Source organism: Tinamus guttatus, unplaced genomic scaffold (assembly GCF_059628265.1).
Source record: "Tinamus guttatus ecotype Peru unplaced genomic scaffold, ASM5962826v1 Tinamus_guttatus_pri_ptg000057l, whole genome shotgun sequence".
NCBI classification, from domain to species: domain Eukaryota; kingdom Metazoa; phylum Chordata; class Aves; order Tinamiformes; family Tinamidae; genus Tinamus; species Tinamus guttatus.
Window position 1 is genome coordinate 3,692 of NW_028288591.1, and position 68,038 is coordinate 71,729.

At 51.2% G+C, this 68,038-nt stretch overlaps 7 protein-coding genes across 8 annotated transcripts in view; 3 read left to right on the forward strand and 4 right to left on the reverse strand.

Moving 5' to 3' along the window:
• Positions 1-1,553: 1,553 nt before the first annotated feature.
• On the reverse strand, positions 1,554-14,533 carry C2CD2L (C2CD2 like). The gene is made up of 14 exons (XM_088540209.1): positions 14,289-14,533; positions 11,067-11,162; positions 10,474-10,593; positions 8,622-8,732; positions 7,707-7,820; positions 6,952-7,066; positions 6,678-6,801; positions 6,150-6,214; positions 5,494-5,621; positions 4,817-4,988; positions 4,000-4,101; positions 3,312-3,445; positions 2,584-2,866; positions 1,554-1,898 (listed from the first exon to the last, which is right to left on the reverse strand). Exons 1-14 carry the CDS (start codon positions 14,514-14,516, stop codon positions 1,678-1,680), a joined length of 2,013 nt encoding a protein of 670 aa, XP_088396335.1. The 5' UTR covers positions 14,517-14,533; the 3' UTR covers positions 1,554-1,677.
• Positions 14,534-15,153: 620 nt separating this feature from the next.
• DPAGT1 (dolichyl-phosphate N-acetylglucosaminephosphotransferase 1) lies at positions 15,154-20,626 on the forward strand. Its single transcript, XM_088540210.1, is given in 10 exon segments — positions 15,154-15,341; positions 15,422-15,434; positions 15,436-15,543; positions 15,614-15,827; positions 16,400-16,546; positions 16,682-16,766; positions 17,523-17,711; positions 18,347-18,434; positions 18,784-18,939; positions 20,141-20,626. Coding segments are annotated over 10 exon segments (1,221 nt in total). The 5' UTR covers positions 15,154-15,186; the 3' UTR covers positions 20,207-20,626.
• A 2,131-nt stretch (positions 20,627-22,757) lies between these two features.
• H2AX (H2A.X variant histone) lies at positions 22,758-23,339 on the forward strand. The gene has a single exon (XM_088540191.1). The coding sequence runs from the start codon at positions 22,853-22,855 to the stop codon at positions 23,282-23,284; it is 432 nt and encodes a 143-aa protein (XP_088396317.1). The 5' UTR covers positions 22,758-22,852; the 3' UTR covers positions 23,285-23,339.
• An 851-nt stretch (positions 23,340-24,190) lies between these two features.
• HMBS (hydroxymethylbilane synthase) lies at positions 24,191-32,644 on the reverse strand. The gene is made up of 13 exons (XM_088540212.1): positions 32,564-32,644; positions 31,042-31,114; positions 30,446-30,495; positions 30,293-30,348; positions 29,724-29,801; positions 29,196-29,273; positions 28,310-28,385; positions 27,540-27,653; positions 27,043-27,081; positions 25,707-25,826; positions 25,403-25,456; positions 24,739-24,825; positions 24,191-24,507 (listed from the first exon to the last, which is right to left on the reverse strand). Exons 2-13 carry the CDS (start codon positions 31,079-31,081, stop codon positions 24,334-24,336), a joined length of 966 nt encoding a protein of 321 aa, XP_088396338.1. The 5' UTR covers positions 31,082-31,114; positions 32,564-32,644; the 3' UTR covers positions 24,191-24,333.
• A 172-nt stretch (positions 32,645-32,816) lies between these two features.
• On the reverse strand, positions 32,817-40,790 carry VPS11 (VPS11 core subunit of CORVET and HOPS complexes). The gene is made up of 16 exons (XM_088540211.1): positions 40,628-40,790; positions 40,276-40,424; positions 39,964-40,099; positions 38,922-39,085; positions 38,571-38,818; positions 37,990-38,191; positions 37,561-37,712; positions 36,990-37,176; positions 36,422-36,565; positions 35,782-35,970; positions 35,305-35,466; positions 34,753-34,892; positions 34,245-34,447; positions 33,587-33,758; positions 33,264-33,486; positions 32,817-32,966 (listed from the first exon to the last, which is right to left on the reverse strand). Exons 1-16 carry the CDS (start codon positions 40,779-40,781, stop codon positions 32,817-32,819), a joined length of 2,775 nt encoding a protein of 924 aa, XP_088396337.1. The 5' UTR covers positions 40,782-40,790.
• Positions 40,791-43,315: 2,525 nt separating this feature from the next.
• On the reverse strand, positions 43,316-59,078 carry DDX6 (DEAD-box helicase 6). Of its 2 annotated transcripts, none has more exons than XM_088540214.1 (14): positions 58,935-59,078; positions 56,416-56,878; positions 54,802-54,865; positions 54,242-54,346; positions 52,847-52,976; positions 52,314-52,460; positions 51,981-52,075; positions 51,229-51,351; positions 50,619-50,747; positions 50,143-50,259; positions 49,417-49,480; positions 48,361-48,462; positions 47,397-47,576; positions 43,316-45,876 (listed from the first exon to the last, which is right to left on the reverse strand). In XM_088540214.1, the coding sequence occupies exons 2-13, from the start codon at positions 56,613-56,615 to the stop codon at positions 47,401-47,403; spliced, it is 1,452 nt and encodes a 483-aa protein (XP_088396340.1). In that variant the 5' UTR covers positions 56,616-56,878; positions 58,935-59,078; the 3' UTR covers positions 43,316-45,876; positions 47,397-47,400. The 2 variants fall into 2 exon arrangements, with proteins under 2 accessions (XP_088396340.1, XP_088396341.1); XM_088540215.1 differs by having other exon boundaries at positions 58,994-59,039.
• A 2,950-nt stretch (positions 59,079-62,028) lies between these two features.
• CXCR5 (C-X-C motif chemokine receptor 5) overlaps positions 62,029-68,038 on the forward strand; it is a 6,772-nt gene continuing 762 nt past the window's right edge. Inside the window, exons 1-2 of the mRNA XM_010216285.2 lie at positions 62,029-62,297; positions 67,724-68,038. The exon at positions 67,724-68,038 is cut by the window's right edge and continues 762 nt beyond it. Coding sequence (XP_010214587.1) covers positions 62,259-62,297; positions 67,724-68,038 — 354 coding nt within the window. The 5' untranslated portion in view covers positions 62,029-62,258. The remainder of the gene's footprint in view (positions 62,298-67,723) is intronic.

Here is a 68,038-nt window from a genome sequence, read left to right on the forward strand (position 1 = left end):
CCTCCAAGCCCCCGGCGATTCAGGCGTGCCCTCCTGGCAGACGCCTTTAACATGGGCCTTGAAACTCTTGCCTGTAAACCCTCTCCTAGTGGCACCCGCTAAGTCCTTTCCAGTCTTTCCCGACATCCCGCGATGACCACAGCAGAGAGCCAGGACTTGTCTTTCTGGTTCACACAACACCTGGTTTCACACGCTACCTCAGAGAACTACTTTTTCAACTGGTCACATCCTACCTGAGCACTGATGACACTGGCAGTCTCGAGAGCAGAGCAGCAGATTCCAGGCAGGCCTTGGGGAGCTCTTCTGTCTAATGTTCTCCCTTTCGCCCTGTTCTTGGAAGCCTGAACATTGCACAGCAGAGAGAGCTTCTGTTCAAACCGCTTGCTCCTATGAGATGCAAGGACACCCCCAAGCGCTGTGTTGACGCTGCTCCAACAGGACCTCAGGGGATGCTGAGCACGGCTGCTGCGGGTGAAAGCACGCAGCGGGAAGGGAAAAGCCTCCCCGTACACAAGCCCTTGATTTTCCTCGGTGCAGCTCTCCCTCCAGAAAAAGCCATCACGAACACAACACCCTGCTTGAGCAGGGTGGTTCTGCCTCACTGGACTAGTGATCCAAACAGGTTCCGTCTGCTGCAGGAAGCACTTCTGCCAGTGAAAGCACGTAAACCCTTGCCTCCTTCCACCCTGCAGCTTCGAGTCACACAGCAAGCTGCCCTTCGGCCAGCATCGCCACATGCCTCGCGATGCCTTCCCGCGCGCAACGCAGGTTGTCAGCATTCAAACTGCTGGAGTGCAAGGCCAGCACTGCACGAGCCCCAGAGCCTGTCAACACCTACCCAGGGAGCCCCCAGCAACGCTCCACAGCACGTCTAAGGGAAGAGGTCCCACTCGCACCGGGCGGCTGGTACGCACAGGGAGCACGGCTCCTTCCCTGTTCCTGAATGCCGGTGCAGAGCAGTGTCCGAGTGTGGCAGCACTTAGAGCAGTCCCCGCAAGTTCCTGCACAGGCTTGGTCTTCTGTAGCATCTTGCCTCGTGCTGTAGGCCTCCCTCTTCCCAGACACTCCTCTCTTCACCAGGACAGAACGCAGGCATCTCCCAGCACTCTCTGATCCAGAGAGCGTTCCCAGCGCAGCTCTCGCTGCTGACAGCCCACAAATACCCAGCCCCACAGCACGTCACACCTCAGTCAGGGCACGGCGCCTGCACCTGGCAGAACTGCTGCCGACCGGGCTGCCAGGGACTGCGCCCTTCTCCCTCCCGGGAGGGTCAGAGAGGGCTGCGGTCCACACCTCTGGGAGAGAGGGCTCTCCTGGTGCTTTCCCAAAGGTGAAACGTGGGGCTGTCACACAGGCGGTCCCATCCCTTTCCAGCAGGGCTCCGAGGAAGCTAAGCTGAATGTGCTTCTGCAGCTCTGGGCCCCGCAGACCCTTGCGCAGGCCAGCTGCATTTCTCGAAGGAGCACACGGGGTCACAACCGTCAGAGACGGTGGGGAGCAGCCTAAGCCCCAGCTTTTCCAGACCTCTGCTGCCCACACAGTGTGACGCACAGGGGATGTCTTCCCTCAACCAACGCTGCAAGAAACTGGACTGTAGGTCACAGACACCGTGGAGCGGGAAGACAAGAGACAAGAAAAGGGTTTCTGCGCAGTCTTTCTGCCCAGCCTTTCCCTCCTTCAGTTCTCACCTGGTGGCGTGCTGTCGCCAGCTTTAGGCTTGGGTTTCGACTTGAAGGAGAAGCGCTTGATGAGGCGGCGGGAGAAGCTGCCAGCTTTCGTCCTCGCGGCAGAGCTGGCGCTGACGTTAGACAGGTCATCGTGCGACTGGCTCAGGCCCGCTTCCTTCTGCTTGCTCCTTCTCCGGAAGATGAGCTTGGTGCCGCTCCGGAGAAAGCTAACTGCAGCAACAGAGGAGGCAGAAGGTCAGGGAGCGAGTTACAAGTTCTGTAACTTTGTAGCCTGCTGCAAGCGCCAGGGCTGCAAGCAAAAAGATCCAAGGCCTTTGGCCTGCCTAAGTGACAGTCGCTACCAGAGAGCCCAGAGCAGGACCTCAAGCAGGGCACAGCTGCTCCGCTCCTTATGGAGGGAAGGAACAGGGACATCCTACGGCCGTCTTGCCGGGCAGAGGTGCTGGCTACTGGGCTGCTAACAAAGGCTGCAGTGAAGAAAGAGGGCGGGCGCTTACGCCTGCACCATCCACTTGGTTCAACATCCCGTTCTGTGCCCGTGCGGTGGAATTCAGGAGAGAGAGGAACCCTTCCTCCAAGATGTGAGCATACATGCCTGATCAGCGCATCAGAGGCCCGAAAGTCCGAACAGCCTCTTGGGAACATGCAAGCTGTAAAAAGTCTCCATCCGATGGAGCACAGAAACCCTCTGACCCTCAAGGAAGTGGACACCCTCCAACAGAGACGTCTGGAACCATCCCGAAGAGGACAGCAAGAGCAAGACGGGCTCTTCTTGGGCTCTGCTGCAGGCCACCATCACTGAGCCAAAAGGTGGGAGAAGACCCACCCTTAGGCAGCCCACTCAGGCAGCGCTTCACCTTCGAGCACAACGGGCTGCCCAATAGCTCATCCTCACCTTTGTGATCCTTCAAGCTCCTGGTCTCAAGAGCTCCCGTGGAGCCAGTTTCAGACTCTACATCTTCCACCGACGGCCTCTCGGAGATGTCCGATCGCGTTGTCTCATCCAGCTCCTGGCTGGCCCTTTGTCCTGACAGCGATGCTTCCAACAGCTGGGACGACTCGGTAGGACCGTGCTCCAGGTCAGCTGCACCTGCTGCTACAGGATCCCCGTACGCCGCGGCCTCCAGGGAGGCAGCATAACCCAGAGAAAGGGCCATTTCATCCTGGGCAATGGGTACCTGGAAGGGGTTCAAGGACAGACCAAAGGAAGCCAGGGCCTCACGGAGCAAAATCATCCGCTTTTTTCCATACACACCTACGGACGGATTGTCCTGTTGAGCTCCTCAGCACTAAAAAGCATGGAGGCACAGCCTCTCCCATTGTGTGGAAGCATCCTGGAACGTACCAGATTCCACAGTCTCCCACACCTGATCCCATAAGCAAGCCCCACAATAACTCCTTAGACTCTCTACAGCTGTACTGCACAAGAGCCGAGTACCTTTGCTACCCGTCAGGAAGCAGCGACAAGCAGCAGGGAAGCAGCAGAATGATTCTGCAGAGCAAGTCTTCTGGGCAGGGGCGCACGTGCCCAACGCTGCTCCTGAGGGCAGGGGCTGCGTTCAGCAGCACATCCTTAGACACAATGACCCAGACTGGAGATGGAGCTCCCACAGTGCCAGTTACCTTGGAAACTCCTGAGATGATTAGCGTGCTCCGTTTTGTTGGGGTCTTCTTGACGGGCTTGTTATTTGCCTCGGTCAGCTGCCGGATCGCTGTCTCAGCCACCGGATCCAAGCCATTGGGCATGTGGCTGTCCCCTGAGCACGAGATGAATACAAACAGCACCCTTCAGCAGCAGCAGAGGTCACTTGCCGAGCGCAGAGCTTGTAGTTGCCCATTACATGTGCTAGACGGTAGAGAACAGCACTTTCTCGACTCGTGGGAATGAGCGGAAAGCAGGAAGCTCCGCAGAGCTCTCAGCTCTTCCAGACATATCTTTGCTATCCACCCTGCCCCAGACCTCCCAGATGTTAGGCAGCCTCTGCTGCAAACTGTCAAAGCAGCCCCAGCACAGTGCCCGAGAGAGAATCTGCACGCCAAGTGTGCAGCCAGTGAAGCTCACTGCCTCCACACGGCTCACAGCTGTTCTTGGCAAGCAAGGGAACATCCTGAGTCACTCACTGGAGAGCCAAGGGGGAATATAACTCCTCTCCCCTCTCTGCTCAGGCCCTTGGACATTCTCTTCCCCAGCTGCAGGCGAGTTAGGTCATCCGCACAGGGACCTGGGCAAGGTGCCTTACCAATCCCGTCGGCAAGAAAGACTAAGGAACATCACTGCTCCAGTAAGACCATCAGTCTTCCAAGCACTTACAGCTACCACTGGATACGGCGCTGCGAGGACAGCTGCTCTCCAAAAGCACTGTCGTCTTCTTCTCAGTCACTTCCACCTTGGATGGTGACCTCGATGGTGAATCTCCTTGCAGGAGGCAGAGACACAAGATTAGCAGCAGGCAGACATGAAGCCTAGGCAGGGTCACCACCTTATGAAGGGAAAGTCACACTGCCTCGAGCACATGCAGCGAGCCTGCAGCGCCTGACTCCACGTGGCTTCCTCGTAGCAAGGAACAGTAAGGCGCCTTCTGGGTTATGACACATTAAGGACCCCAGCACAAGGCCCTGTTCCTGCTGCTCCCCAGACCCATCCCACAGAGCAGCCAGCGTCACGTTCACCAGGCTCTCGGACTGTCAGCACCAACAGCCGTGACTCAGCAGCCTCAGCGCGCTTTCAGCCCGCAGGCAGTACACAGAGCACAAGTGCTTCGGAGCCGCAGCACGACGAGTAAGAGTAGCACAGCGTTCAGTGCAGCAGCTGAGCGGAGTGGCTCTGCAGCAGCATACACAAAACGAGAGAGAGGGCCTCCTGCCACCACGGGAGGTCAGAGATGCTCCCCCCTTCACGGCTCTCCCCAGACTTCGTGCTACAACAACGATGCTCACGTGCCAACCCAGAGGGCAAAAGTACTGCCCACCCAAGCACTGCTTAAGAGGTAAGTCAGCAGCAACTGCACCACATGACGGCGATGCAGTCTGGCTACTGCCCAAGCGGTAGTCTTGGGCAATCCCCAGCTGATTCGGTGTCCCCCCTGAGGGGCCACCTGGGCAAGATGCCTGCTCTAGGGCAGCCTTACCCAGTTTGCAGTCTGTCTTGGGCCGGGACTGAATTGTGGTGACAGTAGTCACGATGGTGCCATCGGGCATGATGGTCCGGTCCATCTCAACCTTCTTGGTGGGGGTGATGCTCGTACGCAGAGATGAGGCATGCTGAGCAGTCAGAGATGCAGGAGACTCCTGATAGAGCAGCTGCAGAGAGTAAACCGAAAGCCAGATGAGGCTCTCCTCCCAGGAGGAAAGGCAGGCAGGACAGATGGCAAGAGCTACTGCTCAGGGCTTTCAGAACTGCCGCAAGCCACAACGCACCCTACTCTCAGCCTATTAAATCTGCCCTTTCTGAATGCCTGAGAAAGTCTCAAAGTTACAGCAGCAAAGACTCCGGCGAGCAGCCGTACTGCAGCGGTGCCGTGGGCCCAGGCAGCCCACATGCTTAGGGCAGAAGATTCTTGCAGCCCTGCTCCCACCAGGGAGGCCAGGCACCCAGAAGCCACCTCATCGGGGTGTCCCTCGAAGGGAGGGACGCTCAGGAACCGCAAGCGAGGCGCGAGGTCACTCGGTGACACCCTCTCCTCAGCCTAGGATGGCCAGTGCCCCGCAGCACCCCTGGGCCTCAGCACAACAGTCCCCAGCGAGGGCCTAGCATCGAACGGCCCTGGGGCGCGCGCTGGCAGAGCCCGTACAAGCAGCACCTCACCTCCAGCGCAATCGTAGCTTCAGCTGCCAGCGACTGCCCCGCTCCCGGCGCCAGCGAGCAGACCTGCCTCCCAGACGGCCGTCTGCCCAAGGAGTCCAGGAAGAGCGCAGCGTGTGCCAACAGCACATCTGTGAGGGGGAAAGGGAAAAGGGAACACACTGCACAACCTCGGCACCTCTGCCAAAGTCCCCTTGCCTCTGGGAGGTAGCTCCGTGGGCCAGCAGAGCACATCCCCAAGACTCCAGCAGCCCCCCTGCTTTATTGGGTCACAAATTAACTCAGTTAAGAAGCTTCAGTGTTGCGGCTTTTTTCAAAAAGAGGCGCCACAGCCAGTACCTAACTGAGTGCCAGTGAAAAGAGTTACAAGCCCTCTGCTAAGCACAGAGGAAAAGCCCTTCGGGCCTCTCTCCACTTTGTGGGGCAAAATTACGGGCGGTAGGAGCCCCCCAGATACCAGAAAGATCCGGAAGAGCAGGCAATGACAAAGGGACCCGCGAGCCTTTTTGCATGTAGTCAGAGGCTCGTGCAGGAGAGCAGCCCGACCGTTCTTTGCAGAGCTCACAGCACATCACCGTGAGACAGAAGATCGCCCCCAGACTCGAAGCAAAAAAATCCCTCAGCCTCCTTGTTCCCCAGTAAGAGAAGCCCATACTCACCGTCCCCTCTGCCACTGCTCCCCAGCACTCGCAGCTTCAGCTCTTTACTTCTAGGCCCCAACTCCCTGTTGAAACAGAAACAGACTGGCTGGACTTGCAGAACTGCCGCAGAGTAAATGACCCCTTAGGGATATTTTCTCTCCCTCAAACCCTTGTGCCTTGGGCATGCTGCAAAGAAGAGCCCTCAGGCTCGTGTCCCATGCAGCAGCAGAAAAAGGCTGCACGGAAGGCCATGAACTGCAGCCCTTCGCCCCAACACTCCCCCACACTGCCGTGGTCAGGGCTGCTGCCCCTCCGCTCAGAACGCGCGGCATCCAGGAGAGCGAGGCCTGGAGCCGCGAGCTCAAGCTCACCGGCAGAAGCGCCGGGCAGCGGCACGCTGGGGCAGCGCAGCACGGGCACCACTGTTCTGCGGGGCAGCCTGCAGCTCTGCACTGCCTGCACTCGCGCCCGCACGCTGGGAATGACACCCCGACACAGTGCCAGGCCGCCTCTGCTGCGCCAGCCAGAAGGAGGGCTTCCACTTACAGAGCGAGCTCCTCGTTCCACTCCATCTCTGCTGCAGCTCCACCACCACCAGCTTGCAGGGGCTTGGTGCATTTCTGCTGCAGAGGGCTGTCAAGTTCCGCCACACAGTGTATTTCCCCAACTCCTGCTACGGGAGAAGAGGAAGCGCATGTACATGTGGCAACAAACACAAGGCACATTCCTTGCCATTCAACCCATCCAAAAGTTCCACACTTTTGAGCGCTAAGCGCCTCGGCCCGTCCCGCCGAAGAGCTAGCGGTGCCTTCGCGCTTACCTCCCTTGCCGGTGCAGCCCAAGTTCAGCACTTGCAGATTTCGGAGCAGCAGCTTCGACCCCAGAGGGGCGGCCCCGCTGCATGGCCCTTCTTGTGGCACCTTCTCGCTGGGTACCTGAGGAGCGATGAGAGCAAGACTGACGCTGCAGAGGCAGCAAGACATACGGCTTTAGCTTCTGCGTATGCTAACTAGCTGAACGCACAGGAACACCTGAGGTATTTCCAGAGCTGTTAGCCAGCAGCAGGCCCACTATTTTTTCACATATTATCAAGCATACAGAGATAGTCAAGGATGAGCTTGCAGACTGCTAGAAGGGCAGCTCAGTAAAGACTGTCCTGCTGAGGAGCTCTCCTCTACTCCCTTGCATTCGTTCCTGACCTCTCAGTCCAAATTCCCTCTCTGTCGCTCCTCTTAAGCCAGCGTCTCGACTTTTTCCTGCTAGTAAGTGCTAGCCAAGAGCCCCGGTGCTCAGAGCGACAGAGAGACTGCCGAAGCACAGACTTCTCTCCGGGACTCGGCCTTCGCCACAGAGCAGCTGGCGCTCAAAGCTCAGAAACCAGGTGCAAGCAGCAAGCGCTCTTCAGAGCGATGCGAATTCTTGTGACCCTCGAGGGCACGGGCGCCGTGCCTGTGACAGTACAGTCAAGGATGTGGCTGCTGCCCATCTTGCCGTGGGGCAAGGTTCAAGCCTTGGCTTCGTGCCTGAGCCCTCAGAAGGACACCAGGGCGCTACGAAAGACGAGGAGAGCCTTACCGCAGTGGCACCGGCGGTGCAGGCCTTCAGATTCACCATCATGGCTGGCTGCGTGCTGACAATGGTATCCTCTATCAGATCCGTTATGGTGCACAGATCCACTCCCCCTTCGTTCTTCTCTCCGTAAGTGAAAAGGAAATGCAGCAAAGTGATAAGCAAGCAGACACACTTTCTCCTTGCACAGTTTCATTCTGCCACTGCCTCTCAAAGCCCCCAGGGCACTGCACAGCCTCTCCCCCTGGGTCACACTCCTCCGTATCTTGCCATCCTCTGTGCAACAGCTTGAAGCAAACAGAAGCTGCCTACCCAAGACAAATTAGGCCTTTGCATCTGTAGTCTATTCCACTGCAAATGTGGAGAAAACAGCCTTTACAGTTTGCCTCACAAAACGGGGAGATACCACTGCTGCGTTTTTAGGACAGCAACCCAATTCCTATATATATATTCTGAACAAGGCAGCAAAGGTGCCAATAAAAACAGCCTTCTGGATCAGAGGGCCCAAAGTGAACGTGCTGCAGCAGCACAAGCACGTGTGTGGTGAGTTTGTTCCGCCACCAGCACCCATTGGCTCTGCACACACTAACATCACCGATAAATAAGTGAGTAAATAAGCAAGCAACTCTAGCAACAATAATGGGAGCCCCTACATAAGGGGAAAGCAACGTTGGCCATGCACGCTCCCATTCAGATGCTACGTCAACCTTGCACAACATGCATTGGCACGGCTCTGGCTCTCCTGAGGCCGCGCTCTCTTGGTACAACTGAGTCTGGAACGAGTCCAGGGTGAAGGAATCTCCTTCCTTGCCACAACAGCGAGCTGCCCCCGCTCGGCAGGGGCCACCTTCTCGGCTCCGCGCTGTTTCTGCCCCTCCTGAGCTTCCTGCCTTTGAGCCTGGCCTCCTCCCGTTGGCTCACCTTATGAGGCTGAAGTCTCGGAAGGACCGAGAGATTCAGGTCTGGTCGGTCCTTGAATGCCCACGACACCAGCAGACCCTCATTCTGTATCTCCTGGAGGTGGATCTCCACCTGGGCCAAAACAAGCAGACACCGTCAGGAACACGCTCGACTTTCAGTTTCGTTTTCTTTCAAACTCAAATTCCAAGACTGAAAGGGCCCCACAAAAGAGCGACAAGAGACAGAAAGACAGACCACAAGCGGCCCAGGGGCTACGGGCAAAACCAGCTGCAGAAGCCACACGGTGCCACGGCAAGACCTGACTTCCTTGCTGCCTTTGCATGCACGGTGTCCATCAGAGAGAAGAGAAAAAATGTTATTTCTTTGGCCGAGGGAAAGGCCTGCGGGACACCGAAAGAGAGAACGGTGGGTACTAATGTGGAACATTTGCTGAGCAAGATCCATTAACCACTGCCAAGCCTGAGCACATCTCTGAGCTAGCCATACTTCTCTAAGAAAGCATTTTCACACTGCAAACTCATTGCGGTCACCAAGCAGCTTGCAACATTTGAATGGATCCTGTGACTCAAGTGAAAAACCCCATATCCTGTCATCATTAATACAAGAACCAGCAATAGAACTACACAGGAAGAACTCCTGCCCTGGTGTCTGTATAATGACAACAGGCTGCAGTTGAGAGAAACTGAAAAATGAACAGCCACAACATTTTGCATGAACATAGAAGCTCCTGAGGTGAAAGCAGCAGCCTGGGGACATGGCAGCCAGAGAGTTTACCAAGCAGAGGTGCATTAGAAAAAAGACAGGACATATTTGGAAAGGGAGAACTCCAACTACTCTGTCCTAGAGAGGTACAGAAACTTTATCAGCATTGAAAGAGGCAGCACAAAGCTGACGCTCGGAATACCACATGCGATTCTCTACGGGAAAGACCAGCCCAAATCTATAGCAGATGCACACGAGGAGACCTAGAAAATTCCAGCGCGTCAGAGGAGCAATCTGACAAGATGGGTCAAAGAAGATCACCTGGCTTCTACACACCAAGCAAAGATGAACAGGGGCTGCAGCTGCCAGCTGCAAAAACATCGGCAGTGGCCGAGATAAACAGCAGGGAGAGAGAGGAGCTTTCTAAATAAACGTGGAACTATGAGAGCAGAGATCCAAGGAAAACCTTCCAACTGTAACGTTTGCAAAAGCTTGGCACTGGCCTTTACAACTCCTGAGGTTACTTCCAATCCCGCTGCCTCTTCCTAGCATCCTGGAGGAAGCAGTCTCTCAGCAAGATGCTATCTCCAGCATCAAGTCCTTCTTCCTGAGGGGGAAACGAAAGTCTGGAAAAGCCAATCCACCTGGACAGCAACTACGGAGTGAGCGCCCACTGCAATTGCGCAGAGCATGTTTTCTGCAAAAAGCATTTCCCATATCCAAAGCAAAGAAAAAAATGGAATGACATTCCTAAGAAAGTAACGAGGAGAGCGTTGTCAAGCAGAATTTCTTTTTCACTCCAACCCCAATACAAAGTGGCGTTTGTAAAGACATGCAGGATGCATCTCTCCCCATGCAGGGCCCTGCCGGGGTGGCGAGGCGGGTTGAACCGCATGAATGATGCCTCAGACCTCTGCAGTCCCGGATTTTGTGCCACCTATATTACACAGGCAAGACCTGCAGGAAAGCACCTAGAAAATCCGACTCGGTGCACCGATCAGGAAGATCTGCCACAATGTCGAGAAATAGGGACAGAAGGGTTCTCGTCCTGGCACAACGGGGCCTTCACTTGCACTAAGTCCTCCTCGCTGAGCCAGTGTAGGAGCAGCAGCAAGACCAAGTTCAGTGACAAACTTTTTGTAACTGTTACCTGAGCCTGCAGCAGAGCCAAGGTGACATGATAGGTATCCACGGAAACAGCTGCCGGCGACTGCTGAGTAACAGAGACAGGGAATTTCACAGCTTCGGCTGACAGACCGCAGCGCAGCACCTAGAGAGCAAAGACAGAACACGGGTTTACACGCTCGCTGCGAAGCAGACGCGTGATGGCAAAGCCTGTAAAAGCAACAGCGCAATCCGCCGTGGCGGGGAAGGAAAGGCAGGCTTCTGGCCAGCCCCTTGGGCGCAGATAATCTGCCACTGCCAAACTCTGTCACTGAGGCAGCAAAGATGCGTGAAGGATACCAGATCCTTCCTGCTCTCCTGTGCAGGACCCTGACATTCAGGCCCGGCACCGCACAGCTCGGCCCCGTGAGCACACCCGCCGCCGCGCTGTCGCAGAGCTCGCGTGCTCACAGCCCAACGCGACCCTCGAGCCCGAACCTCGCAGGTCTGCGGGCAGGCCGCCGAACGGAACCAGGGCCTGGGCCAAACCTCGGCCCAGGTGCGTGGCGCCAAGCGCGCAGGCCTGGGCAATCCATGCAGAAGGCACTGCAGGTTCCCCCAGCGAGGGCCCTGCCTTACCATGCTGTGCTCCGACTGGCCCTCGCACGTCACGTCGCTCACACGGGCTGCTTGTGGTAGCTGAGCTCCCTCTTCAAATGTGATCTGCACCGAACTCTGTGGAAGGAGAACTCCATTAGGGCCTAGGGGCCGGGGTATCCCAAGTACTTTCAGGGAGGAAGAGCTGCTCCCACAGGGACCCCTGAGACGTTCCGGGGAATCTCCAGGCGCCCGACCACGCCGCAGAGCTGCCTGTGCACAGTAACACCCGGTTGAGCTGCTCTGCGCGGAGAAGGGAAACGAGCTCTGCTCACCCTCGCGAAAGCTACGAGTAATTGCAGATCGGTGACCCGAGTTAGAACGCAAAGTGATTCTGGCGAGCAGTCGACTATGAGGAAAGTGCTGTAACTCCTAACCACAGGAGCTTTGAAGTTCTTTTCTGTCTTCTGTGCTCCATTCGACTAATCCTGCCCCAGGTTATAAAGCAAACAGAAAAACCAGCAGCAAAGCATCCTAATTGCATGATACATCAGCTCCCGTACAGGACTTGTCCCCTTTCCCCATCCTCTCCTGACTTCTTAGATCTCAAGCTCCACTATCCCTCTTCTTCCCTCGTGGATTTCCCAACATAACAGGAACAGTTCTCTACAAGGGACCCTTCTCATAAATACAAGGCCAAGGTAAGATCCAAGAGCATCCCTGCAAGAGACGTAGCGCTCCAAGGTTCCCTTTGCTCGGCGGAGAGAGGTAAAGATGGCCCAAGGGCCAACATCCCCCGCTCCTCTGCTTTCACGCGGAAGGCCCGAAGTACTTACGACTGTCCGCTCCACCACAATAATCCCAGCACTAAACTCTGCCTTGCAGAACTGCTCATGGCTTTTCCTCAGCTAACGAAAAGAAATGTGACAGCAGAAGGAGCTGAAAATAAGTTTGCCTGAGGAGAAATGAGATCGCTTGTTTCTAGCATAAATCTATCCCTGAGTTCTCTTGGGATACGGAAAGAAGAGCATGGATGAGGTTGGACTGGGCACAGGGAAGGAGTTGCCTTCACCTGCAAAGAGCAATATCTAGCCCTACATGCTCTTTCCCTCTGCCAGAAGCAGAAAGGCACGGAGAGGGTGGCGAGGGAACTTCTTTCCACGAGGTCAGGGTATTTTCAACAACAGAAAATTATTTGGAGCCACGAAAGAAAGAGCTGGCTTTGGGGATACGTCGCCAGCAGACTCTGCAGGCCCTCAGTCGCCAAGCAATAAACCAACCCAGCGCGAACTGACATTCCCAACTTTCCTGCAACGGAAATGCGCAGGATGGGCAGCGCCGCCCGCCAGGCTGCTGCTCGCGCTAGGGCCAGGACTCTGCCCCCCAGACGCTTCCCACGTTTGGGACGTTTAAAGAGTTATTTTCTACTTTCCTGGAGTATGAAGAAGGCTACTGACCTCATACTGAGTAAGCAGTACCTGAAATGGGAGAAGAAGACAGCAACGAGGCAGATTTGCTTGCGTTAATTCTTCTTCCCCTCTTTTGAAAAGGGCACATTACCACTCTCTCTGCAGTCAACTATGAAGCACAATCAACAGCGTTAGCAGGCAGAAAGACTCCTCGGACAAGGACCGGGGAACTCATACAAACAGGTGGCCTGTGTTTGCTTTGCTGCCTTGCCTTGATCTGCGCCTCATGTCTGGAGGATTAAAGGCACCTTTGGAAAAGCCCCGCTTTTGGGCAAGCTTCTTGAGAGCAAAGCACTTGCCCTCCTGAACACCACGCAGAGGAGACTTGCCCACAAAGCCAGGCATGGCTCTGAATACTCTGCCCTTTCACGTCATGAGAAACCGGGCTGGAATATCAACACCCATTCCCACTTTTTGACGCCGGCCAAATATATTTAAGGCAGAGAAGAGAGGTCAGAAGTCGCTGTGTTTCGCTGCTGAAAAGCACAACTGCACTTGCCCCAGATAATGAAGACTGAAAAAGCACATCAGCCTTTCCCAAGCCCAGCACAGTATTGGGTGCGTGTTTGCGGAAAATATAAACGTCAATAAAGAGGAAAAAAACCTAATTAACATCAAAAAGAACTCATACTCTCCTGTTTCTACAGCTTGCAGACATCAGCATCTAGAGCAGACCAAAAGGAAACGTAACAGAAAACTAGGCCCAAACTAATTCACCCTGCACTTGCTGGAGATGTCAAACCCTACTTCACTGAAATGGTAAAGAAAAGTCCTTTACGTTTTGTGCTCTTCATTCGTTTGCTTTTATTGCACGGATGCAACGTTAAACTGCTTCCTGCACTGCCTTAGGGAGGGGGAAAAAAAAAATTCTCATAGCTCTTATATGCTCTGCACCTAAACAAGACAGCGGCTTCTCTTTCTTCTGCTTTAGGAACTCACTAAGAAATTAGATCTCCTTGTGAATGCTGCTTTGTGCAACTAAAAAGGACTCTGAAAAAACAAGCAATGCAACTTGGGTGGGACACAGCAAGACACATGGTCCTTCCTGCGTCGCACAGGATTTGACAGTTCTACCGTTACAACCAACTTGCCTTCGCAGTCCATCTTCCTGATTTCAAGAAAAGAAAAACACAGTGGAATGAGCTGCTAACACACCATGTGCTGCAAAAACTAGCATTTAAACACACAGAAAGAAGCCACGTTCATGACGTCGCTGAGGTGGTTAGACTTGATGAGACATAAGGCATCGACACCGTTAACAACAATTAAGAGGGCAGGGAAAGAGCAGCAGTTTCTCCTTCCTCCCCTTTCCCAGCAATCCCCTGCATTTTTCACTTTCACATACAGTGCTTTTCTGCCCTGCCTCTCGTTCAGGATTTAACTTATTTTGGCAAAACGGGATCATCCGTGCCATTTCCGTAAGAGCACGATTCCATACAGCATTCCCATGACAGGAGCTTCATTCCTTTCTGCTGAAGCACAGTAGCCTCATCCGACCTTTCGGCGCGACGGGTTTTCCTAGTCACCGCACCGAGCGGGCCACCCTCCAGGTCACCCGCCGGAAGACGGCAGCCTCGCGCCAACCGTGGCCCTCGCACCTCGCCGGCCACCCCGCGACGGCCTCTGGCTCCGCACCGCAGCCCCCTTCACACAGCACTCACGGCTCAAAATGTCAACGCGGCGGCGGCCTAAGGGAACGCGCCCCCGGAGAGCGGCTGCCGCGGGAGGTACGAGGCCGCGGTGACAGCCGGCGGTCCCGAGCGCGCCGCGCCGCCCCGCACGCTCCCCGCCGTACCCCGTGCCGGCGGGCCTGGCTGTTGAGGGCGCGCACCCAGGCGCGCTGCCACTGCTCCCGCAGCGAGCGCAGGGCGAGCAGCGCGGCCAGCAGCGCCCGCGCGCCGCCCTCCGCCGCCGCCGCCCGCGGGGCCGCGGCCCGCCAGTACTGCAGCAGCCAGGCCGCGACGGTGAGCAGCGAGGCGGCGAAGAGCAGCACGAGCGCGGCCCAGGCCGGGTCCGGGCCCATGGCGCACGCCTCACGGCGGCCCGGCGCGCATGGCGGCCGCCGCCGCGGGCGCAGCGCTGCGGAGCCGCAGCCGGGGCCGGCCCCCGAGGGGCGGAGGCCCCGCGCCGCCCGCCCTCACCCCGCCCCGCGCACGACGGCGGCCGCTGCGGCCCCGTCCGCGGCAGCCCCGAGCCGGGCTGCGCCCCGAGCCTCCTGCACCGTCTGGCCACGGGCGCCTTCCTCGCGAGCCCGCGGCGGCGGCCGCAGCGCTCTGCCCGACCCTCGGAGCAGGACGCGCCAGACTCGGAGCCTGGGGCAGGCTCCGCTAAAGGGCGCGAGCTCCTCTCTGCAGCCCGGCGGGAGGCGGCAGGCGAGAAAGGGCCCCCCAGCACGGCCGCAGCCCCGCGGGCCGCTCGTTCTCTTTATTTCTCGGCCCGCAAGGAGCGGGGGTGCGCGGAGCCCCAGCCGCCCCGCCCGGCCCCGGGCCCGCCCGCCGCAGCGGGGGGGCGGCGCACAGTGACGTACCTGGCGAGGATGACGCCGCGTCGGGCAGTCGCCGAGGCGGCCATGGCGGTTGCGGGCATGGCCGTGCTGACGGAGCGGGGAGGGGTGCGCGCCCGGTGCCTCCCCGCATAGCGTCCGGCTGGAAACGCGCGCCGGGAGGCGCTGCCGGCCGCCCCGCGCCGCGGCCATGGCCGGCTCGCCCTCCGTGCCCCTGCTCATCAACGTGGCCGGGTCGCTGCTGGGCCTCGCGGCCACGCTCACGCTCATCCCGGCCTTCAAGGAGCACTTCCTCGCCGCGCGGCTCTTCGGCGAGGACCTCAACAAGGTCTCCCGGCGCCCCATGTGAGTAGCTGCCGCTGCCGCCGCTGCCGCGCCGCGCCGGGCCGACCGCGCTGACTCCCGCTTCCCGTCCCTCGCTGCAGCCCCGAGGCGCAGGGGGGTGATCAGCGGGGTCGTGTTCCTCATCGTGCTCTTCTGCTTCATCCCCGTGCCCTTCCTGAGGTGCTTCGTGGAGGAGCAGTGCGCAGCCTTCCCGCACGATGAGGTGAGGCGGCGCCGGCGCGGGAGGGCGGCGGGCGCGCGGCTGCACCGTAACCGGCCGCTCTGCCCGCCAGTTCGTGGAGTTCATCGGCTCCCTCCTCGCCATCTGCTGCATGATCTTCCTGGGCTTCGCTGATGATGTCCTCAACTTGCGCTGGCGCCACAAGCTGCTGCTCCCTACCCTGGCCTCCCTCCCGCTGCTCATGGTTTACTTCACCAACTTCGGGAACACCACCATTGTGGTGCCCAAGCCCTTCCGCGTGCTCCTGGGCCTGCACCTGGACCTGGGTAAGTGAAGACCTGCTGGAAGCCCTTGTCTACGCAGCAAGTGACGGGGGACGTGCTCCCCTGAAACTGTGGCACGTAGCGGATAGCCATTTTCACAGTGCAGAAGAGAGTCGGGAAGGATCTGCTTAAGCTGCCAACAGGAGGGCACGACTCTGGGCAACCTCTAGGCTAGGAAGTGACTGGCTATCCCACCTTTACCTCTGCAGCCAGGCGCCAAACTTTTCTGCAGTGCCCTGGGGCCAAAGCACCTGACACTGTGGCCTTGGGGATATGGGGATCCAAGTGCCACGTGCATCTGCCACTCAGATGGCAAATCCATCAAAGCGCAGAAAGAGCGTTACAGCCCTTCGCTGCTCTGCATCTCTCGGTGCACGTGCTCGCTTTGCAGCAGACGCCATGCCCTACGACAGCAGGTTCCCAGGGGAAGGGGTGGGGTTCTTTGTTACTAATCTACTGATTTAGAAATTTGCAGAGACTGCTAGGCAAGAGGCTGGCGCACAAGAGTAGAGCTTTACTTCAGTGCACTGTGCCACATATGGATGCTCAAGCGCTCGCCTCGCCCTGATCTGCAGGTATCTTCTATTACGTGTACATGGGCATGCTGGCCGTGTTCTGCACTAACGCCATCAACATTCTGGCCGGAATTAACGGGCTCGAAGCAGGACAGTCGCTGGTGATTGCCGCTTCCATCATCACGTTCAACATTGTAGAATTAAACGGTAAGGAAGAACACACATGGCGGGGGCCGTGCAGAGAGCAAAGGGAGCTAGAATCCTTGATTTCAGGGCCCGGTAGTACTAAAAGCGAGCTAATCCTAACTTAGCACAAACTCATTTTGTTTCTTTCTTCTGCAGGGGATTATCGAGATGATCATATTTTTTCTCTCTACTTCATGATTCCCTTTTTTTTTACAACACTGGGGCTGCTTTACCACAACTGGTAAGAGGATGGGCATTCAGAGAAGTATCATCTGTCTTTACTTTCTGCCTTTTCAAACAAATGCTGAAGGCATTCCACGCCGGTGGAATCCTGCGGCCTAGACAAGACTCTGGCTAGAACCAAGGTGGTCATGCAGTGACCCACTGATGGTTCTTATATGTGCTTGAACAACTTGGTGGAGTTGTTCTCTAACGGAGTACTAAACCCCCGTGGAGTGCTCTGCCTCTGACGCCCCGCTGCCCCTGTTTACACGCTGGCTTCTCCGCAAGTCAGGCTGTGGGCTGCAGTCCCAAAGTTTCTAGTGCACGTACCTGCATCCGCTGTGCTCTTCAGTGCAGAACTGAGATTTGCAGGCTGCAGTTGTGTTGCTGTACGATCTGCGTGACCAAAAAGATGGAGGCTGTCAGTATTTGAAAAATACTGAAATTTTGCTATTGCTTATGTAGCACAAAGATACATCGGATCAGGCAGTTTCTCTGCTTTTTGGGACTGGGGGTTTGCTGGCCAACCGCATCATTCTTCTTCCCCAAAGGAAGTGTGCTAGCAGCAACTGTGTTTTAGTACAGTGTGAAAGTGTTACTGCGCTCTTGCTTAGTGGAGGCTGGATTGTCCATGTTAGCTGAAAGCAAGGCAGCTGGGTCTGCATTTCCCTCCTGCCCCCTACCCTGCCACAGGGAAATGCATGTGCGGATTGGAGCCATTCTTAGGGCACAGCCATCTTGACAGACCTTTGCGCTTCTGCTCTGTGGCCCGCAGGTACCCATCGCGAGTCTTTGTGGGGGACACCTTCTGCTACTTTGCTGGCATGACCTTCGCTGTGGTGGGGATCTTGGGACACTTCAGTAAAACAATGCTGCTTTTTTTCATCCCGCAAGTGCTCAACTTCCTCTACTCACTGCCTCAACTCTTCCACATCATTCCCTGTCCCCGCCACCGGCTGCCCAGGTAATGTACATGACTGGCCTGTATCTGACCTGACATCTCTGCACCAGACATGGGTGCCCTTTACCTCCAAGCACCAGCTGAGAAACAAGAACCCCGGTGGGTACATGTTCTGTTTTGAAACCTATCAAAATAGACTTAATAGTGAAAAAGCTGCTGCCTTGCTCTGCCAACTGTAGTTCAGTCCAACAAAATCGCACAGGTTTGCCAAGAAAATTAATATTTTTTCCAGGTATGGAAGACTGGTCTTTAACAATGTCAGACTATGATTTATTTGCAGCTACAAACATGAGGGGAATTGATGCAGGCCGCTACTGGTGTTACTGGAGTACGATCTGCTAAGATTTCCCGGTGACAGGCATTCTGCGGCACTATGCCGTATCAGTGCTTGTCTCTGCACATTGGATTTTCATTTTTAAAACCATACAAGTTGATAAAAAACATCTGGGGAACATGGGGGGAAAGGAATCTTCTCTCAACTTGGCCTGATCTGAGGGACCAGGTATCAGCAGGTGCTGTTATGTCTATCAATTATTTCTGTTCCCTCTGTTTTCTGACCTACCCAAATAGGAATCTGTATCTCATTACAGAAAGACCATTCTATCTCCTTGCTCCTAAAATGTCAATGTTTCCTTTAGGCTCAATCCTAATACAGGGAAGTTGGAGATGAGCTACTCCAAATTCAAAACGAAGAGCCTCTCAGCACTGGGAACATACATTCTGAAGGTAATATTAGAAAGACTAGTGAAGTCGAGACATGTTTTGAGACAGTGATCGAATGGGAAAGGAACAGGATGGTAAGCAAGGCACCACTTCAGGGAACAGCGGTTAATTCCTAGTGTAAATCCACAGGAAAACACTCAGGGTAGTACTGTCACTGTCCCTCATGGACACTAAGTCGTATTAACAACCATATTCTAGCAGTGGTCCCAGGGCCCTCATAAGCCTGTCCTCTCTTTTCAGTAAGAGCACGAGTCAGACCACTGGGATGGTACAGCAAAAGGGATCTTGGCAAAGCTGACCGGTGAGCAGCAAATGTACCTGGTCAAACAGCATGCAATATTTCTTTCTCCAGGCAGTAAAGGTCTTGCACATCGTCGATGTGAGGAGCGGACTGGATGAAGACGGCGAATACACCGAGTGCAATAATATGACGCTTATTAACTTTGTTATAAAGCTGACTGGACCCACGCATGAGCGCAATCTCACTCTCCTGTTGCTACTCATCCAGGTCAGACAAAGGGTCTTCTCAGGTAGAAAAATGTTCTCTGCAATAGAAGGAGATCCAAGTTAGGCGCAAGAGCGTTATGGAGAAGGGTGGGGAATACAATGTCATACTTTCACACAAGTAGCAAGTTAGTTGTGGCACTTGAGGAGAAGCAGAGGTTTGCATAGCTGAAAGGGAATAGATTCCTTCCCACCTGACTTTGTTCATTGAGAGCTAATAAATATAAAGTCCCAATGGTAGCTTGAGAAGATCCCAAACACAAACTGACAGATGCTGGAAAAAGAGCAGGAAGAATATCACTGTGTGCTTGCCTTGTCTATCTGACCTTGTAGAGCCTTTTCCATGTTTCACTTTTTTAAGTCATACCAGATAACACAGCACAACGTTACATCCAGTGATGGCCCTACATAGGCTTGGTGTCTGTCTTAGTAATAGAGGGAGCCTGAGTGGAATGCGGGAGCTTTGTGGAGCAACTTAGATAGATAGAGGCAACGCGCCTCACACCTACTGCCATGTGCTATCTCTATTCAGCACGTGAGCGCCCTTGCCTATTACAGGCACTCTATTCTTTGAGAGGCCTGTGTTGATTAGAAGCTCATAATAAAGTCTGGTTTGGTTTTGTTTTTGTTGTACATCATGTATGAGAGAGACTCACCAGGAAAGAGAAGAGAGACTTGGCCAAATTTCCATTTAGGAGCAAGACTTCCAAGAAACGAGTCTGGAGACTGAGGGCCTTAGGCAGGCTACCTCAGGGATGGAAGGGGATGGGAAGAATATACATGCATAAATCTACAGCATCTTGATCCCAGTCAGACCAGAGAAGTTTTGATACTGACTTTCTGAAAGGATACAGAATTAGAGCTTCATGATGAGGCATTTCCCATCACTAACAATAGTTTAGTTGCGCTAAAGGTTTGCTAAGCATTATTCCAACTGTTCATCTCTGCATATTCTGACAAGGTGAACATGCACAAGCATATTCAGGATCCCCCACAGAGAGTTATGATTCTGATACAGAGGACTGAGAACTAGGGGCAGACTTCTGCTTTTCATTGTGCTATGCCTAAGATATTTTAACATTGTCATTTAGTGAAATAAACCATGTTTGACAGCACAGCGCATCCACCTGGAAAAGAACCTACCAGCCCGTAACATATTGAACATTGCAAGTTTTCAACTTTTTTTTTCCCTTTGTTTAACCTAGGTGCTGGGCAGCATAATTGCATTTTCAATCCGATACCAACTAGTGCGCTTGTTCTACGATGTCTGACAGGGCTGCCACGAGCAGAGGAAAGATTTGCATCTTCCAGTCGAGCTCTTGCCGACCAGATGTTTAAAGTCATCTTATTCCAGCCCTCTGAGAACCTCAGGACTCCTTTTAAGACGAAAGCAACTACTCTATGCCAGCCAATCTTGAGCTGCGTTCTCATTTTTGTGTCCAAGAAGGTGTTTGTCTGATTCTGCTGACAAAGAGATATGATACTACTTGAACCTCATTGTTATTGGGAATACCTTCTATATGGGAAGCATATGACCCACACCTACCCAGAGTGCTTAGAGAAAGTGGGAGAGGTGAAAGTTCCATATACAGATAAGCATGTTACTATTCCCCGAAAGGTAAAAGAGCACCTTCAGTTTCTGTGGGACTCTGTATAACAGAACAAGTAAACGAGAATCCCTCTCTTGGCTATACCAGTGCTATCTTTGGTCCTTACCCAGGACTGAGAGTGCTCCAAGAATAAAGTAACTTGTAGTATGGTTCCCCCTTCAGTGCTTTGCCACGGGAAGAATACTGACGTACGATGAAACGAGGTAGCGTCATACATCGGCGTGGCCCTCTGCCCTGCTGGGGGTTGTTAATTTCTACGGCAGACTGCCTCCTGGGAATATTCCCACTGAAGAGCTTAAATTCCAGGTGACTCTGTCTTCCTTCCTGGAACAGAACACATATAAGGCCTGCCGAGCAGGGGTCACTATGTTCTTTCACGGCACAGGACATCAATAAAAGCCTTACATTAATCTGGGACTGAGAGCATGCAGGCTGCTTTTTACTTTTGCTTATTTGTATGACCATTCATACAGCATTTTCTGGCATCACAGTTCACCACAGAATTGCTGCCTACCTGACAGAATAATACACGTGAGCCGCTGGAGCATCAGCAGTAGGTTAAAGAGTCTGTGCTAGACTGGAATGAAATGCAGAATACAAGGACAGGGACGCTGAGAAGGGTGGCACTGAAAGTTGCAGCATCTGGCAGCCTAATAGCTATGAGGTTGCTGTGTCTCTGTGTCCCCAGGTCCAGCCAGTGGCGAGTCTGAGGACATGTTCACAGTAGGTACAAATGCGTATGGCCAGCCACGCGGGTCAACAAAGTGACCAAACCTGAATGATACCAATGGCCTCACTCTCTTTCCCAGGATAGCCGATCAGGATAGCGGTCTGCTAGCGGAATGTATTTGCATATATATGCTTACATATCTCTACACACACTATGGATCCCTTCTGCTGCTGTCCCATAGCTGCCCCCCGGGCTCCTTGGTCTCCCCAGTTGCTGCAGCCGCTCATACTCTGACCTCACACGCAGACACACACAGGTAGATCCATCTGGAGCTGGTCTGGACCAACAGCCTTCCCAGTGGCTGATTCTTAAGACACCTTCCCTGCGCCCTGATTTTTCCAGGGGTGGGAAAAGTTACCTACCTGGGGAGGTAACTTGTAGCCCTGCACCTCATCCTGAATACCAGGCTCGAAAGCCTCTCACCTTATTGGCTGGTTGGTGTGACTTGATATCCAATAGGAATTGCACAAATTGACACTGACCCCAACAACCACCCCCACCACAATCTGCACAGTCCCCCTAGTTGCCGGTACCAGACGCAGGAGCCTCTTTGGCCAGAGACTCGACTGCAGCACGTACGCTTAGACCTTCAGACACGCAGAATAGACTCTGCTCAACCCATAAATTGCTAGAAACATCTTAATAAAGGAACAGGACAGACCACAGACTACCGGTGCCACGTACCATCTACATTAGAACGTGTGACACCCCCACCTCAAGCTTGGATTTTCTCATGCCTGTCCACTTTGATACCTCCCCCGTCTTCGTGTCTTCTGCTAAACAGCCTGTATTAAGTCTCACACACCTGCACAGTCCCCTAAAGGCTCCCGAAGTAAGATTTGCACATCGCCCAAGGGGTTTTGGCTGCACCGCCCTGTGAGCCCCACACCCCTGGGCCATGTAGGGACCCTCAGCCCCAGCTCACCCCAGAGGGATGATCCCCCTTGGAGGGCTCAGGGAACAGCCAAGCTGCAGAGCATCACACAGCGTTGTTGGGGCTCTGCTGTCGCTCCTCCGTCCGTTTGGAGCACTGTGAGCACCCTTATGCACAGCACCTAGGTGGCACGGCTAGAGCCTGTGACCTTGCATTGACCCAGAGCTCTGGCCTGCGGGCAACTTGCCGCAGTCAGCCCTGACTTACAGAGGCTGGTCCGTTTCTCCGCTCAGGGGCACCGCAGCTGGCGCTGTAAGCGCTTTTGCCACCCCGGATTCCAGGGCCAGCGCTGCCGCTGTCGCCGGGCCGGGCCGGTCGCGCGGCGCCACCTCAGCGCGCCGCGCCCCTCCCCCGCCGCGCGCCCCAACGGCCGCCGCGCCGTACGACTTTGGCGCCTTACCTCGCTATTGGCCCGTGGCAGCCGCCAATAGGCGCGCGGCGAGCGGCGTCGGATCGCAACGCGCACCAGTCAGCGGAGACGTTTTTCGGAGGACGCGCCAATGGCGAGGCGCAGTGGCGGTGTCCAATGAGCTGCGCCCTCCTTTGCCGGAGGTTATAAAGGGGCTGGGTGAGGGGCCCGCAGCCCCACTTGGCGGCGCGGCTGCTGCGCGGAGGCTGCGAGGCGACAGCGGAGCGAGGCGCCATGTCTGGCCGTGGCAAGAGCGGCGGTAAGGCCCGGGCGAAGGCCAAGTCCCGCTCGTCGCGGGCCGGGCTGCAGTTCCCCGTGGGGCGCGTGCACCGGCTGCTGCGGCGCGGGCACTACGCGGAGCGGGTGGGCGCCGGCGCGCCCGTGTACCTGGCGGCCGTGCTGGAGTACCTGACGGCCGAGATCCTGGAGCTGGCGGGCAACGCGGCCCGCGACAACAAGAAGACGCGCATCATCCCGCGGCACCTGCAGCTGGCGGTGCGCAACGACGAGGAGCTCAACAAGCTGCTGGGCGGCGTGACCATCGCGCAGGGCGGCGTGCTGCCCAACATCCAGGCCGTGCTGCTGCCCAAGAAGACGGGCGGTGGCGCCGCGGGCCCCGCCAAGGCCGGCAAGAAGGGCGGGGGGCAGCAGTCGCAGGAGTACTGAGCGCCGGGCGGGCGGCCCGGCCACGCCACACAACGGCCCTTTTCAGGGCCACCCACATTGCTCACCGGGAGAGCTGGGTCCGGGGGAAGGGGCCCGGGGCGGGGCGGGCGCTCGCGGCACGAAGGGAGCGCGGGGCCGCGCGCGCCGCTGCCGCCCTCCCGCTGCAGAGAAGGGGGCCGGGGCCCGGCCTCCGTGAACTGTATTTGTCGGCCACTACATTCAGTGGACGGTGCCCCGGGAATAAACAATGCTTCATTTCCACAACAATGCCCCGGTAAGGCGCCATGTCGCTGTTCCTGCCGTTCCTACAAGGCCCTAGCGCAGGAGCTCTGCAAAGGGAAGCAGAAGTGTCAGCTCCTCCGGACCTTGGCGTGAGGGACTGAGCACCAGCTGCAGAGAAGGGCATGGTCAGCCCCTTCAAGCTTAGACCGGTTATTGTACAAAAACAACCATCTCAGCCAGCATCTATGCAGGCATATCCATTAACCATCCAGATACTTGAGATTAGTGCCTGGTGGCAAGTTTAGATCCAATACTTCAAACTTAATTCTTTAACCAAGACCTATGATGAACATAGTGTCCCTGGGAATCTGCCACCAAGAACCCTTTATTAGAAGCCTAATAATTTTGCTCCCTTCAGGGAACCTTTCTGAGGTGGAAACAGGCGCAAATTGTATTCAAAGCATTAGGCAAGTTCCGTAACTACTGGAAGTATGGAAAGTACTGTCTTTGATTATAATTGGTATGCGGTTCCTTACTCCTACATGCCATAGAGGCACATTTCCCAAGTTTTGTGGACTTTCTAGTGACAAAAATCAAATAGTTGAAATGAACCTCACAGAGATAGCTTGTGAGCTGGAGAAACACAGAATGGGACAAAATCCCTGAAAGTACTCACAGGTTAACTTTGTATTTCAAGTTTTATGTCCACACACCAGATGAGACTGATGTGAATGCTTAAATAAATCCATTCTCCCAAAGAATGACAACACAGTTGCTGCAGAGGCCTGAGCAACAGTTGCAGCAGTCGTGCCCGCTGCAGCATGGGTTTAGCGCGCATCATTGAGCTGCCTTGCAACACTAAGGATATGTTTAGCTCCCTTGCTCAGAAGCAAACTTGCAAGTTCAACGCCAAGGCTCTCTGCAGCTTGCTGAGCCTGACGAGGAACAGTCTTGGCCGTGATGCCAACGTGCTGCACGTCATCATTTGGTCCATCTTCATTCTGCAAATACAAATGTCACTATGTGAGGTAACGGGAAAGAGTATTGTTCAACTCATACGTAGAACTGGGTAAAATACATGGTCTGAAGAATCTGGAATGGTGGCATCTGAGTACGATTTCCATAAAGTTATGAAAAGGGGAGGGGAGGCAGGGAGGAATGGGGGACAAACAAAACACTCCAGAAGTTGACACTTTGAAGAACCAGGCAGAAATAAAATGTGGTTCACATACCTGGTGTGGCTGGTTAACGCTGGTCTGCATAGTCTCCTTCAGGCTATCAGAACCATCCAAGCTGTAGACAGCTCCAGTCAAATACAACTTGGAAAAACACACAGAAAGAATAGCATTTCAAAACAAAACAAACCACAAAAACAACGCAGGCCAAGCATCTCCTTTAAGAAAAATGCAAAATATGCAAAAAATGCAAAGCAAAGGTGAATGCTTTCTTAGTCCAGTGAGACCAGCAGGAATAAATGGGATAAAGCTGTAAGGAAAGCAATCCCTATTAGGGAAGATGTGCCTTTCTGAGCAAAAGGCTTATATTTTTCCTCAACTGTCTGTCTTGACAGCTACAGTGTTGTGTAAAAAACACTGATTTCTCAGGAGTCAGATAAGACTTTCTCAGACCTAAGGTTACATTACTTTTAAAGGAGGAGCAGCAGCCTGTTTTTACGAGGGCATTATCTCACAAGCAGAGCTTCAGTGACCAGATCGATTCTCAGCCCTACTACTTTGGACACCAACCTCAAAACCTTGAATCAGCCCCTGTCTGCCCTCCTCGCTTGTAAGGAGGTCTGCTGGAGTTAACTTCAGGGAAGTATCAGTAGATACGCGTACACGAGCACACTTTTTCTTTCCAGGCATAATCACCAAAAAAATACAAAGTACTCCTTACCTGGCCATCTTTCAGCACGCTGTTGACTGCAACAGGAACACTGCATCCACCCTCCTAAGACAGAAAGAAGCTGACACCAACGTTCCTACCTGGCACATTCAGAGCAGAAGCTTCTGCAAAATGTGCGCCGTACACAAGTCTAGACATCACTCCTCAGTCGTTACATACACAGTCCATTTGGCAGTTTGAACAAAGTGCAACAGACTTTCCATACCACATTCTCAGTTCTATGCTTGCAGAGCCATAATTTCTGCTCCTGCAGGAGGCAAGCAAGCAAGCACAAAAGCAACAATGACACACATACCAAATGCTTCATAAAGGCTCTCTCAGCAATGCAGCACAGCACAGTTTCTCCATCATGCAGGGCAGATACCATGTTCAGTATCTCTTGGTCTTTGGCACGAACTTCCACTGCTAAGGCACCCTGCAAGAGAAGAAATAAAAAGAAAAAAATACTCAGGTTTATGCATATGCATCTCTGTGCACTCAGTATGGTCACAAAACAGAATTCATAGGCTTGGATGCGTTGCACTTGGGGAGCGTACGCCAATCCCAAACCCCAATGCACAGGCTGCAAACACATCTTATGGAAGCTGCTCCCAAGGGAAGATCGGAACTTCCCTCGGCCAAGTATTCGAAATCATGCTGTCACCAGGCATCCTTTTCTGGGCCCAGAATGTGCCAGTACCTATTCCTATTGTACATATACAAACGCCTGCCCCACGGTCCTCTCGCTACGGTACAAGAAAGGTCAGAGGGAGCTAAACTCCGTCACTCTTTTATCGCAATGCAGGTCAAGCTGCATGAGTAACAAATCAGTTCCTGCCCAAACTGAGAATCAGCACAAAAAGCAAACAAACAAACAAAAAAGAGTAACAGTGCAATACCTGACTAACATGATAAAAATCACTATTTCAGACTGGGGTTTTTTTGCATCTTCCTCTTAAGTGACCCCTTTTTTTATTTTCAGACCGTTTTAAAGGAGGCCTGTCACCACAGACCACCTTTTTCTACCCAGAAGTAACATGCCAACTCTTATGTTTGTCCAGTGATACCACATCCAGGCTGGGAGAGAACTGTACTACATATGTAGAGGCACTTGCAATCACTAATATGTAACTGTGTCATGCTTAGCACGTTCCATACCCGCAGCACAACAGTGAGTAAACACAGCCAGGTGGGTAGCAGGGGCTGGAACACTCTTCCCACCCAGAAACAAGCGCACTGGGAACGCACGCCGAGCCACATGCTTCATCTCCGTACTGCTGTAGTTCAGATACGGGGAGTAGGAGGGACGAGGGGGTCACAGCACAGAGCTACGGCACTGCCCGTCTGCAGTTGGCCTGGCACTGCTCGGCCCTGGCCCTGCCAGGCCTCCCCGATGTTGGCAATGGCATCGCACACGCTGCCTCTGCTAACTTTTTTTCCCATTACTGATGATGCCTCGGCCTCCAACGCACCGGCTAGCAGAGAGCTGCCTGTTCCTCCCCCAGGCTTTGCATAAGCAGTTTAACAGGCACTGAAAGAGACTGATGACAACAAAGAGAGCCTTTGGCAACAAACAGTGGAAATATTCAGCATTGTACTGCTGCTGGCTTTCAATACGCACCAAGGCTTCAGACCCGAAAGCTGGAACATACCTGTCCAACTGCATAGAGGCAATCTTCTGGGCTTAGGATCTGGAAGAAAGCCAAGTCAGACTTAATTCAGGTTGCACTGTTCAGAGCAGAGCAAGTTAGCGCTGAACTGTGTGCTGTCCCCTACCTGACCATGGAAACATGGCCTCCTGTCTGTGCCTCTGTGTTTCTATCCCCAACATGAGACAATGCACTTCCCTTCATCTGGATCGCAACATTTCATTATTTTGTTATCTAAAATATCTTGTCTGCCTAGTGCTGCATTGCTGGACACAAGTATTGTGCAGTGGTGGGAGATGATCAGATTACAAACCCTCTCTGCATCACGGAAAGGTGCACAGAAAATTTGTTCTTGTAAGAAACAAAAATGCCTGAAACAAATTGAACTACAGGGTAACGCAGAAGTGGATTCAGCAGGCTACACGCTCCTCTGTGACGGGACCTGCACTAGGCCCGAAAGAAGCGGTGGCAACGCTCTTTCCCACCCTGCTCCTCTTTACCTGGCCAATGCGATCCTCCCAGCCCATTCTCTTCAGCCCGGCAGCAGCCAGGATTATGGCACTGAAGTCTTCTTTCTCATCGAGTTTCTTCAAGCGGGTGTTTAGATTCCCTCTCTGCCCAAGTGGTTAAGCAAAGTAAGAAACAGCACGCAAACAGTCCCATAAGCCTTTGCTTGTGTGCGTTTGCAGAATTCACAGAGCTTTACAGCCTCCAAATGAGAAGCAGCCATGGCACCATTCTGAAATAAGCGTTAAACATGGACAATTGTTTCATCGTCTTTATCTCAGTACTATGGAATACTCATTCAAGTGTGGGCTCTAAAATGACATCCACGTTATCTCTGAAGGGGCACCGGTGGCTCCTGACAGCAACTCATTTTGCAAGCCAAAGACCAGGGTTACTAGTTCCTGCCTTTCACCACCAGGTCAGTGGCCTAAGTCGTAATTCCAAGGTATTGGGGAGCAAATGGCAGTTGGCCACTACTGCGACCAACATGCGGTAAGCACCTACCGAACAGCTGTTAGGACATTCCTTAATGCCAAATGCTTCTGCCTCTTCAAAGGTAGAAGAAGGCAGGCCCTTTCTTTACGGTTTCAGGAGAAAGGGGATTGAGTGCATTGCACAACATCACACACACATCTCAGAATACATGAGAGGGGACAGCCTCAGGGGAAAGGGGTTGTTCTTGTAGGTCAGGCAATGAGAATCAGCCTTCTATTTTCCTTTTTGCAGCTTTATATGGCTTCTACTTCTTGCCAGAAAAGGATACAATATCTCTGAATTCCAAGTGAGGGAACTTCTTTTTGAGCTGGGCTGCTCGCCGGAGTGAGCTGGTTCCAATTACACTGTTGGGAAAAATCAAATCGGTGAAATCCAGAACACTCCAGCACTTACCTCCAGCCAAAGATACATCAGAAGTTTCAAGAGAACAAATTACTTTTTTCCTTTAATTTCTAATAGGAATAAAGAACTTGAGGACCTGCCTACAGTTTATATTTCTCAGTGGAAGGAAAACTATCTGGTGAGGTTTAGTACAAAGCCTGTTTGAAGCTAGAAGACCCTTCTCAAGGGCCTGATTCACAGGAGCTGCCTCTGGAAGGGTAGCTGATAGCCACCATCAAGGACTGATGAAACTTCATTTAAAGAGCTTGACCAAAGCCAACCAAGTCATCTCCGCTGACGGTCCACAAAAAGCTGCCGGAGAACAGACTCGTCTGTCCCAAATGGAGGCAGCCTGAATGGCATAAGATGACAGAGGACAACCTTTGGAAACAACAGCCTGCATATCTGGACTTCTGGACAGCACACATGTCCTTTCCAGAGATGTATGCTATTACTTTTCTCAGTACCCTCAACCTAAGCCAAACACCATCTTCCAGCTACCAAGCTGCAGAGAAGTGTGAACCTACATTTGCCACAATGTGGCTTTCTTTGTTTTGAATACAGAAAAACTAAACCATTCTAATACAGACAGCTTAATATGAGTAATTTCATTCACGCATCTCAAACAAAAGAGCCCCATAACCTCTTTATAGAGGCACAGAAAATTAGTGAAGTGTCTTGAACCAGAGAAAGTGCCCATCTCAGAGAATCACAGGGAGGGTAGGCCAAACAACCTTTCTACACCTAATCATCTTCACCTTCTCCATGCTTACCTCTTTTCAGGAAGAAGGCTGAGTGTTTTCCCAATGCTTTTGGGATGAAAGACAACAGCATCATGTGGGTTTTCTCTTCTGAAAAAAAAAAAAAAAAAAAAAAAAAAAAAGGCATGCAGGAGCAGATTAGCCAAGACATCATTTAACAGGAGGCCCTTCAAACTTCAGCAGGTCTTTTCTCAGTCCTCACAAGAACTCCAGCTCCAAAAACACCCCTTTATCCTTGCTTAAAACACTTACAGCAAGTCTGCTGGCCACAGATGTCTGGGATAGCTATCATTCTTCACCAATTCAGAGAATAATCAGAGGGTGAACAAACTTGGAAGAGACAGGCATAGCCTGCGACATGCTTAATCCTTACTGGAAAGGTTCATTGAAGAACCAGGGGAAACAGTATCTCCTACGGACTTTGTGCACGCCCACAGGCTCACGCTCCCCTTTCCTGTTTCACCCATTCTGCGAAGTTGATTTTCCCCACATTTTAAAATGCAGCTTGCTCAGACAATCAAGCCTTCTGTCCCCACTTACTTGCAGACAGCACCAATGGTAAATCCAGGAGGGAGGGAAGTTGGCAAGTCCTTCAAGGAGTGAACCACGAGGTCAACTCTGAAAATTAGAGCGCAGTAATCACAGTACTGAAGAGGTGGTCGGGTTTATGATGCACCTACCAGAGCCCTGAGGGCAATGCAGAGAGACGAGAATCCACACTGGGAATTCATTTGGGGGAACAAAGCAAGACGAAAAGAAAGCAGGGGGGCGGATTTCAGGATTCTACAGCCAGAATTACTAAACAATAGCAGTGCAAAACACCCAAATGGTCACACCTTTCCCTGTCCCTATTTCACCTCTGGCACTGTAAAATTGGCATAATTCCTTCCTCCCACCAGTGCTGGGAGACACAATTCAACAAGCCAGTTAAGCCAGGGGAAGATGCTGGAAAAGCACAGGTGGAGAAATTCACTGAACCAGTATGCAGCTGGGATGTTGGCTGATATCACTTCAAAGCATAGAAAACTGGACCAGCTGTGCAGGAAGTCCAGCATGTCTGAAGAATAACACCTATGACAGGCAACAGGGGGAAAGCACTGAGCTCTTACTCATTTCTTTCGAGCGCGTTTTCCAGCTCTTTGGTGAAGAGGCTCTTCTCCCCAATCTAAACATGCATGAAGGAACACAAGCACAGTAAAACACTGGCAGGTATATCATCACAGCCGTTACTCTGCGTTTAGAGAGAAGAAAAATTCCTTTACCTTGGAAAGTGCTGTATCCAAGATCTTGTCTCCTGTTGTTGACATGGCAACTGTTCAGCAAGAGAAAGCACAGGCAAACACTAAGGCACGAGAGCACACAGAGGCCTGGACTAGAAATGTCTGTGTGTGTCACACGTGACATGCAGCAGCGCAGCGTTACGCACCGCTGTGCGAACGCGCTCAGGATAAAATCGTCTCCGAGTGCTGGCAGACACACAGCAGCTTTCTTCAGCGCAAGGCTGGGCTCCCCCATCTTCCTGTGCTGATGAACACAACAAGCCCCAGGCAGGAAAGCACCTTCAGCGCGTACACTGACGCAGTCCAGGGGGCAGCCAGATCGATGCCACGTTCTCAAAACGTAGGAAGGCAACGCCATCCACCCTGGGTACCCACATCCCCAACTGCCAGCAGTTTCTGAAATCTCTCTTTCCTCCTTGCAGATAGGAGCAGCACTTGCTGGGCTGCACAGCCTAACCGGGCTGGGCTCTGAGATAAGCTGGGGCAAATTGTCCTCCTCGCGACAGTGCTGCACACTCGCGTCTTGCACACCAAGATAATCAGCTGGCTCCTACCTCGGGGCAACACCCTCGACTTACCAATCTCATAGTGGAGGTCAGGATATAGCTCACGGAGCATCTCAACCACACTGTCAGTCTGAATTCGGGCCAGCTGCAAGGGAGCAGAAAGCAAAAGCCATTCAAAAAGTGCATCAGTGATGCAGTACTACAGGTCTTCAGCCTTCTTTGATAGTCACTCCTAACCACAACATTTTCTAAGAGGATGAGCATTAAAAATAAGCACCATCAAGCAAAGCAGCTCATAGGCACGAATCCCTTGAAAGTGCAGTATGACCAGAGTGCTCCCCTCTCCTCCCCACGCTGTGCTGCTGACAAGACACAGCAGGAAATTTATTCAGCTCAAAACAGCAAGTGGAGCAAGCTACATGTCAGGATGCTCCTTCAGCTGTGGTAAGTCCTGCGGTCAGACATCCCATTGCTGTACGCTGGCATCTTTATGCCCCTCAGCTCTTGATGCACGGACAGCACTTACCTACCTCACTTTAGGCCACCCTGTTTCGCCTCAATGAAAGGCCACTGCTGAAAGGACAACGCTAAAGATATGTCATTAATAATATGGACAAAACCTGACACTCTCACACATATGTGCAAAAGTAGCAGAAAGGCGAACAAAACCACCAAGCTGCCACTCACTGACAATGTGCAGTGTAGATTGCAGGGTACTATGTGCTTTTTCTAGGTATATACATTTTATTAGTGCTGCAAGCTTTGTAAAGAGACAGGTGGATTTCACTTTTGGATTTTCACTGTGGAAAGGCTCCGCTGCAGGGAAATGCGAGATACTTGTGCTGCACGAGATCAGAGCTCTATTAGATGATTCCACGGAGAGAAGAAGTTAACAGTCCAGGTCCGCACATGGAGCCAGCAACAGGTTTTGAATCAGTAAAACGCAGGAGGAACTTTCCTGTGTATGATGGCAGCAGAGCCAAGGTCTTAGCAGTGGAGCTTTCCTCAGACACAAGCAGCGTTAAGTCAGGCAACCGCAAGTGTAAAGAAAATGGTCCTTCAGCCTCTGCCACGATGAGCTGTGTAGCCTCAGGCAACCAACTTTGGTCTGAGCACTTGTCCCAACAGACCAAACGAGCCTAAGCAGCCGAAACCCTGCGCAAGGGCCACAGGAGCCTCAAATGGCAAAGGGGCACGACACAGACGCCAGGCTGTGCGCCGTGGACAGCGTCGTGCCACCTTCCCCAAAGCACAGCCGCCTTCCCAGAGGCTGCTGCCCCGATGAACGCGTTATCTGGGAGCCAAGGCCCGAGGGGCCGTTATCTGCCCGGCCGGGCGGCTGCTCCCTGACCCGCAGATACCGCTGCTATCTGCGAACGGGCCCGCGCCGGGCGGCCCCGCTCTGCTCTGCCCCGCGCCGGGCGCCCCCGCTCTGCTCTGCCCCGGGCACAGCCGCGCAGCAGGACAGCATCGAGCCCCGCTGGGGAAGCGCCGCCGCGGGCGCCCCGACCCCCTGCGCCACCGGGGCGAAGCCACGAGCGCGGCCGCAGCAGCCCGGAGCCCCTCGCCCGGGACGGCCCCCGGCGCCGCTCACCTGGCTCCGGCGCGTGCCCACGCGGACTGCTCTGCCGCCCGCGCCGTTGGCGCCCTGCGACAACACGGGCTTGGCGGGCGCCCCCGCCGTGTCCGCCAGCGGCGCCGCCATGACGCCCCCTCTGCCCGCACCGCCCCGCGCTCCGCCGCCTCGCGTCGCGTCGCGTCACGTCCGGCCCCGCCCCCCGCCCCGCCCCGCCCCGCCCGCCCCGCCGCGCGCGGAGGCCAGAGGCGGGGGCAGCGCTTTATTGAGCTCAGGTGCCGCGGCGGGCGGGCAGCAGCAGCTCCCGCGCGAGCGCCGCCTCCGCGCGCGCCGGCGGGTCCGTGATGAGGGTCAGCTTGTTGAACACGCCGCGCCCGAAGTAGTCGGCGACGACCGAGAAGCCGTCGGTGGAGCACTTGAGCTGCGGGACACAGAGCGCGCAGTCAGGAGAGCCCCGCGCCACCTCCCGAGCCCAGCTGCTCCCGTGCCGCCAGCCGGGCTGTGCGCCCAGCACAAACGCTCCTGCGAACAGAGCGTGGAGGAATCCTCGCCCTGTGCCCCAGGCAGCCCCTCCAGCTCCAAACACCTCCTTAGCCTCGGTCACAGGGCCCTTCTCTACAAAACAGCGCTCAGCCCTCCCCCTCCAGCAGCCCCACACGCGTGCAAAGAAAGCAGAATCCCATTTCAACCCAGCAAGACAGGCAGCACGTGGCCCTACCTGATGCTGGAACTGATCGTGCAGATCTCTCTTCTGCTCCTGGGCTCGGATCATGTCCATCACTTTGCGATTCTCTGGCATGCACGTAGGGCACTCGGAGTCGCTCTCGGAGTAGCTTTCAAAGCAATGCTGGTGGAAGGAGTGGCCGCACAGGAAGTGCACTGAAGGCAGCTCCAGGGCACTGGTGCAAATACTGCACTTGGTCTTCTGGAAGATCTTGGGGCTGAAAGGAGGAGAAGGGTGGAAAAGGTGAGGTGTATTTTCTCAATAAAATGCAAGAACTTTCTGGTCTATAGAACACAAGACGCCTCCAAGATCCGCACCTTGCTTTTAGCTCCTCGATCTCCTGGCGGATCCTCGTGGTTTCTTCACGGTACTTTTGAATTCTCTGCTCGTCTTGCTCAATTTGTCGGCTCTGCTTCTGCAGTTTGTTGACAAGATAATCCTTAATCACAGACAGAGTGGCTGTAGAGTTATGAGCCAGAGTCTGCACAACTGAAGACAACCAACGTGTTAGTTTAAAGGCAGGCAAGAAGCTGCAGCTACGCTACTCTCGCTCAGATGGACCTCTTCTCTTTGAAATGGCTCACTTACAGGCAAAGAGGCTCTGTACTTCTACTAAATGACAAGCTTCATTTAAGGACTCTGTTTACATTTGACCATTTGAGGGCCACAGCAACTACCGTGTGTTTGGATAGCTCAGATCCGAGGGACAGAGCACAACCAATCCCCAGCGGGAGTCTGGGCAAATCCTCCCCCTTCCCCACTGACAGGACAGAGCAGAGAGAGGCACAGGCAGCCGTGCAGCTGGAACTGCACACCTTTGTACCCGCGCAGGCAGCTGCCAGCAGCATCGCTGCTCCCTACAGGGCAGGCCAGTAACTGGAGCGGCAGACTCCAACTTCACTGATACCTCTCAGCCTTCTAGGCTACAGCGAGTGCTATAAACCGATTTTTGGGGGGGCCACGTCTCAGTATTACCAAGCAGTGGAGGCATAAGATTCTTGCTCTCAATGTGTTTCAGCACTGCAGCAATATACTCCTTACAGTCTTCTTCCTTCCGTGCAAAGTAGCCAAGAGCCTGTTCCCAGAGGCAAGCCTCTTGGTCCCCGTACAACTCACACACCTCGATCACCTTCTTGTACTGCTCATTCTGCATGTGGTAGTGCATGATCTGTTGGAAACTGAAGGAGAAGGAAGCAGATCAGCTATACAGCCACCTCACTCTTTGAACTGTTAGAGGCACCTAAGGTTTTTGACCTGCCACACAACCACCAGACTGCCACAGAAGCCAGCACTGGCCTGTCACGCATTCTCCACATAAACGCCTTGCTACAACAATAGGAGATTTTCAACTGAGCCATGATCGACAGTTCCTGTCCTGAGATACTCCAGAGATGCTCACGTTTCTAGGGCAGGAAGGGTTATTTATGGCTCAGCTATCCCTATGTCAGGGGATGAAAAAGTTGGGGAGAAATGCAACACTCACAGTTTTCCCTGTTCATAGAGGTAGAGGACTCCATCCTTGAAATTGTGCATCTGACATAAGACCAAGGCCTTGTCAAAGACTGTTTTGAACCTTCCACTCTTGAGGAGGGTGATGGCTTCATTGTGCAGCTTCTCCTTTATCTGCAGAGAACCAGCACAGGGTGGAGTAAATACACACATAAACCCAATGACAAGTTGTAGCTCTGCTGAAGCAAAGTTCTCCCATTTACCCTCTAGCCCTACTAAGGAAAGGGGACACAATTTCTTTGGCCCCAATAACCAAAATTCTCAGAGGCAAAGGCAAGCAAAAACAGCTGCTTTTGTGAGAGGCTGTACTCTGAGGAATCCGTGCTTAAACGAGCTCAGCCTTGTTAAAGGAGTCCTCTTCCAGGTAGCAGACTGCTTTCCCATTTGTTTATTTGCTGGGAACAGCAAATGTACTGCTCCCTGGTAACACCACCCACCATTCCTGCTTACAGGCCAGCAGGAATGCACATGGGTTCTCCAGACACCAGAGTTCCCTCTCTAAATACAAAGCTGGGGGAGTCCAAACCTGCTCATCTTGTTCATGTGCCCAGTTCTGAAGCTGAAGTTCCAGCAATGTGTCATAGACACCTTGTGGGGAGTCCGACTGCACTTCAGTCATGTGCTCCAGAAAGGCCTTTAATTCTCGGGAGTTGTTTGCAAACACTGGAATGAACTCCTCGGAATTAGCCTGTAACAGAGCCCAGAAAAAGTTAGGCACCCAGACCAGCCGCAGCCAGATAGCCGCTTCGTTCTCATCTCCTAAGTGCTCATCTCCAGTGTCTCCAGTGACACGAGACGAGTACTCAGTACAGAGCTGCAGTCAGTGCAGAAATCCGCGCTGAGCAGCAGCGTCAGGGAGCCCCTTGTCTCTGGTGTTAACATGAGGGCAAGTCTTTTCATTATATTTAAGCTGTCAAGCCTGCACCACAAAGCATGCGGGGGCATCCGCTCGCCACAAACTTGGTGCTCTACAGCAGCCCGTCGCAGTCAGTGCAAACCCTACCTTTTTTCCTTCCAGCATCCCAGGGCCTTCTTTGTCTCCGGATGGCCGGTAGTCAGTGCAAAGTATCTTCAGCAGTTCTGTGGTCTCATTAGGAACGTGGTGCATCAGGGTTTTACCATACCGCTTCATGTTGCTCTCTGCCTGGTCAAAAGGCAGCTTTCCAATGTACGCCAAAGCCTCCTGGTAGTTCTGTGGGGACAGCCAGCAAGAACCATATGACATGGGCCCCTGCTATTCACTCTGATGTTACACCTCTACGAGGGCCACAGAGAGCACTGAAGACATGCTGTAAATACACCATGAAGGTATACCTCATTTTTGCATTTGCTTTGAATTACCACTTGGCTACTCCTGCCGACTTTCCTCCTCAGGGAGGCAAACTGGCCATGAGCCAGGGGAAGGAGAGTGTGATTTAGATCGGTCTCGCACTAAAGATCCACTCTTCTCTCAAGGCGCTCTATAAAAAGCCGTAACTGAGTTCTACCGTACCAGGCACAAGCAGAGAACAAATGCATAAACAACAGCGTTTTGATTGCTGCCTGAACAGTCCTAGCAGAGCCCGTATCCACGGAGTCCACAGAAAAGCCCCTGGCAAACTGTATTCTCACCAGTAAGAACACGAGCAAAGGCATTTCCTCACCTTGATATCCTCTAGCTGGATTTTGAGGTACCATTCATGATGTGCATGCTTCTCTGCCAGGTACACAGCATGGGAGTAGTAACCTGCTTGACGAAGTACCCTGATTGCTGTCTCCACATCAAAGCGCACCTCACTCTCACTAGTCTAGGAGAACACAAGCAGAAAGGCGGCCCCCTCATTACTCCCATGAGCCACAGGTAGCCATGGCTTACGTAGACCGAGCAAAAACAAAGCAGTGACATCTCAGCACCCCTCATGCAGAAAGGAAACACTCTAATAATCACCCCTCCGTAGACTGCTAGTCACACTGGGCAAAGCTAGCACACTCCAAACTGAAGAGGCAAGAAAGGCAAACCCAGAATGAAGCAGAGAGCTTGGAAATAAAGGAGCAAAGACCAAGGTGCTAAAGAAAAAGGGTTATTCTCTCTACCATTTTCCCCATTCCACCCCCTGTCTTTTTTTTAATGATTATTAAGCCCCCTGAGGAGCCTTTTTTTTTCTGTCACTATTATCGATTTATGGTGACCTACCAACTTCACGTTACTTCTAGTTCACCTCCCACACTTACCTTGATGAACTCCTCCAGTTTGGAGCTGTCTTTGAGTTTGGTGTAACAATTCAGCAGAAGTGTGGTATGGTCTGCATTGGCCAGGGACTGCAGGTGGAGAGTCTGCAGATAAGCAGTGAGGTTGTGTATTCGCTGAGCATCCAGGAACTTCCGAATAACATAGGATGGCTCCAGCTTCCCTATTGTTCTGAGGAGGGAAGAGTCAATTCAGGAGAATCCAGACACCCAATGAGTCACAAGCGGAGAGATTAAGAATGGAACAGGCAGAACACCTTCAGCAGACACTGGCCCTTTACAGACAAGCTAGCTACTTATTAGGAGAAACATCTAGTTATGGTGTTATCAGAGCAGCCATCAGTATGTAGGAAAACAAACAACCCCTTCTATGACAAAGGCTGCTAGCTGGAACAATGGTGAGAGCAGATGAGGAGCTGATGGTCCCTTTACTCTGACAGATATGCCACTCTCTACTGCTACAATTCACCTTCAGCCAAGGACTTTTCTTCTGGGCTTTTCTTTTCTGAGACAATCATCAAGGCCTATCTGCACTACATTCCCTTGGCTTGCTTACCGGATATACTGCTGGATGGCTCCATCGTGGTTCCCCTTGTTGTACAGATGATCTCCATACTGCCGGAAAATCTCTGACAAACCGTCACTGTCCAAGTGGTGACTCTTGGCCAGGTTTATAGCCATTTCAAATAAGTTCTTTCTGAATAACATCTGTTAAATATGGGATAAGAGCAGCGTGAGGGAAGCATCGCCTCACCAAACGAGATTAAAACATGCCTTGCAAACAAGTCTTTTCATCTTTGTGGTGCTGCATATTTAAGTACAGGCAGTTTTTAAATATCAAACTGTTTATGCAGAGAAGCCGTCCAGTCATTTGTTAAACATTACTCATTTACCTGAATGCGGGCTCTTCAACTTTTCAAAGAGTGAAGACAGCACAACTTTACAGATACACAGCAGAGACTAATAACAAAACAGATTTACGTGCCTCAAGTTTGGTCTGAGTATCCTTCTCCTGCAGGACATGGATCTTCCCATCTCTGGTCAGTACGTACAGAGACCCCCACTCTGCTAAAACATCCACTATATCATCAAAGATGGAGCTGTACGCAATGAATTTGTTGCACAAGTCATAGATATTCAAGACTTGTTTGTCAGAATTCTGAGCCTCACTCCCAGCAAACTCTGACCTGGAAAGTGGAAGAAAGTTTTAGAAATCTGGCAGAATGTAACACGATTGCTTTTCAAACCTATGCAAACTAGGGTTTCCTACAGAGGAAGGCAAGTGAGTTGCAGTCAGTCAGTCAAACTAAGGGGGCCTGCACATATGCAGCAATTCCATCCGTGCCTTAGACAAATTCATACAACTGAAAGGAAAAAATCCCACTGCTTCAGCATACTTGATTGTGCTACTTCCTCAAAAGAGATTAATGATGTATGGGACTAAGGTGAATTTTGACAGCCCCTGACAAAGTTGCAGTCAGACTTTACGTGGAAGTCTCCCAGGCATAAGGGGAAAGCAGGAAGCTGCAAAAGAGAAAACAACTCATCTGTTCCAAGGAGCCCTACTTGGGAGAAGTCTTCCGGTCCCTGGAGACAATGATGAGGTACCCCCGATACCAGTGAACAATTAGCTTTTGTCCCTCGAAGGCAAAGCACGGGCCACGCTCATCCGGTTGGTAAAGGTACACGCATTCGTTTCCCGCCACAATGAACTGGAGATCCTGGGACGGGTCGCTGAGAGAAGAGCAGCGCAACCCACAGCCGTGAGTATCCAACTCCAGATGAGGATAATCCTTCACGGAGAGCGTGTAAGACTACAGAGGAGATGCAACATTTAGGAATTACTTTGACCTACACTGCGCAGCCGATACAATTTGCAAGTTAAATTTTCATTTCTCGCTGACAATAACTTCCTACCTGGATGTTCTCTGTGGTCACCACAAACAGATGTGTTGTTTTTCCAGACTGTCGGAAAGCAAGGCCAGTGATCGGGTAACTGCCCTCATGGAGGATCTGGGTTTTACTATGTCGGTCTCGAGTGATGTCTCCTTTCGTAAGCACAACGCTCCCATCGGCAAAACCTGGCAAAAGGGACAAAGCTGTTTACTCACGTGGCGTACTCCAAGTATTTCCCAGCATAAGCTACGGCAGCTCTGGTGAGCAACAACAAGATATTAAGGAACAGGACTGCCGCAGCTTCTCAGTTCAGGGAGATGTGTTTCCACACTACCCGCGATTACTCTTATTGCACTCCAAGGCTGTCTCCTTGCTGGACACGATGCTGCTTTTCAGTAACATTCAACCTCTCTTTCCCACACAGACTTCTCTTGCAGAGCAGCTATCTCACCTGTCAATTCTAACTATCAGTTTAATCAATTTCCCTATTTAAGATGTACAACATGCACACAAAAACAAACAGCAATGCACACCCTTATGGGGAGAATTTCTCAAACCTAAATTCTTAAAGCCATAAAGGGAGATTCCTAAACTAAGTAAAACCCTAGGTTTCTACAACAAGCTTGGGGCCCTGAACCCGCACATTGTTTCAAGGGGAAAGGCCACAATAAGCATATAGAAACTTTGATTACGGTGCCAAAGAGATCAACGCAACCCTTACCGCTTTTACTGTCAGTGTTTAAGTAACAAATACTATAAAGAAAAGTTTAAATCCCAGCAAAGAAATTTCATTAAATTTGAAACCCACTGATTTACAGGAAAAAACCAACATCTACTAAAATTACACTTGTAAACGTCATAGTTAATATAGCGCTATGTATAGATGCACGTTAAATGCATACACGTATCTTTTCAAGCTGTCAGGTAATGTAAGAAACACCATTTCTGCAAGTAAAAACTGGATGAGAACAAGAAAAACAAAAGACAGAGTGCTCCATCCGTCCCCTTTCCATCTCAGTACCGTAAGATTTTTCTTTCGCTACTCCTGTGACATTTTACTTACCGATAGCCATGAAATTAAGATTTTCATGGACAGTTAGGCAGGATACAACTGTGGGTTTGTTACCAGGTATTGCCGGAAAAATCCGTGTGCAAAGAGGATTGCCACCATCCCGCTTCTCCAGGTTCCAAACTTTAACCTACAAACAAGGGATGTGGCATCAGCAAAAGACCAGGTGTTAGGAAGTCCAAAACCGGTACCAAAGTTTCTGGAACCAAGGATCAGAACGAGCTTTATAAAGAGAGGCCTCTGCCAAAGCAATTGCAACAGCTTTTGTAAGGACCTGGTGTAAAAACAAGCATCTGTTTGACTTACCAAAGGATTAATGCCCTCCTCATCCTCTCCGACAGAAACCAGGATGCTGTGCTGCTTCAGCTGGTACAGGTGCGTCACCCTGAGCTTGTAAGCCTGGAAACCTGTGAGCTGAAGGGAGCGGGGCAAGAACCAGATCTGCCCCTCCATATGTAGAGCACGGTTAAGGTTCACAGGACCCAACGCAGCTCTCGGCGCTCGGAGCCCAAGCCCTCCCGCCGACGTAGCCGGGGGGCACCGAGCGTGTGGCGGCAGCCCGGGGCGCGCAGGGGCCGGGGAAGGCCCCCCGGAGCCCCCGCGAGCGGCCCAGCCCGGCTCCCGCCCCGCCGCCGGCAAAGCGCCCCGCGCAGGATATCCCCGAACACGAGGCTGCCGCGGCCCGAGTCGCAGACGGCGATGCCCGGGGGCAGCACGAAGGGCTTCCCGCCGGCCCCGTCGGGCCCCGGCGGCTCCTTCACCGCCTCCCTGTCGAAGAAGACGAAGCGGCGCCACTGCAGGTAGGCCGCCATCTTGGGGCCGGGCCGGGCCCTCTCACGTGAGGGGCGGGCGCAGGCTGCGCCTCGGAGTGCGCACGCGCGGGGCGGGGGGCGCCGGGCCCGGCCCGAAGCCGCTGCGGGAAGGGGCGGCCGCGGGGCCGGGGTCGCGTGTGCGGCCTCCAGGGAAGGGCCCGGAGAAGCCCCAGACACCCCGTCCCAAGCTGCCGTCCTCCACCACCCCCAGGAAGCGCCTGCCCTTTCCGTACTCTCCGCTTAGGCAGTCCCGGTCAGCAGTCTGAACCCCCGCTCTTCCCCACGCCTCCGGCAAGGTCCGCGATCCGAGCACAGCGCGTGGGCCGCCCACGGTGCCATGGGGGCTACCAGGATTTAAATCTGCTCCACACCTGTAAGTCAGAACCCAAACCCTTCATAACGCTGGCACTGACATCAGCAGTCTGCTTCAGAGTGTTTTATTTAATGTAAATTCTGGCCTAACAGCTGAGGAGGCCGTGCCACCAACTACAATCCCGTTAAACACAAACCAAACACCGGCTGGACAGCGCCCACAAAGAAGCCTCTCGCACCGTCACAGTTACGGCGAGTGCGGCCGTGCAGCCCAGAGGCAGGAGTTACTAATCCAGGTGACAGGAGGCACAGGGGCGCTGCACCTTCCAAGAGCGTATGCCATGCGGGCTGGACAGGCTGCGCACACAGAAGGAATTCCTCTTGCACATGTGTCCTCGCTCGAGCTCCGAGCGCCTTTCCTCTTCTGAAGACGGGACTCCTCTGCCCGACGTCTCTCCAAAGCTACTTCTGAACGCTCACAAACACGTACGGAGGTTTTCTGTGCAGAGGAAAGGTAAGCAAGCCTTTTGCTGAGCACAGTTAAAAGAAAGGAACAACAAAACCAAGTTGGAGTTCCAGGGAGCTTTTATTGAGTTCAATTAACAAAATCAGGATTTTACCATTCACCTTTTCTGCACTCTGAACTCATGAAGCTCTTCACAAGTCAGTGTTGCGACGCATATACATCCATAGAAACACATTCTCAACAAAATTTCAGCTCCGCTGGAGAGTTTGCCAATTACCAATTTAACAGAAAGCCAATTTTCCCCTCCCCCCTGAACGTTTTGCAGGACTAGTCCATGTTGTTCACTGGTTATCTGTAAAATGCCAACCTCTTGACTAGGGACCAGTGGGTTATAACATCGCACTGGAATTACAATTTCTTTTTCTTGAAATAAAGTTCCAGTTTCTTTCAATAAAGGGAACAGTGACTATTTTCTTCTCCTGACACCCCTTTCCCGTAATTATTGGTTAAAATACAGCAGAGCTGTATCTTAATAAGCCCAACCCTCCCCCCACCCTTCCTCACCCTTCCCCAAGTTGTCTACAGCAGAATTTAACAATGCTTCCGTGCGGGGACATGTTAACAACACAACAGTGAGTGGAGCTAAACCTAAGGGCCAGCATCCGCCAAAGCCGTATCTCGTAAGCTTGGATGCTCTTTGCTCCAGAGACTTGGCTGAGTATGAGGAGAAATCCCGCTTCAAGAAATAAAGTGGGCCAGGAGTTCCGCGCGACGAGAACATTCCCTGCACAGACTGCTCCAGCCGACGTTTGCGGAGGGCTCGTACAGCTGGAGCTCCCGGGAACAAAGTTCGCCCTGCCCTCAGAAACCCACAGCTGCCCGGCCCCACGCGCGTCCCCCTGCCCAGCGCCGGCACGAGACCCACCGCGAAGGTGACAGCGGAGGTGCAGCACGGCGGTTCCGTAACCGCCAGGACAGGAGCAGACGCAGGGCGGCTACCTGCTCACAGGTGCATCGAGTCGCGCGAGAGACACAGGTGTGCGAAGCATTTTTAAATTCTTGGTGCAGACACCCTCCCCCATCCCACAGTAAAAATAAAGAACACAGGATCAGAATGAGATGATTCCATACCCACGTGTACACAACATATTCGTTTGAGCTTCCATGTTTTTACCCACTAAAATATCACAGAGGGCAAAGGAAAGATGCTCCCATCTCATTCTGGAAATTAAAATAGGTTATTTGAGACCAACCCACCCCCCTCCCTTTGGCAAAAGCCCTCTAAGCAACTGCAGAGCCCTCAGGGCATGCGCCCAGAGGTCAGCCTATAGTTTATCTAGAATAAATCGACTGAAGAGTTGCACCGCCCTCTTCACAGCTGCTTCACCCAGCTGAGAAGTTCCATTTCATCGGGCAACACTTTTAGACTTCTGAGGGAAAAATGAAGAGCACATCAGATTTGCCAACTTCATCTTTGTCAGGGGAAATATTTGATCTTGGGGCAGACTGGCTCCAATCAATGCAGACATGTAACATCTGCTACCAGACCAGGAGAAACAGGAGGTCATCAGAACCCTGAGGAAGCCAAGGTTTATGTACACCCCTCATATGGGTAAGGGCAGAAGAGAAACAAAACAAAACAAAAAGACCAGGATTATCCTAGTCATCTGGAGCATCTTTCCATTTGCAAGATCACATCTGTTAGAGATAGCCTATTAGCACCAAAAATAGGCTGCTTCCTCTCTAGCGGAAGCTGCCTAAAAATGGTGCCCCCGATAGTCTAGGTAAGTGCCAATCCTCAAGTAGAGGCCAAGTTTAAAGTAATACTTTCAACTGAAAAGTTCTGTGCTTCAAGAGGGACCATCAAAGCATGGCACCAGGCTAACCTACGACAAATCCAAGCAGAGCACACACATCTGACTCAACACAGCTATCTTGTTCTTGTTATATGTGCATGCCCTGACAAGATACAAAAACTTATTTACATTTTCCATGTCTCTTGTTGCACTAAAATGATCCCTCTTCTGTCTCACTGGAAAATCATAAGCTGGCTGCAGTACAAGAGCAAGATTTTACTTTTGGTCAAAGTTACCACCCACAAACTCCCACCCCCCACCCCAAAAAAGCACCCCCAAATTGTTTACATTTAGTACCTGCCAGTCAGATGTTGCTGTGTGGCTCACAGAGTGCCTGCGACCAAGCTCTCGAGTTTGTATTCTAGTGCAGCATTTGCTACAATTATGGAGTCACTGTCGACAAAACAAAAACAAAACAAAAAACCCCGAACAAAAAACCTTTCATCTCCAAAAGCTGCTGCCAGGAGGCACCTGGTCTCTATTTGCGATCCTCAAGGAAACTGATGGGTAAGTCTGCCTGGTAGCTCCAATTTTACTTGTATTAAGAACAGAAAAAAAAAAGTCAAAGTGGGGAGAAAGTAAGAAAATTAATTCCTGCATCCAGGTAAGCGAGCATGGTGTGAGTGCAGCATCTGTATACACAATAAATGACAGAGCAAAAGGGATTGCGTTCATCCAGGTGCCTCCGGACAATGTTGTTGAACAGGCTAAAAGGGAATTTTAAAAGTTTACAGTTTTTGATTTGTCTCACTCCTTTTGCCTGTAGATCAGGCCAAACATCAAGCATGTTGGGAGGGGCACAATTCAAAGCAACACTACTTGACCAGAAAGCACTTTCCAGCAATATACAACGCAGAATGACAGACAGCAATTCATGTCAAAACAGAGAAGATGGCAAACAGCTTTCTGCAGCTTCTGACTTTAACAGGGCTTGCCCTTACCTGCTTACAAGTCTCTACAGGGTCGTTTTGGGCACAAAACGCACAACGCTGCAGGAGGTGAATCAATCCCCCAGCGCTCCAGACTGTCAGTTTATGCACGGAAACTCTTTCTCTATGGTTTCTGTTAAAGCCAACTCCACGCCTTTGGCATGTAGTAACTGCTCAGCAACACTGACACCCGCTGGACTTCCCTCGCACCACGGTGGAACACGGACCTCGGCCCCCTTCAGAGCTTGCAAAGTTCCCGAAGTTTCGAAGGGGGAAATCGAAGAGCCTCTCGAACACGTGGAGCTACGCCGCTCGAGGCCTCGCAGTCCCGCAAGCAATCTCCTCCGTAAGAGCGGAACAGGACAGCGTCGCCAGCACCCGAGCAAACCCGCCCTGACAAGGGACACTTGTAGAGGCCTGCTCTTCACAGAGGTCAGAGCACTTCTCAGTGGTTAGTGTTGCAGAAAACTGAGCCCCTCTCATCTTTAGCTGCTCCCATAATCAGTCAAATCCCTTTAACCCCAGCAACCTTCATCAAAGAAAAAAAAAAAAAGTTATATATGAACCCAAACAGGAAAAAAAAAATCATATTTACAAAGTTTGTACAATATACACATCTGATTTTCTATGGGACACACTGCACCAGAGGAAAGAGGGCCATGGCTCTGAAACAAGTCTACATACCAAGTGCTGTAACTACTAATGGAGACTTATGGAAACCAGTCTTTAGTGTTCTGCTAGAGCATAGGGCTTTTCTTATGGCTCCTGCAAAGGATGACAGGCTACTCTTTCCTCCTGGAGCTATGATGCTGCACCTAATCAGCCGAGATTTTTAGTTGGTTTTGTTTTAAATACAGGTATTTACAGTGCGGGTGAACTGCAGATGCATATCAACTCCTCCAAAAAAAAATATATGGAACAAAAATAGTAGTATTACCAATACGTTTCACCTCCCAGCCCTGGGCTTGAGTACTTGGGGAGGAGGAAGGGAAGAAAGGGGAACTTTGACCTGAAAAAAAACAGCTGTTGATTCCTTGGGCTGTGTCGGAAAGGGGAATATTCTGAATGGTCTCATAGCATAAGGCACTTTGCACGAATAAGTAACAAGCTCTTTAGCTTAAAAACAGATGAGTAACCAGGGAGAAGTTGAAATGCACTCAGTCGGTGGTTGGAGAAGTTGAAATAGCAGACAAGCTCGTGTTCATCAAGATTCTTCTCTTTTTAGGGTTTCTCTTCCTCCCTTGCTGCCCCTCCCACCCAAAGAAAAAGAATTTAAAACCAGCAGTTAGTGCAACTAATGTTCAATCAGCACACAGTGCAAACAAGTGGAAAAACAAAAAGATATTCCTCCTTTTATCTTCTTTCTTCCTTGCTGCCAAATTTAAAAAGAAAAAAGGCCGAGCTCTTTAGTCTTCATAGTTCCAAAATGAAAAGACGAAGAAAAACCCATAAAGAGAAGGGTATCCCCAAAGAAACGATGTGTCACAGATCTGGATCAAAGGGCTTCACCTTCTGGCATGTGTAATCAAAGCCTAAAAAACAAAACAAAAGACCCACATCTACAGTTAAATACTTTTTACACATACCCCCAACCGAAGAAGTGAATCACACTGACTATGTAGCAGCTTTAGGAAAGCAAACTGCAGCTGAACTTTTGGAACAGCCTGGCTGCAACAACGCTTCCTGCTCCAGCAAGTCGCGGCACAGCAAACCCTGGGCGCTCTCCCTTCTGGCCCACAAAGGGCCAGAGGCCACTGCGCCAGGGAGCGCAGAGCGGCAGCCGAGGCAACGGCTACGACGAACTTCTCCAGAGCAAGTCCAGCAACAAGAGGGGTTTCAAGGCAAAGTTAACCTTGCAGTTTAAAAAGACCCGCCGCCTCTCAGAAAGAGGGACAACTACACGACTACCCCAATCGGACTTGCCCGCTCACTCGTGTGACTCCTTAAGGAAGCCGTGTACTTTCTCAGACAAGGTCTCAGCACACACCCTCAGAATAAGGTACCCACGGCCCTTTGCACCCACCTCTCCCGAGTTCTTTTAAAAGAAAATATGTGTGTGTGTGCATACACACACGCACACACGTATATACATATATATATATAACCTCAATCATAAAAACACAGAGTTCAGCCAGCAAATCAGAGACTGTAAACCAGCTTGGCAGGACTGTTTAGGGCTCCTCTTCAGTATTTTCAGAGAAAGGACATAGGGCCATTTTTAAACTAAATTCAGCAACTACATTTTGCATCACCTTCTCATCACTTGAGAAGAATTTCTGCAGCGTTCTTAGGATTCTCTACTTCATGATTCCCAATGAAAGGACACGCACGAGAATTTCTTGCAACCCAAACAGAATCATCTCTCACCTTAGACAACTAAAACAGACCAAACGCCACCCTCTAATTTTGCTCTAATGCAACCCAGGACAATTTTCCATCTTGTAAGATAAACGGACTCAGCAATTCTTCCCCTAAAGTTACCAGAAGAGGTGCACTTAAAAAGAATGAGGTTTCAGTTTAGGGTGCCGTGAAGATAAGTAGACCTCAAGCGGCAATAAGGATGAATTACACCTTTGCTACCCACTCTTCACTTGCGAGGGCCCGAATCAAATGATGTAGGCATCTCTCAGCCTGAACCTGCTCCTTTCAACTGACGAGGTGCTGAGGTGTCGCTGCTGCTGCTACGTTCTCAAATCAGCAATCTCTTCTCAGCACCTTTCTCATGACTGCTTGCCCCTCTGCCCCTCAGCTGTTTCTCCTGTTAGCTATGCCATACGGAGAGAACTCCTAAGGGTACCAGACATCATTCCAGCTTTTCTACCTCCCCTTCTTCCACCCCTAACACGCGCCCAGCATTTCAGTCAAAACCACTAGAAGCTGCTTCTCCCATTCAGTATCCCTTGCACTGACTCTCTCATCCTCTTGTTTTCACATTCGGCTCCTCCTCAGCACATCGCTTTCCACTCTTCCCCCTGACACCACTCTCATCTATCAGCTGTTCTTTCACCCTTTCACATGCCTTGTGCCCTCGGGAAGGCATTTACATACGCACATGGTTATGGTTTCTCATCTTCTACAGGTTCACTGTGGTATTCTGCCACATACAGGCTCTTGTCAATGTTGCTTGGTATGGGTTTAATTTCAGTTCCCAACTGCTCCTCAATACTTTTCAGGTTGAATCGATCATCATAGGTGATCAAGTTGATGGCCAAGCCAAGATGACCAAAGCGACCTTGGGAAGGAGAAAAAACAACAACAACAAAGTTCACCGAAACAGTTTGCGGGTTCTGGTGGGATTCAGATTGTTCTGACGATGAGAGCAAGTCCAGGCCCTGCCCCAGGGCTCTGCGTTTCACCCGGCTGAGAGAATGCAAAAACCCAAGAGACCAAAAGATGCTCCAACGGAGCACACCTATTATTTACAAACAAAAACCCCTTCCACTACTGCACTCTGTGCTCCCGGCCTTTACTGAACAGCAAGCGCTCCTGCCACAAAGACGTGCGGGTGCATGAGCTGAATGGCAGAAACACAAAAGGTGGTGATCTCTCTCAGGTGTTTCCTTCTCTTTCCCAGCTCGCTCCCCTCGGTGGATACGAGCCTTTCCCAGAGATGAATTTTGCTGTTGTCTGGACGTCGGAAACATTTTGGAGCACTTGCAGAAGCACACTATGCTGCGGCAGCTCAGTTCTCATGAGAGATTTTTCCCAAAATACAAACAGGAGCAACAGAAAATCTCTCGAGATTAGAGCAAATAAGGTGTCCCATTGAGCTGTGCAGGCCAGTTTCAAAAGCGTGGGCATCTATTCAGATTACTTGTGAGGATAATCACCTGAGCCAATACCTGAAAACACATGCTGCTGCCCTTCGAACAGGGTAGGACGCTAGAAACTTGTATGAGAAGCAAAACTGGGTAAAACAATTCTCAGATACAGTAACAGTAAGCAAAAGCCAATTCAAGCCCAAGGTGGTCAGAGTTATGAGCAAAGTTATCCCTAAATTATGCTTCCCCTCTCACCTGATCTGCCAATACGATGGAGATAAGTCTCTGCCAGCTTTGGGAAATCAAAGTTTATCACCACATTCACAGCTTGGATATCAATACCTCGGGTAAACAGATCTGAAAGACAATCGGGACATGAAGAAAGTTACTTTCAACAAGATCACATGCTTGCAGGATTGGGGTGGAAAGATTAACAAACAGCAACTTGCACTAGTTTCTAAATATAAACCTCTCTTTTATCATGACCTTTTACATTGAATTCTGCTCTGGCTTCTTCTCGCTCTTTACCCTTTTTAGGCAGGAATAAGGAAAGAAAAACGACAAAGATCCCATATTTTCACACATATATAAGAAAAGTCAGTAATACCAAGCCCATTTTCCAGATTATTTTTGAGCTTCTTTTTCTCTAATAAAAGCATCTCCTCAGCCATGAAGCACATTGCCATTGTCACAATAAACTCAACATCTGAATTGCATCCAACTAACTAAACTGTTTACTTGCTCCTCCTCCCCAACTTCTAATGATTTTCATTGAGACTATCCAGATGCGTGTAGCCAGCAGCAGACAGTGGCATGTTTACTCATACACAGGCAAATTAAAACTGCAAAAGCTCTTAGAAAATGATGAAGTATCAATATCCAAAGAACTAGTAAAATGTACTGTGGTGATCTCAGTCGCAGACTGGAACCCCACCTACAACTTGGATGTTATCTCATAAAACTTCAGCCCAGCCATTTAAAGGGCCCTCATGCATGGAAATAAAACACGGTATATTACCAATAGGGTGAAACTATCACAATGACAGTTTCGCTAGCAAGTTGCGTCTTCACTACTTGTCTGAAAAGACAAAGAATGTCTCACGGATAACTTGAGTCTGCTGCATACAAGTTTCACTAAATTCTCTTTCCCAAACCTATTATTTTGCTTTATTTCCAATCTAGTTATCCTTTATAAGAGCTAATGGCTAGCCTACCTTTTACTGACATTCCTTCCTCCCCAACCCCCCAAAACATAAATACCAAAAAAATAATAAAAGGGATAAAAGTGTTGAAGCGTTTAGGAGTTCTTACCAGTGCAAACAAGATTGCGGCATAAGCCATTTCGAAAATCGTGGAACACACGATTGCGGTGTTCCTGGAAAGAAGGAGAAGTTTCAGGTAGATATTGAAGTTACAAACATGAAACTTTGATCAAATGTATTCCTACTTCCTCCATCACCAAGAACAACTGACTCGCAACAAAGCTGTTCATACATATTTCTTAGGACGTCTTACCCATATGCCCTGAAGAGCAAAGAGGCCCATGTAGACAAAGACAAGAGTGGGTTCTAAACCCTCATGCACTTCCCTCACAGACAGCTCAAAATGGGAGTTTTGCAAGTAACTATTTTGTTAAATCTACATGAAGGAAGTTAAATTAACTGAAAACTAATAGGAATGGCATGCAGTAACAATTTGGGCTCTGTAGTAACTATCCTTCCCTTAACTTCTGCAGCAAAACGCCTCACACCAATTTCTGCCTGCATTAAGCACGGGAACCGGCATACATGAAAGCACAAGCAGCAGCTAGGACTCTCATTTATGACACCTAGCTCCACGGAAATAGAGGTTTGTGAAGAAAGCTGTCTGTGGCCAAATCTTAGTTTTATTTCTGATGTTTTGAGTACTGGCTTCTCCAGCCTCCTGCTATATTCCACACGTTTCATTTATTTTGTGTCCCAGAATCACATTTATGATTATTTGCATGGAGGAGATGGGGAAGGGAAGGAGATAAACTAAAAGTTACTTCATACTCACCTGCCTCATTTTAGCATGGATATAGAAGCAGGAATAGCCCAGCTGGGAGATCTTTTTGGCTAGCAATTCAACCCGTTGAGAGGAGTTGCAGAAAATGATTGACTGGTTAATCTGGAGCTGAACATAAAAGTAGCATGTTTAGTAAAGGTAGCGTTTTACTAATAAACATAAAAATGTGCAAGAACTCTAAATCCTTTCCAAGAAAGGGGCAAAGCAGGTATGCTGCAAGTAACCGAAAGAGTACAGATTTTGTGCACAAGAGGAGAAAAGTTGGTATTGTTCCATAACGAGAAGTTACAGGACAAGCAGCAAGTATTTTTAGCTTCAGCTTACATAGCAAAATCAGCACTTTTTGGCATTGGAAAAACAAACAAAAAACCCACATATAGTTAGCCAGTCTTTGTTGCCTTAAATCTTATTCTTGCTTTTGAAGGATAAAAGCTTCTGCCTGTTCCTTACCAAATCCTACCGCTTACCCTGGAAAACAGCGTATTGAGGCAGTGTACTTTCTGACGCTCGGTTACGTAGGCGTAGTACTGGGTAACTCCCTTCAAGGTCAGCTCCTCCATCAGATTAATCTCATATGGTTTCTGCAAATGGGAATTCTGAAAGGCGGGGGGAAGAGGATGTTCAAGTTACAGATAAAGCAGACATATCCGAGTGCAAACCAGCATAAAGGACCGCTCAGCCTCAGGTTCTCAAGTTCCTTCCTGGCAAGTAGGCACCACGCTCAGGCGACACATATGACAGGTAGGGTGGGCAAAATTTCACAGAAGACTGTAAATCAAAGGCAACAGAGCAGGTCAGACGGCAGTGCCTCTAGGAAGCAAATCAGTCTAAACTGCAGGTAACAACTCCTGCAGAAAGGAAAATGGTGCCTTTTATGCAAGAACTCTCTCTCCTGTCTCTCCTAGTTCCTTAGCAGAGGCAAAAATATTTGGACACTGCTGTTCTAGATCCGGGCTGCTATTAAGCAGGTAACACCTGCATGCATAAGCAAGCATTAACAGTTATGCATCATTCATTCATGCATTTCATGTGCAAGTCATCACAATCAATGTGTGTTTGAAAACATCTTCCACCTACCATGAACTTCTGTACACTCAGAGGGAAAGTGGCTGAGTAGAGCAAAATCTGTCTGTTTTTAGGTAGCGTAAGAATAATGTCCTCCATTATTTGGACAAAGTCTTGAGACAGCAACTTATCCGCCTGTAAGAGAAGAAAGACAAAATAATTTCAACTACTTGTGCAAGGTCCAGTTTTCTAGTCATATTTCATTGTAAACCGAAAACACACACGTGCAAACAGGAAAAAAAGGCCATGGTATTCTACTTGTCTTTACAAAGCAACTGCCCTAAATTCTAGCAACATTCTCCAAAAAGTTTAGCTTAGCTACTACAGGTACAATTTATTTCTTGGTTATTTCAGAGCAAGGCGGGGGCAGGAGTTAAATCCAGTTGTTGAGAAACAGGGAAGTTAAACAGATTCAAACTGAAGAGAAACGAATGATATGAGAGACTACACTAAAAGCAGCTACCAGTGTTCCTATCAGATTCATTAAAGAGCTTTCACACAACCATCTTCTCAACGTCTCACTCAGAATACTCGAAAGGCATTTTTTTCCAAGTTGTTTTGCTAAAAGATTCACCCAAAATATCAAGAGGCATAAGAATTCTTGTGCCAAAGCACTTCCTGAGAAAAATTCAGAAATAGTTTCATTTTGTAGTGTTTCCAACCAAAGTTTTATTCCAGTGCTTAACGGGAAAGCTTGCAGAAACACACCGTTACTTTAATTCAGTGTTAAAAAATCCAAACTGTTTATAACAAGAGCAACTTGCCTCATCCAATACTATCATCTGGACATGCTCAACTTTTGCTACTCCTTTCTTGATGAGATCGAGAATTCTCCCAGGGGTAGCTATCACCACATGCACTGCAAGTTTGGAAGAGCAAAAAGATTAGATGACTAAAACAATGCAAAAAGTTTCTGGCAGTCACAGCCAGGTTTCACAGGAACAGTGTGAGAATGATGACTGTATATAAGCACTGAATAGGCAATATTACGGTCTGTTCTGCGACACACAATCAATAACACTGAGTAACTCCAAAGCAGAACTTCCACTGCCATACATTAAAGGACAGCAATTTTAACATAGCAAAAGTGTTCCAACCTGTATCGTCAAGCCTCATTATGTCATCTCGTAAATTGGTTCCTCCTGTTGTTGCCATCACCTTGGCACCTCCCATGTGTTTGCTGACTTGGATACAGATTTGACTGACCTGCAGGGCTAGTTCACGGGTGGGAACAATCACCATTGCTGAAAAGTAGGAGTCTCAGCGTGAGTTATTTGTACTTACTAAAAACATAGTGCATCTTCATCAATTATCCTTAGGGCAGACATACACTTTAGGAGGAGGGCCACACTCCTCCATACTCCCTCTCTGCCTCAGGCCCCCAGCCATGAACTGCACTTAATACTCCAAATCCACTTTCCAGGACAAGATAGTAAATTTCCAGAACAGCTTTCATTTCAGGTTTTTGAAAACTTTCATAATACCACCTTCCCTCCACCACTCCCCAGTTTTTTTTTGGCAATACAAGCAGACAGCAGATGAATTTCAATAACCAGCTTTAGATGCAAACGTGCTAAATAGGTGCCAACACCAGAACCTGGACGGAGCTAACAAAGCCATCTCAACTCACCTTGTATATTGTCCTTCTTTAAGTCTAGCCGTTCAAGTAAGGGAATGAGGTAGGCTCCACTCTTGCCTGTTCCATTTTTCGCTCTAGCCAAGATATCCCTACCAGATAAAGCAATGGGGATGCTCTCCTCCTGAAATGCAATGACAAGCAGTGTTACGACCAACCATAAGCCAAGCCTGCCTAAGGGCCTGCCTGAATTTAATTCCCCTACTAACAGTATCGCATCAGGTCCATTTTTCCCATGAGGACAAAAGCCTGCAGCTGTATATCCTAGCCTCGTGACAGGAAGGAGTTAAACGCATCAGAAAAGACTTCAAGACAGCAGTAGTTCTGCTCACACTTCCTCACTTAACACCCTTGTGTCACCTGGTCCCAAGAGGACCAGCAATCAGGTACTCATAAGGATGGCAAACTCATACCAACAGATTAGAAAGAGGTGAAATTTAGAAAAAAAGTGTGATCACTAAGGCAGTCATTAACCAACCTCTGTTATGGGAAAAGATAACCACGTATGTATCTCGACGTGAGAAATGTATCAGCCGTTGCAGTTTCAAATCTGCATGTTTTTGGGACATATCTACGACAAAAGCTGCAGCCTTTCCTTACGAAGCTTCGGACATTCAAAACCCGTCCAATGTCACCTGCTTTTTGCTTTCTTTTGCAATAACATCTAAATACCACAGGCCCCTCAACCTTGTCGCACAGGAGATGCAGCAGAGCAGAATCTGTATTAAAGCACTTAATTTCACTAAAAGTCATGGATTTTTCTGCGTCTTGTGCAGCTAAAATGAACAGCTGTGTCAACAATAATCCTGCAAAGACCAATTAAAAGAGGATCCAATAATTCCCAAAGTTTGCAAGTCAGTAACACTAAGGAGCATTAAAAGTAAAAGCCAGAGAGAGGAACAAAAAGGTAAACTTGCCTCATTCAATTAATTCAAATCAATTAATCTCATTCCTCTGTCTTCCACTGTGCCTCCTCCCAAATGCTTACAGCTGTGTGGTAAAGCTGTACACATATCTTTGTAACAACTAAAGACTTGCAACTCATGGCAAGTCAAGCAGAGTTTGCCCCACAAACAAACAGAAAAGGCACTGTTATCACTGAGACTACTTATTTGCTTGAAGGATGCTACTTAAACAGGAGATTGAAATACTACTGCCTCCACAGTGACAAGAAAAATCAAAATAGCTTATTTAAAGAGTAAGTCCTATTTCTGACTCTCAGGAGCTAAGAATGATGTAAGAATTTCCCCCTGTCCCCAAAGTATCACCGAGTTCTACTGCTCAATTCATGACATGATTATACCACACCTAAGTAGGAATACAAATTTCAATAAATTCATACAAACTTTAGCAGTGGCTTTTAACTACTCTATTTTATATACTTTATACCTGAATAGGAGATGGTTTTTCCCAGCCCATTTCAAAAATTCCCATCAGCAACTCCCGTTTCAAACAGTAATCTTCAAACTCGTTTCCTTTTGTGGAGGTCACATCCTGAATAATCAAGAAAACACATTGATAAGATTAGTTCATGGGATCCACGGCAGTAGATTGATCAGACTCAATGACAGACTATTTATGCAGAAAGACTACAAAGCACATTCCATGAACATGCAAGAGGTCACACTAATCTGTGCAACACTGTACGACGCAGAAGGAAATATTAACTGTCCGGTAACTGTGAATATCCACTGTCACCTTTTTATCTGCCTTGCAAGACACACTGAGAATCAAGCAACACTCAGCCCTGCCCCCAAAATACAAAGGAAATTTGAAGCTTTACAAGGAAAACATTTCTCCCATATAACTGAGAGCACATCAATCAATTCTTCACTTAAAAATAGCAAGGATTGCTTCCGCATCTCTGCCCAGCAGAAATATTTTGCAACACACAGTTTATCCTACATGCTTTCTTTCAAAACACACTTATAAATTTCAAACATCCTTACCGAAGTTTTAATTCGCAAATCCTTTGGAGGGAGTTTTAAAGTCTTCTTCCAGTCATCACCAGGTCTATAGCAAAATAAATAAATAAATAAATACACACACACACAGGCCTTAAATATCACTTTTTTAAAAAAAAAAATTATTAGCAACAGTTTTAAGAACTAGTACTTTCACCTCTGGAAGACTAAAAGCATCTAGGCATATGAGCTCACGTCTTCTCTGAGCTAAGCAGGATGCAACAGGCAGGAAACTGTAAATAGAGAAATTCAGCAGTCTGCCAAGTACAAAAAGAGTTTGTGAAATCTTTATCCAGTCATGATTTGACTCGCATTTTGGGGCAGTATATCCGTCCAGTAGAACATTGATTTAAAGGATGAACTGCATTAGTCAAACAGAAGAAACTGGCTATAATAAATGCACCGAAGTATTTTACCTGTTGGAAAACCAACAATAAATTCCTGAAAAACAAAAATGTCTGGCCCAGGTATCATCTACTCTTAGTTTAAAAGTAACACGTGCAGATAAAAACCAGATTTTTAGAGAAAATTAAGCAACATGCATGTGCCACTAGCCCATCAAATATCAAAGGCCTTTGAATTTTCAAAAGGCTCTTTTTCCTCGTTCCCAGCTGCAAAGGTGCTAGGATTAGCTTAACCCGCTAGCTTGCTCAGATTAACCCATTTTATAAAAGCAAACAGAAGCTAGTCGAGCAAACTCTACAAGTCAGAACATTCCATTAAGAACTCTTCTATTACTCAGGCATTCTCCTTACAATTAAATGGGGACAATCTCTCCTCTCTTATCGGCGGTTGCGGGGGGGTTAACTGTGGGGGAGCGGGGAAAAAGCCCCATCTTACTGTACGGCGCGAATTTTTCAAAACTGCCAGAATTCCCGCCAGCGCACTCATGCTTTATTAGCATTATTCTCAAAGCAGTTTGATGGGAAGGCAGATAAAAGCAACATAAGATATCGTGACACTATCGCATTAGCTGGACTCAGAATTTGATTAATGAAAAAACAGTCACATCTCAGAGAGTGCACGCTGCTCGCTCCTCTGTGTGCGGACATTCTGCGCTTAATTCACACAAGCTAGCAGAGAAGTGACTATAAGATCATTGAGAGAAGATATCTGACTGAAGAATTTCTCACCATGAGAGACATCTGTGAAAACAAATGAAAAACTACACAACTGGACAAAGGCTACATGGTATTTCCTCCTCTGCCTCAAGTCTCAATTCAGACCCTCTGCACTCCCCAACTCCCTTCTCCTACGGCTTGCAACGAACAAAGAGAACAGGATGCTGCTGCTTAGTAGGGCTACCTTTGTCAAACGGCTACATGCCTTGAAAAGCAAAGGGCCAAATTCAATTTTCACAAACAATAATTACTAAGGCCATCGTCAGAGAAGTTCATACCGGAAAGATCTCTTTTTAAAATATATATATACACACACACACACACACTTTTACATACAGACCCTTCAAACATCAGTAACCCAAAACAACAACAACAACACCTTTTTAAACACAAGCACCCAAGTACACTTTCCCACACAAGAAACTTCAATGCTATTTTCCATCAGCTATTTTTTCCTGGCATTTGCACCCAGACTTACTTTATAGTGGTGGTCATGCTCTGTGCTTGCTGTTGAGTGCCATTGTTGATTGTGTTGGCATTTTTCAGCTGGTTCATCTGTTGCTGAGTTTGTGTGCCTCCACCTCCTGGGCCCCCGCTGGGTTTTACAGGGCCTCTCAACTGCCCATTCTGACTGGATAGACCCATTATAACAGGGTTCTCTGTTCTGGCCGTGCTCATGTTTTTAGTTTTAAAGATGTCTTTGTAGACTTCAAAACTTTGAAAGTCAGTACAGAAACTGTAATAACAGTTTATTAGACTCTCCAAAATGAAGAGATAAATAAGTCTTGCTCAATATATGAGTCCTTTATTGCAATGCAGGCAAGCACCTGTAAGTCACTCAAAAGTAAAGTAGTAACTTGCTCTGATGCACTGTGGATCAACTTTTTTTAAAAAAAAGCCCTCTAGCGAAGTTGAGTTGTATCAGAATCACTCGCTTCAATCTGAAAGAGAAGCAGATGACAACAATTAATACGTGTCTTTACATCGACAGAGTCTGCATCAGTTTAGATTGTAGAGCAGCCTGCAATAACTTATGCTTTCAGAAAAATCGCTTCCTCTCAGGCAACGTGCAACACAAAGTACCCGCTCTCCTGTTTCCTCAGTTGAAGTACCAAAAGCACACAAAATCCTTTTCCCTTACTATGAAGTTGAGCAAAATAGCACAGGTCACCAGGGATCGCTTCATACGCCACTGTACTTTCAAGAGCCTTCCTGCGACTAACCACTTGAGAAACACAGCGCAGCCCCCTTGCCGAGCAGATCTGAACTACAGCAGCTGCTTTGCCTGTCCCTCAAATGCAGCCACCTCTGGGACACAACAAAGCACCCACAGAACGCCGAATAACACGGTTACACAGAACTCTGTGACAGGAAGCAAGGATCCACAATAGCAAGCAGATTATTACAGCCATATTTAAGAAACCCTCAGGATACTCTGACTACCCTTTAAGCTACAAGGAGAAATAGAAACGATGAGCGCATCATCTGATAAAACAACAAATAAATAAATAAACACTCAGGAGTGACTTGAAGGTTTTCCCTCCTCCACTACCCAAAATTACTTTAGACAGCTCACTTTAAACCAATACCCGATTTCAAAGTTTAGAAGTCATTTGGGATAGTGAAGCTCGTGACATCATCAAGCTGAACTGCCGGCAGCTTCCTGTTTTGTGAAGTCCAAATGACTGCACCGCAACTGCTCCTTCATCTCCAGTCTGAAGCAATGAATAAACACACATACACCAGATCCGCAGCTTCCTGCTTGGGCTCTGTACGATGTTACATTCCAGCTGTCACTAACAACGCATGTTGCGCTCAAAAGATAATAATCAGGACACGTAACTTAATGCAAACATCACACTTAAAAAAAAAAAAAAAAGGAAAAAAAAAAAAGGCTGCTGGCAAAATATGTAAGCGGATCGCACAAAGCTCGTATCTTGCATACAGAATGCCCACAGTCACAGCTGAAAAGCTCTCCCTATGCTGGCAGCAGTGAACCAGGACACTGCTAGTCTGAAACTTTGTCAAAAGAGGAGGAAGTGGCTGCATGTGCAAACTCTCACGGCAAAGCATCTGCCTCTCGGGACAACACAAAGGGAGAAAGAGCAGACTGTCTGGTGATCGGCAAGTTAAGAGGCTACCCGGAAAACAAACATTTCCCGCTGGCTAAAATACAGGCTTAAAACAGTACTGGTGTGTGAAATTTAAAGTGACAGAAATGCTACGCTCCATGAGGCGGAAAGAAAAGAAATTCGCACTCTTTTCGATTTCCCAGGCGTGTCCCAGGATATCGATTAGGGCTTCCCAGCACGTTCTTGTGCTAGTGAGAATCGAGCCCACCGCCAGCTCGCGCCCGGGCCCGCAGCGAGTTTCGCCACCTCCCTTGCTTTACTTTTGCAGGAGAAGGAACGAGCGACGGCAGAGCCACCTCCCCAACGCCAACTAACCCCCCGCACACAGCGCCGTCTCTCCAGGGCTCCCCTCGAGGGAGCCCCGGCCACCGCGCCCCCCGCTCCCTCAGGCGGCCGCGCTCACGGCGCGGGGCCCGGCCCAGCGCCGCGGCCCGGGACGGGCGGCGCCGCCCTTGCCCACGCAGCGGCCCGGCCGCGAGCCGCCCCGTAGCACGGGCTCCCCCTCCCGCAACACCCACGCAGGCAGCCACCGCCCCCCGCTCCGAAGCCCGCCCGGCCGCACAAAGCGGCCGCCGCCGGCCCCCGCAGCGCCCATTGTTGCCGCGGGCCGGGCCCGGGCGCACTGCGGCAGGGCCGCGAGGCCCAGCTGCGCCATCCCAGCACCCGCCGCCGCCAACAAAGGCGCGGCCCCGCCGCCCGGCCCGCCGCCCCTCCCCCGCGCGGCCCGCGGCCCCTCAGCGCCGCCAGGCCCGGCGCAGGCCCCGCCGCTCCTGCGTCGCGCCGCGGGCCGCGAGGCCGGGCCGGGTGGCGGCCGCCGTCCCCCGGCGCTCCCCGCAGCCTCCCCGGCGCCCTGGCCCGTCCTCACCGCCACCAGCCGCGCTCTCCCTCGCCCAGGTATAAAATCCTCTCGCTCCCCCTTGGTGCCTTGTTATGGCGACTCGACGCTCCAAGATGGCGGCTTCCTCCTTCCTCCCGTGCGCCCTCCCCCTCCCGGCAGGGCACGCCAGGCCCCGCCCCGCACGCACGCACGCGCCGCGTCACGGCGGGCGGGGCCGAGCGCTGAGGGTGGCGCAGGCGCGTCCCGCGCCCTCCCGCCCCGCGCGCGCCCCCCGGCGGCCGGGCCCTGGCGAGCGGGGCCGCCATTTCAGGGCGCGGGGCGGCCCTCAGAGCGCCGGCCGTGGCGGTGGCCCCTGCACCCGCCCCTTCCCAGAGCGGTGCTGCCTTCGCGGCTGGTTTCACCAGCACGTGCGAAACATTCGGTCACCAGCGCCGGGGACTGCTGTGCTTAAGCAGCAGACTGTATCTCAGAGCAAAAAGTCTGTTTCCTGAGAAAACGCCTGGAAATTTAACCTGGCTTCCTTAAGTAGTCGTTACAACAATCTTAACGTGAACACAATATTATGGGTAGGAGCTAACCCACAGAATCACCTAATAGGACACGCTTAAAATAGTTATTTGCTTCCAATATTTCTATTACTAATACAAAGTTTTTCCAGAACAGAAGCAAAGTAGTAATGTAAGCCTAAATACTAGGCTAAATTCAGTTAATTCTGAAGTTATCTCAGCCTTTCCCCAAGCCGCAAGCACGCGCGCGGGATGCTTCCCGCTGCGCTATGCCCGTCGGACCCGGACCGCTTCCTCCCGGCCCTTCCCAGCGGTGCGGGAGGCTGCGCTCGCAGCCCCGCACCTGAGCAAGCCCTCTGCCTTCTCACAGTTCCTGTTCCAAGCCTGGGACGTGAGAAATGGTCGCTCACCTTTGCCTCGCCGCTGCCTGTCAGCCGAATCATTGCACTGGGAAGAGCCGGGGATGCCTTTGCAGGCGCATTCCCAGCATCACGGACTGTGTGCTCCATGCTGTGCAGGATTGGTGCTGGTTTTTCCAGTGCCTGCTGGGTTCTCCGAGCCTGCTGTGGCGAGACCCAGCATTTCATTTTAACTCATGGTAGGTCTAAGCAGCCTCTTTCACTGTGAGGTTTGCAGGAAATAGTATGCGGTAACCTAAAAAGAAAGACTAAATGACAACATGAGTAAATATGAGTAACATCTGCGGGTAGCACATGGTTTGCTTTGCTATGACAGCAGCAAATAGGATGACTGGAAAACATCAGAAGTGAGAAGATTCAGCAGCAAGAAGCGAGCTGGCTTTCTCCAGCATAGCTCAGGAAATCACACTAACGTCAAAGCTGGCAGAAAATATGTTTGTGAGTTATACGCAGTAGGGCAATTACATGCAAGATGTGCATTTTGTCATCCTTATATAAATCTGCATATTTCAGTACTATCAGAATATGTTACCCAAGTTAACACTTTATGCTAGTGGCAATACAGGAGCAGGTCCGCAGTCAGAGAATGTACTTGTGGTGCGAAGGCAGAGCTCAGGTGGGATTTCCCATGCTCAGGCACCAAAGCGTTCATCAAAGATTTACCTTTGAACTCTGGTAACATTTTCATCCATAATGGGTGATCCACCTGCTGGCATCCTCTGAAGTGACATGATATTGACTCTGAATTGCTTTTCTCATTCTTTATTTTCCTTCCATGAGCTTTTCTTCAGTGTCACATTTGCTATATTTCACTTTACTGCAGTGCATGGATCCTCTGTCATGCATCTGTATGGCAGTAGTCATCTACTCAGCATATTGTGGGTTTGCGGTTTGTCGCTTTGCTTTGGGTTCCCTGAACTCTTTTCATTCCCTCCGCTTGCCTAAGGGCCGCTGCAGGGCTATGATGTGCCCCATGGGCAGATCTGCCCGTAAGCGGGCCCTGCTGCGGGTACGGCCCTCGTGAGCAGCACGGTCCCATCAAGGAAGTCACTGACGCAGAGCGCTCCACCCTCCACGTCTAGCTGTGTGAAAACATCCTCCTTAACCTCTGTCTCCCTCGCACGGAGGCACCAGGCCTTGGCGCCCCAGGGCACGGGCGGCCCGGTGCCGGGGGCACACGGAGCACCCCGGCCGGGCGCCCCATGGTCCTCACTGCACCCACGAAGCAGCGCACGCGAGGCGCAGCGCCAGCTCCCTGCCGCCAGTGTGAGAAAGGGCGCCCGAGAGCCGCCCCAAAAGCACGGGCAAGTGCACAAGGGATTTCCTCAGCGCTGGGAAACCATTCTCGGGGCGGCTGTGTCTCTGGTCGTGGCTGCCTCAAGACAGTTCTCCAGGTCGTGGGCACGGGTTCCCCGCTAAGAGCCATCAAGAACAAATGAAGTGACCCGATGCTCACAGAGCGGCTCCTCCTCCTGCGCCCATCCGAGTGCCCTCAGACTCCTCTGAGGTCCAGCGGCTCCGGTGCAGCTGTGCTCTGACAAGAGCAGGGCAGACATGGAACACGTCAAACCTTTCTGTCACCCACAGAGATAAAAACAGCTGCCAAGAGAGGCCCAGGCTGCGCTGTCACTCTGTGCTGCTCGCCTCAGCTGGGCCTTGCACACCACCAGCCCCGGGGCGAAACACCCATTTCCCAGAGCAGAACAGTTACTGTTTTTACAGGTAAAATGATGGCCTTTATGACACACAGCACATGATTTGCTTCTGTTACAAGGCTAGACAAGCCTCTGCTCTGTCATTCTCTAGTTCTGCGGAGTGGCCGCTGAGGCCGTGCTTCCAGGGCAGGCCACTGCAAGCCCCCGGTATGGAGAAGAGCGGGGAGGCAGCAGGGGAAGGAGAAGAAAAAACAGCTGCAGCTCCCTGAGGTTCAAGCAGCGACCAGGACCCCGAGCTGGAGGGCAGCAGTCACGCGGGCCAGACGTGTGCATTTCCTCAGATGTCTTGAGCATCTTGCATAGACCCAAAAAGTTGCCCAGCCCTGGGTGATTTCTGGTAAGCCCATTCCCCAGCACAGTGCGTTGTCCTGGCCATAGGCCTCTGGAAAGGCAGATAGCAAGAGCCCTCGATATTTGCACAGAGCAACCCATAACGTTCTTTGGGGCTTCTTTGTAGGAGATCAAAGGAACCATGGATTCCTCAAACTTGACCTGAAAAATCAACTTGCAACACTCTAAAGCCAAGGTGTTCAAGCTAGATGCTAATCTTCACATCAAATAGGTCACTCGTGCTTGGTGTTCATTTGCCTTGCAAATATCCTATAGTTACATGCTGGGTCCCTCCCCACTCACTTAAATGAGTAACTCCACCCCAAAAAAGAAGAACTTTTGCTGAAACTGCTGGAGGAGAGAGATCTTGCCCCTGAAACCATGGGGCCTGTCAGCTACTCCTCAGAGACCTATGACTTGGTGAGTGCGAACTGGTTTTGCTCGTCTGAGCAGAGCGCGGGGGGAGCAGGTAGAGCTGGGTGGGTTCAGAGACAGGACTCTCTGTGTGCCCATCGTCTGCCCGTCCTTTTAGAAGAGACAGAGCTTGAGCCGTCACATCGACGCAATTGGACCTCACGTCCCTTAAAGCCGGGCTTGACCAATGAGGCGACTGCAGCGGTGCCTGTGGTGAACTCGCGTAACGTTGTTGTAGCTAGCATGGATAGGAGACGTTCCCCCGTCGGAAGCTGCATCATTGCTGGGACCGTAGGCTTAAAGTGCTGAGCCCGAGCACTGCCGTCACCTGGGGACCAAGAGGGCAGCCGGTGTCGGGGCAGACTGTCCTACACTGCGAGCTCCTCCGAGAGCTCTTCCTCCAGATCCTGTGGAGGAAAGTGTCTGTCCTCTGCCGCCTTGTTCTTTGCACGGTCATGCACATCCCCATGATGTGGGTGTAAAACACACAATTTGTGAGTCAGTAGTGTTTTCTACCAATTTGCAGTGGCATAAATGACTGGGCACGGCACAAAGCCCTGGAAATCTCACGTAGTACCTTCAAATAGCAGGAATAGCAAGGGAAGCCACAGTGATATCTCTCTGCATGTGAAGACTCTGCACTATTAGATACGCTCCTACCGCCTGCTTGCTATCTCTAGGCTGCCTTAGACCCTGCGGAAAAGAGGAAAACACAGTGCCTTTATGAGAGAGGAACTTTAAAAGGGAAGATGCTTTGAAAAATTCCCATAGTTGGGACTGATGACACAATCTGTCCTGTAGTTCTCTCCCCAAAGTTTGTAAGTAAGTGGAATACAACAGCTGTATCCTTTAGAATATGCCATGCTGTCCAAGGGGAAGTCCACTGCGGTGCTATCATTAGCTAGGCTTTCAAATGTCAAACTCAGAGTTTATATTTTAATACACCGTCCCTCTGCAGAAAACCTCAGGTTTTGCTTAGTTTCTGGTAAAAGAAAAAAGCTGGACTTGTATTTTCCCCACTTTTTCTGTCCATTCTCCAGTGTGTTGAGAAGAAGAGAAAAAGAGAGAAGATGGCAGGAAAAAATCCCTAAAACCATTTTTTTTTTTCTGAGTCACCTCATCCAAAATCCTGTGTGACCAATTTCTGTTTCCTTTAGAGGTTTTTTTTTTTTGGTTGTTGTTATTATTTTTTTTTCTGTGGGAGATGCTTCTCACTGACCTCTGCTGAATCTCAGTGCCAGCTCTAATGTTTGGCCACAGGTTAAAACCAAACTCCCTTTTTCATCTCCTTGTTGATTCATTATTTCCCCCAGTCTTTCCACTGCAATTTATCGTACGAACAGAAAACCAGCTGAGATTAACTGTGCTGTCCATCTGTCTGCAGTGTATCACAGGCTCAAAACCAGCAGCTGCTTGTGGCAAAACAATGTAGTTGTTTAACACAGGCAAATTAAACGGCACCGGGATTTGTTGTTCGTTTGCAATGCTTCCCAGAAGCCCAGGTGAGCAACTTCACCTCCACTGAAAATCATTTTGAGGCCCCCTCCTGAAAGGAGAAATACAGCTAATTTGGGGGCCCCGGGGGAACCATCGTGTGCGGCACCTTTTCGGAGCATCTTTTCCCAGACTCACTGGGGAGTTTGCGGCACGCGGTTCCCACCTCCCTTTCCCTGGAGCCCGGCTGTGCCTCCCTCTCTGGGAGAGGCTCTTTGGGTCACGCACAAGCCAGGCCACGTGCGCGTTGGCGCTGCTGCGTGTTGCCCTACTTGTACCGTGTCGGTGCATGGGCAGCCTCCGCGGGGGTTTGCAGAAAAGGCCTCCTTCCTGCCATATGGAAGCGGCCATATAAACCCTCCGTGCATGGCTCCTAGCATGTCAACAGGAAAGGGACAGTCCACCCACTGACCAAGAGAGAAATGAAAACGGTCACAACGGTTATGCTGGAAACGCTCTTAACCTCAGCACTGTCCAGCAAGTGCAGCAAGGGCCTAGTCTAAAATCAGAGTATTTATAGGAGCGATTGGCTATGGAGCACTGTGGAAACCTAACGTGCCAAAAATTACAACTCCGTTTCCCCATAGAAAAATTATTTGCCAGTTAAACCTTCCACAGCTGCACATGAGGCAATCAAATTGCAGAAAGGCTCCCGAGTTCTTCGTGTATGAGGTGCTGAAGGTCAGGTTTTGTTACAGTAGGACTAATGTGACTCAAGAGCCAGGAGGGCACCTGCATTTCAGTACTGTGGCATTTCAACCAGCTTTGCTTTTATGCATCAGTTTTAGCCATCAGTTACACATGCTTTTATACAGAACCGGCAGGGACACAAGCAGCAGAAATGGTCAGTAACTTTCAGCACTCTGTGCTGCTGCGGGTGATTTCAGATTTAAATCTTGGGAATGAAATATGCTTCTCTAGACCCTGGCAGGGACTAGAAGGAATTACTCGCATGGAAAAATCCCTCATGCTGTACAAGGTGCTTCTCTTTTGCAGCCAACTGCTTTGGTCGTTGGCAGTTGCAGGGAACCGAGAAAAGCAGCTGACATTCAGAGGCCCGACCAGCTCTGAAACGGGGCTTAGAGGGGAGAACGGGATCCCTGCACAAAGAGCAGGAGGAAGGCGCTTCCCGCTGCTGCAGCTCCTGGCCTCCCTGTGCTGCTCAGCTACAGGGAAAGGCTCCGCTCCATCTTCCCCCTCACGTCTCCGGCTGCTAATGCATTGCAGGAGACCTGTGCAAAGACTGCCCGCATGCACACGTTTCCCTTCTCCCGTCCTAAATCCGATCCCTGAAGATACAGCAAGTGGCCAGCACAAGCTGCAGCCACCTGCTTCCAGCCCTAGAAATGAGAAGCACAGCAGGGCGCCCCCAAAGCCTTGCTGTCCCTTGGCTCGTCACATGGAGCGCCGCTCCTGCCGCCCTGAGCCCTGCCCCGCTCGTCTCAGCCCGGACTCTTGCTTTTCGTCGTCTCCTATTTGTCTCTCACTGGTCTCTGTCCGCTGCCACCCACACTCGCTGCTCGGAGATGCACATGAGAGGACGCCTTAGACAAGGCTCGGTGCACGCTTCCCTTGCCCGAGGCGAGGAGCTTACAGTAAGAGCCCTACCTGCCATCTTATCAGTGATCAGATGGTGGCTGATAGCGGCACCGAGCCTGCACATCTCCAGCTCTGACAAAAAGGTGCTGCTGAAAAACGCACCGCAGCTGAGGTGCCTGAGCTCTCCTTGCACTGCCCATCGCCTTCAGAAGCGCCCGATGCGACACCAGGCATCGTTCCAGCAAGCCAGGCAGCAGGTCCAGCCGTTTCGCATCTCCGCCTTTTCCCTGCAAAACACAAACCCTCCAACCTCTCTCCAACTAAATTACCCATTCGAGCACACTCTTCTTTCAGTGCTTTCCAGCATGCTCCCCCTCAGCCCCAAGCAGAGCTCTATAGCAAACTGCAAAGATTTTTGGTTTGAGGTGTTGTGTGGTGGGGAGGGGAACCTCGGAAGCACCCGGCCCTGGGCTGACTGTATCCACAATGCTGTAAGTATAGAACAGCAGCTGTCCTTGCCCATGGCCAAGGACACCTAGAAAGAGGTGCCCCTGCCACGCCGAGATGCCTCTCGAGCCCGAGATCACGGAGCTGCAGGATCTGCCAGTGGCCTGCTTCACATTCAAGGATCTTGCCCTGTCCAACACAGCCCCTCATTTCTGTGTGCGCTGATAACTCCTGACCCAGTGTCCAGGGAGGTGCTAGATAGGAAATAGCTTCAAGACAGAGAGAATACAGGTTGGGAGGGATTTCTAAAGTGTTGTGGCTTTTTTTTTTTTTTTTTTTTTAAGCAGTAATTCCCATGTTTCAGAATCACAAAATAAACTGGAAGCAGAGCTATTGTTTGTGCATAGGGCTGTTGCTCACCCAAGGCAACAGTCCTCCTGTTACTTTAGACAAAGACAGCCCTATGCACTTGTGCTTGAGATACCGGGGAGGGCAGAGGGAGATTTCCTGCCCTCCCAGGGCATCAACTCCTACCCTTTCAGCAGGAGGAACTGTGGTATCACAGCACAGCTCGAGCACTGAGAGGCACAGAGCCAGCAGGGAAAGGGACCCTGGCGACTCCCACAGTGTCGGGGAGCGATGCGAAGTGGACTCAACACCACTGCACCCCGTGCACAGGCTGGGCACCCCTTGAAGCCGTGTAAACGCTCTTAGCAAAACAAAGCAGCTAGAGATAACTGCAGCGCCACTTTACCCCAGAGAAGCACGCGAAGAGGTGGCCAGCACAAGGCCTAAGGAAACGCTGCCACCCTTTTCTAGCTGGGGACAGTGCGGGGCTCGGGGCTATGCAGTCTGTTGGCCAAGCAGCATGTGGCTGGCGGCGGGGGGGAGGTGAGGAAAGTGACAAAAAAAAATAGCTCCAGAACTGTTTAAAGTGGGGCTAATATTTTTAGCTGGGAACTTTGGCTGATGGGGGAAGGTGCAGCAGGTGCAGGCGGCTACAGCTGGCAGTGAAAGGTATGAAAGCAGCGAGCAGAGACTTCCGCTGTGGTTGATGCCGGAGTCTCAGCGCGGGTCTCCAGAGAGGTGTGGGTGGGGAGCTCGCGGCACCGCTGCCTGGGGAGCCCTCCCCGTTCTGTCAGCGAGCGCTGCGCCTCCTGCCCGCTCTGCTTCTGCCTGCGCTGCCCTGCGCCTTCCGCGACGTGCCCAAGGCCAGCACCGCTGCGCCCATCACCAGGCTCCCGAACGCGCAGGACGCACGTAGCACCTCACCTCTGGGCAGCACGAATCGCACCCGTAGCGGTGCTCTCATGCTGCCCGTGCTGGGGGTCATGGACCGAGGGGCTGCTTCCAAGCGCCCTGTTTTCCAGACGCCCTTTCCCACTGCGGCTGTTTGTAGCTGGTGCAGAGCCAAGGTTGCCAGCGCTCTGAGCACTCAGAAAGCGATCGCAGGGCGCAGAGAAGGGCACGGAGCGGGAGCCGCGGGCAGAGGCTGGAAGGGACAGGGTGTCCGAGTCCAGCCACGCAACCTGTGGCAGGGAGGCAGGGAGCCTGAACACAGCAGAGCCCTGCGCTGTGTGGCAAGCAAACGGCCAGCAGAAACCTGCTCAGTGAGAAGCGAAAGATGAACCGATTCTCTCTGGCTACCAGAACATCCCAAGATATGTTAGCCAAGAATTACAAACAGAGCAATGGCGCATAGATTCAGCCCCACTTTTAGAAATCAGGACAGCCCTCTCCACACACTGCTGCCGTTGGTGGGCCTGGGCCCAGAGGGGCATCCCGGGCCATCGCTCCAAGGGCAGCCGCCCGCTCCCTCTGCAGCAGGCGAGGGCTCCCCGTCGTGCTGCGCGACCGGGGCGCTGGTCCAGGGCCGCCCGTCCTGTTGGTGCACTCGATGCGCAGGCGTCTTCCTGCCCTCCCTCCGTAACCAGACTCTCTCTGTTCCCCAGAGCCAGGTGGAGCTGAGCGGTTACTACGAAGCCGAGAACAGCACCCCGTCTTTGGACGGCTACTTCTGCTTCAACCCAGCTTCCTCTGTGGTTGGCAACCAGAGAGATCCTTTCAGAAAGATCTTCATGCCCCTCATCTATCTGCTGATGTTTGTGCTGGGCACCATGGGCAATGCCCTGGTGCTCATCATACTAGAGAGGTTCAAGCGGTCTCGCACTACCACCGAAAGCTTCCTCTTCCACCTCACCCTGGCCAACCTGGTACTGCTGCTCACCTTCCCCTTCAGCGTCGTAGAGAGCTTGGCCGGGTGGGTG

Coding starts and splice junctions, on each gene's coding strand:
- C2CD2L (XM_088540209.1), bottom strand. CDS start 14,516: ATGGGCCCGGACCCGGCCTGGGCCGCGCTCGTGCTGCTCTTCGCCGCC. Junction 4,989..5,493: donor AAGCTACGATTGCGCTGGAG/GTGAGGTGCTGC, acceptor TACTCTCTGCAG/CTGCTCTATCAGGAGTCTCC. Junction 2,867..3,311: donor TCATCTCAGGAGTTTCCAAG/GTAACTGGCACT, acceptor AACCCCTTCCAG/GTACCCATTGCCCAGGATGA.
- H2AX (XM_088540191.1), top strand. CDS start 22,853: ATGTCTGGCCGTGGCAAGAGCGGCGGTAAGGCCCGGGCGAAGGCCAAG.
- HMBS (XM_088540212.1), bottom strand. CDS start 31,081: ATGCTCCGTGAGCTATATCCTGACCTCCACTATGAGATTG. Junction 30,349..30,445: donor TGGATACAGCACTTTCCAAG/GTAAAGGAATTT, acceptor ATGCATGTTTAG/ATTGGGGAGAAGAGCCTCTT. Junction 25,457..25,706: donor GAGCCTTTATGAAGCATTTG/GTATGTGTGTCA, acceptor TTTCTGTCTTAG/GAGGGTGGATGCAGTGTTCC.
- VPS11 (XM_088540211.1), bottom strand. CDS start 40,781: ATGGCGGCCTACCTGCAGTGGCGCCGCTTCGTCTTCTTCGACAGGGAG. Junction 40,425..40,627: donor CGGCAGCCTCGTGTTCGGGG/ATATCCTGCGCG, acceptor ACCGTGCTCTAC/ATATGGAGGGGCAGATCTGG. Junction 38,192..38,570: donor GACCGGAAGACTTCTCCCAA/GTAGGGCTCCTT, acceptor TCCACTTTCCAG/GTCAGAGTTTGCTGGGAGTG.
- DDX6 (XM_088540214.1), bottom strand. CDS start 56,615: ATGAGCACGGCCAGAACAGAGAACCCTGTTATAATGGGTCTATCCAGT. Junction 54,347..54,801: donor ATTTGCGAATTAAAACTTCG/GTAAGGATGTTT, acceptor TTGATTATTCAG/GATGTGACCTCCACAAAAGG. Junction 48,463..49,416: donor CCGCAATCTTGTTTGCACTG/GTAAGAACTCCT, acceptor ATTGTCTTTCAG/ATCTGTTTACCCGAGGTATT.